General features: G+C 43.5%; 2 protein-coding genes across 2 annotated transcripts; one reads left to right on the forward strand and one right to left on the reverse strand.

Annotated features, from left to right (window-relative positions):
• The first annotated feature begins 5,779 nt into the window (after window positions 1-5,779).
• On the forward strand, window positions 5,780-33,401 carry LOC123751642 (digestive cysteine proteinase 2-like). The gene is made up of 7 exons (XM_069325790.1): window positions 5,780-5,887; window positions 6,967-7,038; window positions 23,847-23,987; window positions 28,583-28,776; window positions 29,340-29,517; window positions 29,671-29,836; window positions 33,077-33,401. The coding sequence occupies exons 2-7, from the start codon at window positions 6,967-6,969 to the stop codon at window positions 33,283-33,285; spliced, it is 960 nt and encodes a 319-aa protein (XP_069181891.1). The 5' UTR covers window positions 5,780-5,887; the 3' UTR covers window positions 33,286-33,401.
• Window positions 33,402-50,302: 16,901 nt separating this feature from the next.
• Window positions 50,303-51,369, reverse strand: LOC138365569 (caldesmon-like). Its single transcript, XM_069326043.1, has 2 exons — window positions 51,321-51,369; window positions 50,303-50,655 (listed from the first exon to the last, which is right to left on the reverse strand). The coding sequence occupies exons 1-2, from the start codon at window positions 51,367-51,369 to the stop codon at window positions 50,303-50,305; spliced, it is 402 nt and encodes a 133-aa protein (XP_069182144.1).
• Window positions 51,370-72,089: the final 20,720 nt, after the last annotated feature.

The raw sequence follows: 72,089 nt of genomic DNA on the forward strand, positions 1-72,089 counted from the left end.
ATATATATATATATATATATATATATATATATATATATATATATATATATAAATATATATATATATATATATATATATATATATATATATATATATATATATATATATATATATATATATATATATATATATATATATATATATATATATATAGTATATATATATATATATATATATATATATATATATATATATATATATATATATATATATATATATATATATATATATATATACCAGGGTATGTATGAAACTCAGAATATGGGGGTGTGGCACTGTTTTTCGGAGTTGGCACTTTGAGATGTATAAATCACAATGGCACTATATATGCATGGTGCACTGTGTGTGTGCACCGTATATATATATATATATATATATATATATATATATATATATATATATATATATATATATATATATATATATATATATATATATATATATATATATATATATATATATATATATATATATATATATATATATGCGAACAAGCCTGAATGGTCCCCAGGACTATATGCGAATGAAAACTCACAACCCAGAAGTGACTCGAACCCATACTCCCAGGAGCAACGCAACTGGTAACTACAGGGCGCCTTAATCCACTTGACCATCACGGCCGTCAAAAGGAAGTGATAGCCGAGGCTATTTGAGCCACTTCCCCGACGGCAACTCGGATGGTAATCTTAGGCATAGCATTTCACCAAATCACCTCATTCTTTGGGGCACACGTGAGGAACACAAATGCGAACAAGCCTGAATGGTCCCCAGGACTATATGCGAATGAAAACTCACACCCCAGAAGTGACTCGAACCCATACTCCCAGGAGCAACGCAACTGGTAACTACAGGGCGCCTTAATCCACTTGACCATCACGGCCGTCAAAAGGAAGTGATAGCCGAGGCTATTTGAGCCACTTCCCCGACGGCAACTCGGATGGTAATCTTGGGCATAGCATTTCACCAAATCACCTCATTCTTTGGGGCACACCTGAGGAACACAAATGCGAACAAGCCTGAATGGTCCCCAGGACTATATGCGAATGAAAACACACCCCAGAAGTGACTCGAACCCATACTCAAATAGCCTCGGCTATCACTTCCTTTTGACGGCCGTGATGGTCAAGTGGATTAAGGCGCCCTGTAGTTACCAGTTGCGTTGCTCCTGGGAGTATGGGTTCGAGTCACTTCTGGGGTGTGAGTTTTCATTCATATATATATATATATATATATATATATATATATATATATATATATATATATATATATATATATATATATATATATATATATATATATATATAAATATATATATATATATATATATATATATATATATATATATATATATATATATATATATATATATATATATATATATATATATATATATATATATATATATATATATGTATATGACAATGTCAGACCACGGAGGAAAAATGAAACAGGAAATTTCCTTAAGTACTTTCGTATATTAAATACATCTTCAGAAGGTCCATACACCTTCTGAAGATGTATTTAATATACGAAAGTACTTAAGGAAATTTCCTGTTTCATTTTTCCTCCGTGGTCTGACATTGTCACATTCTTAATCACGTGTTTATTTTCGTGATATACACACACACATATATATATATATATATATATATATATTAGTATATTTTGGTAGCAGTCTTTCCTGTAGACATATGTTATTAAATATGACCGAAAAAGTAAGATTAATAATTCTAACCATACCACCTCACCCCATCCACCTCACTCAAATGTAGATTTAAACAAAAATCGGAGATGTGCAAGTTCTATTCAGTTGTGTATATGTTAACTAAAGTCTTTGAAAATGTAATAAGTTTTACGAAACGCGCTCAAGTGTCGCATCAGACTAGAAATAAAAATGAATTTTGGAGAATTGATTTTTGAATTACATCCAACAGTGAAAAGAAATGTACGAAAGACTGAAAAAATTCGTGTTAGAATTATTAATCTTACTTTTTCGGTCATATTTAATAATATATATATATATATATATATATATATATATATATATATATATATATATATATATATATCGTACCTAATAGCCAGAACGCACTTCTCAGCCTACTATTCAAGGCCCGATTTGCCTAATAAGCCAAGTTTTCATGAATTATTGTTTTTTCGTCTACCTAACCTACCTAACCTAACCTAGCTTTTTTAGGCTACCTAACCTAACCTAACCTATAAATATAGGTTAGGTTAGGTTAGGTAGGGTTGGTTAGGTTCGGTCATATATCTACGTTAATTTTAACTCCAATAAAAAAAATTGATCTCATACATTGAGAAAAGGGTTGCTTTATCATTTCATAAGAAAAAAATTATAGTAAATATATTAATTCAGGAAAACTTGGCTTATTAATCAAATCGGGCCTTGTATAGTAGGCTGAGAAGTGAGTTCTGGCTACTAGGTACGACATATATATATATATATATATATATATATATATATATATATATATATATATATATATATATATATATAAATATATATATATATATATATATATATATATATATATATATATATATATATATATAATGCACAGACTATATATATATATATATATATATATATATATATATATATATATATATATATATATATATATATATATATATATATATATATATATATATATGTGTGTGTGTGTGTATATCGATGAAGAACTGTGTAGGGTAAGGCAGGTCCTAGTCAACAACGGCTTCTCCAATGGTTTCGTTGAAAACATCATAAGAAAAAAGGTGAAACGCCATGCAACCTCTGAAGAGACAACTAACACAACACCTGTACCCCCTATTAGACTATTTTACAGGAACTTCTTTTCCACAGCTCATAAAATGGAGGAAAGGGTCCTGAAAGATATTGTTAATAGAAACGTAATCCCTACAGACAAAAATCAGAAGTTACAATTGACGATCTACTATAAAACCAAGAAAACGGCCAACCTACTCATGAGAACCTCTCCAGACACAAAGCAGAACGCTTTAAAAGAGACCAATGTCGCCTATGCCTTCAAATGCCCACTTGGGGACTGTAAGCCTCAAAGAATTCAGTATATAGGCAAGACAACAACATCTCATTCGATGCATAAGCGATTAACGATGCATAAGCAACAGGGCTCCATTAAGGAACATATAATCTCTTCCCACAACCAGACCATCACCAGAGAAGTCTTAACATAAAACACGGAAATCATCGATAGATACAGCGATAGCAGGTGGCTTGATATATGCGAGGCACTACACATTAAGAAGTCGACACCAGCAATCAACAGCCAATTAATGGGCAACTATATTCTACCCACTTCATGACTCCGCACCAATATAGAAGCATCAAGAAATATGGGCCAATAGGCCCTCTGCAGTTACTTCCATTCTTCCATTTAACTTGCAAAATGTTATACCCATTGTTTCGTGTTCTGTCTTGTGTTGAAAGTTCGTTTTCACCTCATCCAAAACTGTTGTAACATATCACCTCACCCAAATGCAGGTATAAAAAATAGAAGCTGTTTGAACTCTGTTCAGTTATAGTTGTGTGTGTGTAAACTAAAGTCTTTGAAAATGTAATAAGATTTACGAAACGCGTTCAAGTGTCGCGTCAGACTAGAAATAAAATGAATTTTGGAGAATTGATTTTTCAGTTACCATCAACAGTGAAAAGAAATATAAGAAAAATAGAGAAAATTCGTGTTAGAATTGCTCTTGGGAGATGGTGGTCTTTGGTGTGTATAAATACTCCGAAATTACCATCTCTTTTAAGGGTCTGAGCAGGTGGTGCAGTGGGTTAAGGCGTACCTGTTATGCCAGTTGCTGGAAGGCTTCTGTGCTGGCTAGGGTTCGAGTCTCCTGGTGGGAAAGTGTTCTAAAGTTGTATAACTTCACTCTCGTGTTTAGGAGAGTTGTGCCTCATATATATATATATATATATATATATATATATATATATATATATATATATATATATATATATATATATATATATATATATATAACCAAAAACTCACACCCCAGAAGTGACTCGAACCCATGGTCGAGTGGTGAAGGTGTCCTGTACCCCAGATGCATAGTGCTTCTGGCAGTATGGGTTCGAGTCACTGCTGGGGTGTGAGTTTTCGGTTGCATGTATGCCTGTATTCAGGCTTGTTTGCTTTTGTGTTTCTCACGTGTGCCCCAAAGAATGAAGTGATTTGATAAAATTCTATGCCCAAGATTACTGTTGGGAAGAAAGCTTACTCTTTATTTATTGATTGATGTTTAATTAATTGATTTAAATTAATCGAAGGACCACCGTATTTTTACTGAAAAGGGAAACAGATAATTGAACAGTAGAGAAGGACTGAAATACCAGTGCCTGTGGATAATGTAACTATTTGGAGTTATTCCTCAAACATTAATGGGATGTAAATTAGATTACTATTCGAAAGTAAACTTTCCCTCCTTAACAAATAGGGGGAGTTAATACCAGAAGTAAAGTACTCCCAGTACGCTTCATCGAGGCTGGTTCTTCCTCGAATAAAACTAGTAACTCTTACTAAGGTATAAACAAATAAACATTAAATAAGTTGGTTAGTAGCAAGAATATTGAATGATGATAGAGGAAGAAAATTATTCTCATTTAAAGTTCATGAGGCTGTCAATTGTACTTTATCTCCTAAATCATGTAAATGAAATATTTTTGAATAATTATTAGTTATGAGTCGTAATGGCGTCATCTGATGCTTGCTAAGACTCGTGAGCCTCGAGCGTAGCGTTATAAGATGATGAGGTAACGGCAGCTCAAACACACGCTGAAAATCCACTTAAATGTACAAATTGTCTACACCAAATATATTGTGTCATCACTATTCAATAGGGGGAATAGAGCTAATTCATTGCGGACGTACCTGTCGTTTGGGGAGGTCTTGTAGTGTGACGATGGACAAAGTGTATAATAAAATTATAACCTACTGGGAATATTACTCAATATCAATGTAAATACTATATAATGTATGCTAAGGAAATATAAGTACTAATTACCATCAATATTATATCATATAAAATCCGTTGATTCGCTGGAAATATAACGTAACGTCTATATGAAGTTAAAGAAAAACATTTGCTCACTTGCTAAAAATATTTCTTATCAAAACAAAAGGTATATAACGCATGCAGACCTTCTGGAAATATTTAATATCAATGCAATAGCTAATGCTATTAACTGAGCCGCTGGAAATATAATTATCAGAGTAGACGAGCATTACCTGAGGTGGTCGGTACTGAAGATAGAAATATCTGAAAAACAAGTCTTCATCTCGGTCGAAAACTAATGATAAATAAATTATTGGTTCATCTTCCACTTGTCTCATCAGCCGACAATTTTACACTTAAGTTCCGTAGCTTGGAAAGAGAAGAGCAACAATTAGAGTACTCGCAAAACGTCAATAAGAACCAAGGTTTCTATAACAAAGACTGCTATGTATTGCCATCATCTTGGCAGGTTTTCCTAAACACCTCAGTCATCAATATGGTGTGTGTTACCTCACCAACATGCGTCTTACTCAACTGTCACACTTTAGTATATTATATATATATCGTGTAAAATGTTTAAACTAAACAACATATCTCCAGTTGATATTATTTTACTGTCATTGTAATAGTCTCATGAATAAATTAACTCGTGAGAGAAGTGTTTGAGGCAACTCAGCTTGGTGACGTAGCAGTGAGGGAGACATATAAGTAGTAGTGTCGTTAGTCACTGGGAGAGTCTCCAGGTCTGACCACAGGTAACACTGTCCCAGCGCACACTCCACCATCCCACACTCTCAGCAGCGGTCCACACGCAGCAGCGGTCTATACCACTCTTCCAGCCAAGGTAAAACTCTTTCGACTATCGACGTCGTCGTCCCTTCACGTTCTAGTGTGCGATTTGGTCACCATACTTCATCCACGTTATTGTGACTCCTCGTCTGTAAAACTCTAAACTCTTGCTAATGTTCTCTTCGACTCTACAGTTCAGTGAGGAAATTCGATGCATTTCTATTACTTTGAAGTAAAGGTTTTACTGAACGTTTTCAAGGAATTAACTTAACCATTGGAACTCATCTGGAAATGTAAAGCATTAGGACGTCAAGAAATTTATGACAATATTATGTTTAATATTTGTTGAACATTATCAATATTAATAATTCCTAGAGCGTCAAGTGAGATTGTCTGTCCCTTATTCATGCAAGAACCACTCAACGGAATTCAATATTATTGGCATGATGATAGATGGAATCATACGAGAAGTCAAAAACCTATAAGCGTATGCAACATGGCCAATGGAAACAGTAGAAGGAGGTCTGCTGACCCACACTAGGTCAGGTTAGGGCGGCACCCCGGTGGTCTAAATTGGTAAGGGGAAGGTAATTATACTGAGAAAGCGCTAAGCCAGCATGATTATAGCACATAGTAGGGATATGAGGACAAGAGTATAGAATTTTACGAATAAAAAGAACGTGCCTAGCCACTTGGACCATTGGGATTCGAACGCCGACATTTCAAGAAGCAAGGTCATCGTGGTACCGAGAAGCCAAATTGGTTGGTGGTCTAAAATGGGCTACCACTCCTTCCCCCTCACAGCCCCAGAAATCCACCTTTCAGTGAGAACCTTGAATGTCTGCTACATTAGTTACCAAGTGTTCGCAAGATTGTGTGAAATGATGATCGTGTTTAATTGTAATTGAGTGTTGACGATCTCCCACTGTAATATATATTGTTTATAGAGATGATCATTTGCATTTAAAATCTTCAGTGTTCACAAAAGTGGGCAGCTGTGCCCACCCCGTCATTACCATGTACCTAATGTTTATAGTAATATAAGCTCCCATTATAGTTACATAACAGTAACGGTCATTTAAATATAATATATAAGGCCTATGTATATAATGACTTGCTTCCCTATTCCAACAGATGAAGGGGGCAATACTGCTTCTGTGTGGCTTGGCTCTGACGGCAGCCTATCCCACCTGGGACGAATTCAAGGTAAGGCGGTGAGGGTGGTGAGGTGAGGGGTGGCCTCATAGCCTGGTGGATAGCGTGCAGGACTCGTAATTCTGTGGCGCGGGTTCGATTCCCGCACGAGGCAGAAACAAATGGGCAAAGTTTCTTTCACCCTGAATGCCCCTGTTACCTAGCAGTAAATAGGTACCTGGGAGTTAGTCAGCTGTCACGGGCTGCTTCCTGGGGGTTGAGGCATGGTCGAGGACCGGGCCGCGGGGACACTAAAGCCCCGAAATCATCTCAAGATAACCTCAAGAAGGCAATTATCATTTACAATTTACTTGGTACTGAACGTCACTATGATTTCAAAAAAATCAAATTCAACAAATTCAAATGTTTATTCAGGTAAAGTACATACGTACAAGGGGTAATACAAATATTGATGAATTTATAGATAAAGCTAGTACATAACATAAGAACATAAGAACAAAGGTAACTGCAGAAGGCCTATTGGCCCATACGAGGCAGCTCCTATTCTATAACCACCCAATCCCACTCATATACTTGTCCAACCCGCGGTTGAAACAATCGAGGGACCCCACCTCCACAATGTTACGCGGCAATTGGTTCCACAAATCAACAACCCTGTTACTGAACCAGTATTTACCCAAGTCTTTCCTAAATCTAAACTTATCCAATTTATACCCATTGTTTCGTGTTCTGTCTTGTGTTGATATTTTTAATACCCTATTAATATCCCCCCTGTTATGTCCATTCATCCACTTGTAAACCTCCATCATGTCACCCCTAACTCTTCGCCTTTCCAGTGAATGCAACTTAAGCTTTGTTAATCTTTCTTCATATGAAAGATTTCTAATTTGGGGAATTAACTTAGTCATCCTACGTTGGACACGTTCAAGTGAATTTATATCCATTCTATAATACGGCGACCAAAACTGAACTGCATAATCTAAATGGGGCCTAACCAGAGCAAGATATAGCTTGAGAACCACACCAGGTGTCTTGTTACTAACGCTTCGATTAATAAATCCCAGTGTCTTATTCGCCTTATTACGAACATTCATGCATTGATCCTTTTGTTTTAAATTTTTACTAATCATAACTCCCAGATCCCTTTCGCAATCCGACTTCGCAATCTCAACACCATCTAGCTCGTATCTTGTAACTCTATCATCATTACCTAGCCTCAGAACTTTACATTTATCAGCATTAAACTGCATTTGCCAATCATTTGACCATTTCAAAACCCTATCTAGATCAACTTGATGTGATAGTGAGTCCTCCTCCGAATTAATTTCCCTACCGATTTTCGTATCATCGGCAAATTTGCAAATGTTGCTACTCAAACCTGAATCTAAATCATTTATATATATTATAAACAACAGAGGTCCCAGGACAGAGCCCTGAGGTACTCCACTAACAACATTATCCCACTCTGACTTAACCACATTTATACTAACTATCTGTTTCCTTTGGAATAGCCATGCCCTAATCCAAGTTAATATAGCACCACCAATACCATGAGCTTCTATTTTTTTTAATTAGTCTTTCATGTGGCACTGTATCAAAAGCTTTGCTAAAGTCAAGGTACACAACATCACAATCCTTACCACTATCAACTGCCTCAACTATGCTGGAATAAAAAGTTAGCAAATTTGTTAAACATAAACGGCCATTTGTAAAACCATGTTACGACTCATTTATTAATTTATGTTTTTCAAGATGGAGACGAATTGTATTTGCAATTATTGATTCAAGTAACTTTCCCACAATAGACGTTAGGCTAAATGGCCGATAGTTTGACGCAAGTGATCTATCTCCTTTCTTAAAAATTGGTACCACATTAGCTACCTTCCACGACTCTGGCACTCTGCCTGACTCTATTGATTTATTAAATATGGTAGACAGTGGCTCGGAAAGCTCCTCTTTGCATTCTTTAAGCACCCTGGCAAACACTTCATCCGGCCCTGGGGATTTGTTTGGTTTTAGTTTTTCTAATTGTTTAATTACATCCTCCCTGGTAACTGTTAAACTAGTAAACCTGTCCTCATCCTCACCCACATAGACTTGTTCGGCTGAAGGCATATTGTTAAGTTCTTCTTTAGTAAATACAGATATAAAATATTTGTTAAAAATACTACTCATCTCCTTGTCATTATCCGTTATTTGACCTGTCTCAGATTTTAATGGACCTATCCATTCCCTAGTCTTAGTTCGATATAACTGAAAAAACCCTTTAGGATTTGACTTTGCTTGCTCTGCTATGCGAACTTCAAAGTTTCTTTTTGCTTTCCTAATCTCTTTTTTAACATTTCTAACCAGTTGTATGAATTGCTGTTCTAACCTGACTTCCCCATTCTTAATCCTTTTGTACCAAGCTCTCTTTTTACCTATAAGGTTCTTTAAATTATTTGTTATCCACTTTGGGTCATTAGTATTCGACCTATTCAATTTGTATGGTATACTACGTTCCTGTGCTTTGTTTAGAATATCCTTAAATAAGTTATATATTAAATCCACCTCGAAATCCCCTTTTACGTCACCTATCGCTGGCTTCATGTCTCGCTCTAAGACCGGTCCACACCCCGTACCCAAGAGTTTCCAATCAATTTGACCCAAAAAATTTCTTAGGCTATTAAAATCAGCTTTTCGAAAATCTGGCACTTTAACAGAATTTTCTCCTACAGGTCTATTCCATTCTATGCTAAATCTGATTACTTTGTGATCACTGTTCTTTAGCTCACTCCCTATTTCGATGTCATTAATTTTTGTTTCCCTGTTAGTTAACACTAAATCTAAAATATTATTTTCCCGTGTTGGTTCCTTAATGTGTTGCGTAAGAAAGCAATCGTCAATTAATTCTAGAAAATCTTCTGCTTCACTATTCCCTGTTTTGTTCACCCAGTTTATTCCGCTAGAATTAAAGTCACCCATGACATAAATACTGTTAGATCTAGATGCTCTAGATATTTCATTCCATAGATGCTTTGTTTCCATTCTGTCTAAATTTGGTGGCCTATATATTACTCCTATTATAATATTACTTGCTTTTTCGTTTAATTCTATCCAAATAGTTTCTGTGTGTGGCTCAGTTTTGATTCCCTCTTTGAGACTACATTTCAAATTGTCCCTAACATATATGGCTACTCCCCCTCCTCGTCTAATATATCTATCTGTGTGAAATAGTTTAAATCCATTTATTTGATATTCAGCTAATATTTCTCTATTTTCTACATTCATCCACGTTTCGGTAAGAGCAATAATATCTATTTTTTTCTGTGCAGATAAGAGCATTTAATTCATTAATTTTATTTCATAGACTTCTACTGTTAGTGTAATATATCCTAAGTGAATTGTTATTTTGAGGCCCTTTTCTTTCCCTGATCATTTTGCCAATTCTTTTCTCCCACGAACACATACTTTTATTACCTCCTTCCTCCAAATCAATTCCCATACCACTATCTACTAACAGTTTAAACCCAAACAAACGCCTCTAACCACTGGTTCCAACGAGTTCGCAACAGCAACAACCCCAGCCCTCGATAGATGCACCCCATCACGAGCATACATTTCATTTCTTCCATAGAAGCGTTCCCAGTTGTCTATGAAAGATATTGCATTTGATTTACAATATCTTTCCAGCCGGCAATTGACACCAAGTGCCCTCGACATCCATTCATTTCCCACTCCCTTTCTTGGAAGAATGCCACATATGATCGGGATTCCTCCCTTGCTCCTAACTAATTCAATGGCTGTCCTAAATCTCTGTATTAGTTCCTCACTCCTAACTCGCCCAACATCATTACCCCTGCACTAATACAAATAATGGGTTTGTTTCCATTTCCCGTCATAATATCATTCATGTTTTCAACAATATCACCAATTCCAGCTCCCAGATAACAAACCCTTAATCTGTTCCCCCTATCTCTGGCACAAAACGTTCTGTCTAAATACCTCACCTGGGAATCTCCCACAACCAAAATTCGCTTCGGTACCGCCCTAACTATCTGAGCAGCCTGAGGGGCCTGCGCTCCGCCGTTCCTCGCTGATTTCCTCGCTGCAGGCGCACTACAGCACTCGTCCTCCAACACGGCAAATGAATTTGCCATCCTTAGGGCGTCTGTATGTGGCCTTGTCAAGGTCTTCTTAAGACCCCTGTCTTTCACTACTCTCCACGATGAGGTCTCGTCAACACTGGTCTCCACCTTCGTTTCCTACATACAATGCCTAAAGCCACTATTACACAAAGCGTTTCAGGCAGGAAAAACACTAAAGACTAAAACTTAATACTAATTGAGCTTAAAGTATAAAATGTGTTGAGAAAAAAAAATAAAGGGGGGAACATGGCAGTAAAACAGCAAAAATACAATTAGGTCGACAAACAGCTTTTTTTTTAAATAACAGATATGGGTTGACATTATAGGGGTAAGGTAGGTTATAGGGAATTAATTAGGTAGTGCTTAGTTTTTATCTTAAACTGGTTGAGAGAGGTACAGTCCTTAACATGATTGGGAAGGTCATTCCACATTCTGGGTCCCTTGATTTGTAGAGCATTTCTAGTTTGATTAAGTCGTACTCTTAGAATATCAAAAAGGTATGTGTTTCTGGTGTGGTGCTCATGGGTTCTGTTACAACCTTCAATGAAGCTTTTAAGGTCAGGATTGGCATTACAGTTCAGCGTTTTATATATATATATATATATATATATATATATATATATATATATATATATATATATATATATATATATATATATATATATATATATATAATACACATGAGAGGATATGCAGTGACTTAATATCTGACATATTCAAAGATTTCAGTAGGGGGTACCGAGTGATGTCTGGGGCTAGAGTTGGATATTGTCCTAATAGCAGCTTTGTGTTGAGTAATTAGAGGACACCACCAGGGCAGGGCGAGGTACATAATATCTGATCTAAGAAAGAATGCCAATAGTTTTTGAAACTTTTTTTGATATATTTAGAATGTGTGTCCCTGGAAATTCAGCTTCTGGTCAATGAGAACGCCAAGGAATTTGCCATCTATTTTGTTACAAATTTGGGTATTATTTATCCTAAGATTTATTTGATTTGTGGATTTATTGCCAAACAGAATATAGAAACTTTTGTCAATGTTGAGGGTGAGTTTGTTGGCAGTTAGCCAAAGATGGACTTTATTTAGCTCAGTATTCACTGTGACATTTTAGACCAAGGAGGTCAGAACTGGAGTAAATGTAGGTTGTGTCGTCAGCAAATAGAATTGGTTTGAGGTGTTGGGAGGCATTTGGAAGGTCATTAATGTAGATGAGAAAGAGGAGAGGGCCAAGTATGCTGCCCTGAGGAACACCAATGTTGATGGGTTGGGTGGGAGAAATGGAATTATTCACAGAAACATACTGGAGCCTGTCAGTAAGGTAAGATTTGAGGTATTGCAGGGAGTGTCCTCTGACTCCATAATGATGTAATTTAAGAAGAAAGTTTTGGTGGTTGACAGTGTCAAAAGCTTTACACAGGTTCACAAATAACCGAACAGGGAACTCATTTTTATCAAGAGCTGCATGTATCAAGTTAATCATACTAATAAGTGTATCGTTAGTGCTCTTTTTAGGTCTGAAGCCATATTGACAAGAGCTAAGTATATTGTACTTGGCTAGATAAGAGTAAAGCTGCTTGTAGATTAGTTTTCAAATATTTTAGACAAGTTTGGCAGGATTGATATAGGTCTGTAGTTGTTAACATCTGTGAGATCACCACATTTGTGGACAGGGGTTACTCTCGCTTTTTTTTTAGAATATCTGGAAAGGTTTGGTGTTCAAGTTGAAGAGCAATGCAATAGCAGGGGCTAAAGATCTGGGGGCCTTTTTGTAAATTAAAGTTGGTATCTCCTCAAGGGCACTAGACTTGGTTTTAAGGGAAATGATTATCTCATTAACATCAGTGGAATTTGTGGGCATTAGGTACAAAGACTGTGGATAGTTACCTGTAAGATAGTCCTGAACATCAGTACTGGAAGATGGAATATCATTTGCAAGGGATGACCCAATGGAAGGGAAGAACCTATTGAACTCAATAGCAGTATGAGAGGCTGTAAGCTGACCATCGTTATTGGACAGGAGTATTGGTTTGTTATTTAAAATCTTCTTTGATCCCAATATTTGTGAAATTGTGCTCCATGTTTTCTTAATATTGCCCTTTGTTTGGGTAAATTTATCTTCGTAGTATTTAGTTTTGGCTCTTCTAATTATTTTAGATAGCAATAACGAGTAATTCTTAGAAAATTCTTTGGAGACGATTCTAAACCTATACTTCTTCGCAAGGACATGTTTTTAATTAATGGATTCAAGTATTCCCTTTGTAAGCCAAGGATTGTTAAGCCTTTTGGTTGTGACTTGTTTCGTAAGCATAGTACAGTGGGTGTTATAAAGGTTGAGAGTTTTTTAAAGAAAAGATTGCACTTCTAGGTTGATGTCCCCTATGTTACCTAATTTGGACTCCCAGTTGACATTAGCAGCAGCAGCTATAAAATTGCCTATAGCAGTTTCATTGTGTATCCTAAATCTTATTTCCCTTGTCTCTAGAGGTGGTTGTTAATGTTAGTTAGGAGAAATGTGGGGTAATGGTCTGTAGTGCTATCGATGATTATTCCTGAAGTAAGCGGAGAGGTTATGTTGGTCCAAAGCCTATATACTGAGTTTTTTGAGGCTTACAGTTCCCAAGAGGGCATTTGAAGGCATAGACGACGTTGGTCTCTTTTAAAGCATTCTGCTTTGTGTCTGGAGAGTTTCTCATGAGTAGGCTGGCCGTTTTTTGGTTTCATAGTAAATTGTCAGTTGTATCTTCTGATTTTTGTCTGTAGGGATAACGTTTCTACTAACAATATCTTTCAGGCCCCTTTCCTCCATTTTATGGGCTGTGGAAAAGAAGTTCCTGTAAAATAGTCTAATAGGGGGTATAGGTGTTGTGTTAGTTGTCTCTTCAGAGGTTGCATGGCGTTTCACTTTCATTCTTATGATGTCTTCCACGAAACCATTGTAGAAGCCGTTGTTGACTAGGACCTGCCTTACCCTACAGAGTTCTTCGTCGACTTGCTTCCATTCTGAGCTGTGGCTGAGAGCACGGTCGACATAAGCGCTAACAACACTCCTCTTGTACCTGTCTGTGCAGTCACTGTTGGCATTTAGGCACATTCCTATGTTCGTTTCCTTAGTGTAGACTGCAGTGTGGAAACCTCCGCTCTTTTCCATGACTGTTACATCTAGAAAGGGCAACTTCCCATCCTTCTCCATCTCGTAAGTGAAACGCAACACAGAATTCTGCTCAAATGCCTCCTTCAGCTCCTGCAGATGTCTGACATCAGGTACCTGTGTAAAAATGTCATCAACATACCTGCAGTATAAGGCCGGTTTCAAGTTCATGTCGACTAAGACTTTTTGCTCGATGATACCCATGTAGAAGTTTGCAAACAGGACACCTAGGGGAGAACCCATGGCGACCCCATCTACTTGCTTATACATGTGTCCACCCGGGCTCAAGAAGGGTGCCTCTTTAGTGCATAAGCAACAGGGCTCCATTATGGAACATATAGTCTCTTCCCACAACCAAACCATCACCAGAGAAATCTTAGCAAACAATACAGAAATCATCGATAGATACAGCGATAGCAGGCGGCTTGACGTCTGCAAGGCACTACACATCAAGAAGTCAACACCAGCAATCAACAGCCAATTTATGCACAACTATATTCTACCCACTTCAAGGCTCTGCTCCAATATAGAAGCATCAAGAAATATGGGCCAATAAAAAGAGGCCTTCTGCAGTTACCTAACTTTAATACCTGTTTGTATTACATTGTTTCGTGTTCTGTCTTGTGTTAAAAGTTTATTTTCACCTCATCCAAAACTATTGTAACATGTCACTTCACCCAAATGTTGGTATAAAAAACTCGAAGAGGTTTAAGCTCTATTCAGTTATAGATGTGTGTGTGTGTAAAATAAAGTCTTTGAAAATGTAACAAGTTTTACGAAACGCGCTCAAGTGCCGCGTCAGACTACAAATAAAAATGAATTTTGGAGAATTGATTTTTGAATTACCATCAAAAGTGAAAAGAAACGTAAGAAAGATCGAGAAAATTCGTGTTAGAATTATTAATCTTACTTTTTCGGTCATATTTAATAATAAATAAATAAATATATATATATATATATATATATATATATATATATATATATATATATATATATATATATATATATATATATATATATATATATATATATATATTTTTTCCTCATCGGTCCACCTTGCTTTGGGCCTACCCGCTCTACTCGCGGCCTCTTCAAGTTCTTGATGATATTGAACCTTGAACCACACATATATATATATATATATATATATATATATATATATATATATATATATATATGTGTGTGTGTGTGTATATCACGAAAATAAACACGTGATTAAGAATGTGACAATGTCAGACCACGGAGGAAAATGAAACAGGAAATTTCCTTAAGTACTTTCGTATATTAAATACATCTTCAGAAGGAATCATTCCTTCTGAAGATGTATTTAATATACGAAAGTACTTAAGGAAATTTCCTGTTTCATTTTCCTCCGTGGTCTGACATTGTCATATATATATATATATATATATATATATATATATATATATATATATATATATATATATATATATATATATATATATATATATATATATATATATATATATATATATATATATATGTATATATATATATATATATATGTATATATATATATATATATATATATATATATATGTATATATATATATATGTATATATATATATATATATATATATATATATATATATATATATATATATATATATATATATATATATATATATATATATATATTAGTATATTTTGGTAGCAGTCTTTCCTGTAGACATATATTATTAAATATGACCGAAAAAGTAAGATTAATAATTCTAACACGAATTTTCTCAATCTTTCGTACATTACGCTTCACTGTTGGAGGTAAATAAAAAATTAATTCTCCAAAATTCATTTTTATTTCTAGTCTGACGCGACACGGGCGCGTTTCGTAAAACTTATTACATTTTCAAAGACTTTAGTTCACAAATACACAACTGAATAGAACTTACGTATCTCCGATTTTATATCTACATTTGAGTGAGGTGGGAGGGGTGATGTGGCATTAACACAAGACAGAACAAGAGGGAATATTAATAGGGTATTAAAAGTATCAACACAAGACAGAACACAAACAATGGGTATTGAATAGAAGTGTTTGTAGAAAGCCTATTGGTCCATATTTCTTGATGCTTCTATATTGGAGCGGAGTCTTGAGGTGGGTAGAATATAGTTGTGCAATAATTGGCTGTTGATTGCTGGTGTTGACTTCTTGATGTGTAGTGCCTCGCAAACGTCAAGCCGCCTGCTATCGCTGTATCTATCGATGATTTCTGTGTTGTTTACTAGGATTTCTCTGGCGATGGTTTGGTTGTGGGAAGAGATTATATGTTCCTTAATGGAGCTCTGTTGCTTATGCATCGTTAAACGCCTAGAAAGAGATGTTGTTGTCTTGCCTATATACTGGGTTTTTTGGAGCTTACAGTCCCCAAGTGGGCATTTGAAGGCATAGACGACGTTAGTCTCTTTTAAAGCGTTCTGTTTTGTGTCTGGAGAGTTTCTCATGAGTAGGCTGGCCGTTTTTCTGGTTTTATAGTAAATCGTCAGTTGTATCCTCTGATTTTTGTCTGTAGGGATAACGTTTCTATTAACAATATCTTTCAGGACCCTTTCCTCCGTTTTATGAGCTGTGGAAAAGAAGTTCCTGTAAAATAGTCTAATAGGGGGTATAGGTGTTGTGTTAGTTGTCTCTTCAGAGGTTGCATGGCTTTTCACTTTCCTTCTTATGATGTCTTCGACGAAACCATTGGAGAAGCCGTTATTGACTAGGACCTGCCTTACCCTACAGAGTTCTTCGTCGACTTGCTTCCATTCTGAGCTGTGGCTGAGAGCACGGTCGACATATGCGTTAACAACACTCCTCTTGTACCTGTCGGGGCAGTCGCTGTTGGCATTTAGGCACATTCCTATGTTTGTTTCCTTAGTGTAGACTGCAGTGTGGAAACCTCCGCCCTTTTCCATGACTGTTACATCTAGAAAGGGCAGCTTCCCATCCTTTTCCATCTCGTAAGTGAAACGCAGCACGGAACTCTGCTCAAATGCCTCCTTCAGCTCCTGCAGATGTCTGACATCAGGTACCTGTGTAAAAATGTCGTCAACATACCTGCAGTATATGGCCGGTTTCAAGTTCATGTCGACTAAGACTTTTTGCTCGATGGTACCCATATAGAAGTTTGCAAACAGGACACCTAGGGGAGAACCCATGGCGACCCCATCTACTTGCTTATACATGTGCCCATCCGGGCTCAAGAAGGGTGCCTCTTTAGTACTAGCTTGGAGTAGTTTCCTCAGAATATTTTCTGGTATGTCAAGAGGAAAACAGGCTGGATCACGATACACTCTGTCGGCTATCATTCCGATTGTCTCGTCCACAGGTACGTTGGTAAACAGCGATTCTACGTCCAACGAGGCTCTTATCCCTGTGGCCCGTGTGCCCCGCAGTAAGTCAACAAATTCCTTTGGAGACTTCAGGCTGAAGGCGCAAGGAACATAAGGAGTCAGCGGGCCGTTGAGTCGCTTCGCCAGTCTGTACGTGGGTGTGGGTATCTGGCTAATGATTGGCCGAAGTGGGTTTCCAGGCTTGTGCGTCTTGACATTTCCATACGCATATCCAGGTTTATATTCCCCAATGATCTTTGGCAGGTGTAGTCCGGATTTCTTGGCGTTCACATTTTCGATCAGTTTGTTGACCTTTGCTTTTAATTCGGCTGTAGTGTCCTTCGTTACCCTTTGGAACTTAGTTTGGTCAGAGAGTATGATGTTCATTTTCGCCAGATATTCGTCTTTTTTAAGAATGACATATATTGGCGACTTGTCACCTCTCCTGACAACTATCTCCTTGTTCTCACGAAGGCTTTTAGCTGCCGCTTTAAGCTCGGGGGACAGTATGGTGCTTCTGTAGTTGCCTCGATTCTTTCCTCCTTCTGCAATAAGTTCTGCTTGTAAGGTATCTTCGGTAGTGACCTTCTTTTGTGTCTCGAGGTCGAATATGTCGTCCAACAGAATTTCCAACTCTACTTTCCGGGCCATCTCACTCGGTCTGGACATAACATGACAGTTTATGTCCAGATTTAGGAGAGTGACTTGGTCCTCAGTGAGGTTAATTCCTGCAAGGTTCAGGAAGCCATCTCTTGGTCGTGGAATTGCCATAGGTCCTCCATATAATGTTGTTAGTTTCTTGATAATCCTTGTTTCAGTGCTGAGGTGATGTTGGTCTGTGAGGATGTCGAGGTGTTGTTCAATGCGGGTACGGATACTATGGTCGATGTTGCTATTTCTCCACTCGTTTGTAGCATGAAGTAGTTGCGTTTTGTTGTCTTTGATTTCATTCTCTGCCTTGTATATCTGATCACGAATCAGATCCTGGCGATATTTTATCGTGAAGGCTTGATTCCTTGCTGCTGGGTCGTGCGCTTTAATATTAGTATATTTTGGTAGCAGTCTTTCCTGTAGACATATATTATTAAATATGACCGAAAAAGTAAGATTAATAATTCTAACACGAATTTTCTCAATCTTTCGTACATTACGCTTCACTGTTGGAGGTAAATCAAAAATTAATTCTCCAAAATTCATTTTTATTTCTAGTCTGACGGGACACGGGCGCGTTTCGTAAAACTTATTACATTTTCAAAGACTTTAGTTCACAAATACACAACTGAATAGAACTTACGTATCTCCGATTTTATATCTACATTTGAGTGAGGTGGGAGGGGTGATGTGGCATTAACACAAGACAGAACAAGAGGGGATATTAATAGGGTATATATATATATATATATATATATATATATATATATATATATATATATATATATATATATATATATATATATATATACATATATATATATATATATATATATATATATATATATATATATATACATATATAATATATATATATATATATATATATATATATATATATATATATATATATATATATATATATATATATATATATATATATATATATATATATATATATATATATATAATATAGGATCAAAGAGCTACATAACAGACTAAATCGTGCACGAAAGAATTTCAGAAGAGATTGAACCGAAGCTGATCTAAGGCTTTCTTTTATATATATATATATATATATATATATATATATATATATATATATATATATATATATATATATATATATATATATTAGTATATTTTGGTAGCAGTCTTTCCTGTAAACATATGTTGTTGAATATGACCGAAAAGGTAAGATTAATAATTCCAGGTTTGTCATTGATTTGATCCAGGAGGGAGGTAAGGCATTTTGTGGTTCCAACACCTTTTCTGTAAGCAAACATATTTTGGTGTAGTGGATTGGCTTCCCATTCAATTCGATTAAGGGCCATTCATTCTGCAGTTTTGGCCAGACAGCTTGTTAATGAGATGGGTCTTGGATTTCCTGGGTCTTTAGGTTTTGGAATGGGAACTATAATTGCACTGTTCCAAGAGAGTGGTCGAGTTCTTGTCACCCATACTCTGTTGATGAGATTCAAGAAGGCTTCTTCACCCTTTTCTCCTAGCTTGGCTAGCATGTTGTAAGTGATTTTGTCCTCGCCTGGAGCTGTATTTTTAGTTTTCTTTGTAGCACCTCTGAGTTCTTTCAGATTGAAAGGTTGGTCTAGTTCGTCAGGCAAGGCTAAAGCATCGTCTATTTTTTTCCATCTTGCTGCTTGAAGTCTTTGTTGGTGAGTCAGAGATGCTTGAGGAAGATGAGTGGAACTGGCTCTTGAAGCAAATAGATTTACTAGCCTTTCTGCTTCTTGCTCTGGATGAACATGGTGCGGCGGAGAAGGATACGATTTTCCTTTGGCCTTGTTGATCTGCCTCCAGATGTCGCCCAAGGACGTATGCTGATTTAGCTTGGCACACCACTCGAGCCATTTTTCTTCTCTGATTTTTGCTGTTTCTTCGTGCACATGATCTCGGACAGCTCTAAGAAGTCCTAGATTAGCTTCGGTTCTATCTCTTCTGAAATTCTTTCGTGCACGATTTAGTCTGTTATGTAGCTCTTTGATCCTATCATAGTAATACCAATGGTCTTTGTGTTGTTGGGTAATTGTTTTCCTCTTGGGGATGGCGTGATTTGCTGCTCTGTGTATTGCATTTACAAAATCTTTTTCCATTTCTTCGGTGTTGTCAGGAGGAGTGTAGTTTTGGTGCCAAGTTTCGAGAGCTTCCTGAAACTTCGTCCAATCTGCCTTGATAAAGTTCCATCCGGGCTTGGGAGCTGGAGGTCTGGGAGGTAGTGCTATATTAATAACTGTTTTTGTAGCAAGTGGTCACTAGTCAGAACATGATCCACTGACCAATGACACAACTCATAAATACTGGTGGAGACAAACGTGAGATCCAGCTTTCCCCCTCACCAGTGTGGGTTGGTTCCGTCGAATTAAGTAGACTGATTTCCGGCACTTCATCCAAAAGATGTTCAATATGTCTTCCGTTGGCGTCGGTTCTTGGTGAATCAAGAAGTAATTCACTATGAGCGTTGAAGTCGCCAGAGATGATAGTAGGTGTAGTGACTGCTATTTCAAAGATTGTTGAGAGATCCATGTCATGTTCTCTCTGGCTCTTGTATACATTGAAGATGGACAGCATTGAGTTCCTCAGAGTGAGATTAACTCCCATAATTTCGACGTTCTCGCCACAGTTGGGCAGGTCTGTGACTGCCGTGGCATTGACATGATATCTTACTAGTATTAAAATGTCTCTGGTGCCACCTTGTGCCATAGGGCAGTGGAATCCTTGATATCCTGGGATATTGATATTTCTGCCAGTCCTGGTGAGTGTTTCTTGAAGTAGAACAATATCAATGCTATCCTTGAGAAGCACTGCTCTGAGTGTTTGTGCTTTGTTTTTGCATCCTTGAATATTCCATTGTATAATTTTGAGATTGTCCATTTTTTCGTTATAGTGGAATCATTGAGTCCATGGTTTTACAGTACTGGTTTTCCCGACCGTTTGTGTCTTCTTGGCTGGAGTGGAGACTTTCTTCTTGGTGGGTGAGGAAACTCTTGGTTAGGTTGAAGCGTCTTTGCTACATCCAGCTACTGGGGCATTTGATGATGTACGGATCATCATTTCTGCTTGGGAGGTGTTGATGGCAACGGCAGGTATGTTAGTTTTGCTGCCCCTGATCTATTCTGTTGCTGTTTCTTAGTGGAGTAGTGCTTCTTTGTTTCCTCCAGTTGTTAGAAGCCCTGTTCTTGCTCAGACTAGAAGAATTTGGAGCGTCAGACTGTTGCTGATCTTCATTTATTCGGACTTGCCGAGGGGTGTACCACTGGCTTTTTACCGAGGGTCTGGTCGATTGGGGTCTAGAAGTTGTTACTTTGGGTTGCTGGGTTGATCCGAAAGCTAGTATTCTTTTTACCCTTTCTGGACATCGTTTGTTCCAGGCGTGATGTGTATCCCCGCAGTTCGGGCATTTTGCTTTCGTTTGTCTGCCTTCTTTGTGCAGATTCTTGCATATGTCGGTATTGTGGAGCTCGCTGCATACTCCACATCGTTCCGGGCCTCTGCAGCCATCTTTGTGGTGACCGAAGCGCTGACATCTGTAACAGCGCATGGGTTCTGGGTTGTACAGTCTCAGTCTGAATTGACCATAGATGCCAACACTCAGAGTGTTGATGCGAGGTCCTTTTATTGTTACAAGAACCTGTCTTGTTTCGATATTGTTGTGCTTGCATCTTTCCGCCGTTGTGACATTTGGACATTCTAGGAGTCTGTTGGCATGAACTTCGACCGGGAAATTTTGAACTATCATTTTGGTGATTTTTTCTTCTGGTTTCAGTTCAACTAGGTGTTCTGTGTTCTCGAGGTTTGTGATTATATCCGGATTAGCTGTGGATATGTTATATCTACCTCTAATGTCGGGCTTGGCTCTAAGATCTGATCCTGGATTATTCTTTTCCAGTGCGGCAATGTAAGCATAAGTGGGACCATCCACTGGTTTTTTGGTTTTGAATATGGTCCTTGGCATTGGTTGGGTGCTGCTCTTGAGTTCTGGTTGGCTTCTAGTTTGGTTTCTTTGGACGTTTCTTCGGTTCTTCTTCGTTTGTTTGCCTTTCCGTTGCCTACAAGTTGCCACGGTGCTTCGTTTAGGGTTGGGTCGCCTTCAAGTTTTTTCCTTGCTCTAGCTACTAGATCACTGTGTCCTTCTGACGTTAGTAATTCAAGAAGGATGGTTAGGAAAGTCATATCCTGGGGAGACATGATTACACTGTACTAAAAGAGTAACTGAGGGAGTGACTGTAACTGTGTACTGCTACACTCAGCGACTGACTCTGACTGAGTAAAACATAAAAAAATTTTCGTACTTATACTAGTTTTGGGTGAGGTGATATGGCACAAAAGTTTTGAGTGAGGTGACAAACACAAGACAAATCACGAAACAATGGGTATAAATTGGGTATGAAAACATAAGAATGGAAGTAACTGCAGAAGGCCTATTGGCCCATACCTCCTCTTGATGCTTCTATATTGGTTCGGGATCGTGAAGTGGGTAGAATATAGTTGTGCATTAATTGGCTGTTGATTGCTGGTGTTGACTTCTTGATGTGACGAGCTGATGTCGAGCCTCCTGCTATCGCTGTATTTATCGATGATTTCTGTGTTGTTTGTTAAGATTTCTCTGGTGATGGTCTGGTTGTGGGAAGAGATTATATGTTCCTTAATGGAGCCCTGTTGCTTATGCATTGTTAATCGCCTGGAAAGAGACGTTGTTGTTTTGCCTATATACACTTGAGTTCTTTGGGGCTTACAGTCCCCAAGTGGGCATTTGAAGGCATCGACGACGTTGGTTTCCTTCAAAGCGTTCTGCCCTGTGTCTGGAGAGTTTTTCATGAGTAAGGTAGCCTTTTTTTGGTTTTATAGTAAATTGTCAATTGTATTTTCTGATTTTGGTCTTTAGGGATAACGTTTCTATCAACAATATCTTTCAGGACCCTTTCCTCCGTTTTTGAGCCGTCGAAAAAATGGTCCTGTAAAATAGTCTAATAGGGGATACAAGTGTTGTGTTGGTTGACTCTTCAGAGGTTACATGGCGTTTCAACTTTCTTTTTATGATACCTTTAACTAAAGCATTAGAGAAGTCTATGAAGAACTCTGTAGGGTTAGGCAGGTTCTAGTCAACAACAGCTTCTCTAACAGTTTTGTTGAAGATATCATAAAAAAGGCAAATCGGCATGCAACCTCTGAAGAGTCAGCCAACACAACACTTGTACCCCTTATTAGACTATAGGGTATATCCTCTTCATTGAGGACTTATTAACAGTAAAACAGAGATGAGTTTCTCATAATTGTTTTCAACCAACTCTCATAAATTTACATTAAATAAGGTGATGATAAAGTTATTTTCCTATGGTAAAAATAATAAACAACTTATAATATCACAACTGGATTCTATGATTATTGTGACTCCATTAAAGAACAGTAAAATCTCTTTAAGACCTGTGGTATACCAGCATAACCATTAAACAGGCGGGTATTTGTTTCTTAGTGGAATCAGAAATATCTTGAGCATGTACCTGTGTAAACTGAGAAATAATGCAGTGTGTTAAGTACTAAGAATGCAGCTTTATCATAAGTGTTTGTGTATTTCCTCAGGGTAATTATAAGCGGAAGTATAAGAACTCAACAGAAGAAGCGCGTCGCAAGAAGGTGTTCGAGTATAATCTCCAGATCATCAAAGATCATAGGAAGAAGAACGCAACCTTCGAGCTGGCGATGAACGAGTTTGGTGACATGGTCAGTCTCTGTGATGTCATTATTATGTACCAATTTTGATTTGGAGTTAAGTACTGGAACGGGAAAGTTATTCAGTGCAACACACAGTGTAATATTATTGCATTTCATGATTTTTTTTTGAAATTTCACACTTATGTGATTTTCCAAACATGTGGTGTAGGGTTATCACACTCGTCTGACAAGATAACCTGGACTGTGGTGTAGGGTTATCACACTCGTCTGACAAGATAACCTGGACTGTGGTGTAGGGTTATCACACTCGTCTGACAAGATAACCTGGACTGTGGTGTAGGGTTATCACACTCGTCTGACAAGATAACCTGGACTGTGGTGTAGGGTTATCACACTCGTCTGACAAGATAACCTGGACTGTGGTGTAGGGTTATCACACTCGTCTGACAAGATAACCTGGACTGTGGTGTAGGGTTATCACACTCGTCTGACAAGATAACCTGGACTGTGGTGTAGGGTTATCACACTCGTCTGACAAGATAACCTGGACTGTGGTGTAGGGTTATCACACTCGTCTGACAAGATAACCTGGACTGTGGTGTAGGGTTATCACACTCGTCTGACAAGATAACCTGGACTGTGGTGTAGGGTTATCACACTCGTCTGACAAGATAACCTGGACTGTGGTGTAGGGTTATCACACTCGTCTGACAAGATAACCTGGACTGTGGAGTAGGGTTATCACACTCGTCTGACAAGATAACCTGGACTGTGGTGTAGGGTTATCACACTCGTCTGACAAGATAACCTGGACTGTGGTGTAGGGTTATCACACTCGTCTGACAAGATAACCTGGACTGTGGTGTAGGGTTATCACACTCGTCTGACAAGATAACCTGGACTGTGGAGTAGGGTTATCACACTCGTCTGACAAGATAACCTGGACTGTGGTGTAGGGTTATCACACTCGTCTGACAAGATAACCTGGACTGTGGTGTAGGGTTATCACACTCGTCTGACAAGATAACCTGGACTGTGGTGTAGGGTTATCACACTCGTCTGACAAGATAACCTGGACTGTGGTGAAGGGTTATCACACTCGTCTGACAAGATAACCTGGACTGTGGTGAAAGGAAGGTTGGTATTATGGCTCTCTGATAATTAATTTATTTTACTTCTTTCCTTAACTGTGCACCGATCCTTCATAACATCCTTCTGTGCTCTGATCCTTCACTACCTTCACCCAGGTGTTCTGATCCTTCACTACCTTCACCCAGGTGTTCTGATCCTTCACCCAGGTGCTCTGATCCTTCACTACCTTCACCCAGGTGCTCTGATCCTTCACTACCTTCACCCAGGTGCTCTGATCCTTCACCCAGGTGCTCTGATCCTTCACCCAGGTGCTCTGATCCTTCACTACCCTCACCCAGGTGCTCTGATCCTTCACTACCTTCACCCAGGTGCTCTGATCCTTCACTACCCTCACCCAGGTGCTCTGATCCTTCACTACCTTCACCCAGGTGCTCTGATCCTTCACCCAGGTGCTCTGATCCTTCACTACCTTCACCCAGGTGCTCTGATCCTTCACTACCCCTCACCCAGGTGCTCTGATCCTTCACTACCCTCACCCAGGTGCTCTGATCCTTCACTACCTTCACCCAGGTGTTCTGATCCTTCACTACCCCTCACCCAGGTGCTCTGATCCTTCACCCAGGTGCTCTGATCCTTCACTACCTTCACCCAGGTGCTCTGATCCTTCACCCAGGTGCTCTGATCCTTCACCCAGGTGCTCTGATCCTTCACTACCCTCACCCAGGTGCTCTGATCCTTCACTACCTTCACCCAGGTGCTCTGATCCTTCACTACCCTCACCCAGGTGCTCTGATCCTTCACTACCTTCACCCAGGTGCTCTGATCCTTCACCCAGGTGCTCTGATCCTTCACTACCTTCACCCAGGTGCTCTGATCCTTCACCCAGGTGCTCTGATCCTTCACTACCTTCACCCAGGTGCTCTGATCCTTCACTACCTTCACCCAGGTGTTCTGATCCTTCACTACCCCTCACCCAGGTGCTCTGATCCTTCACCCAGGTGCTCTGATCCTTCACTACCTTCACCCAGGTGCTCTGATCCTTCACCCAGGTGCTCTGATCTGTCACCCAGGTGCTCTGATCCTTCACTACCTTCACCCAGGTGCTCTGATCCTTCACCCAGGTGCTCTGATCCTTCACCCAGGTGCTCTGATCCTTCACCCAGGTGCTCTGATCCGTCACCCAGGTTACCTGGTTGATACCTGGTTGATGGGGTTCTGGGAGTTCTTCTACTCCCCAAGCCCGGCCCGAGGCCAGGCTTGACTTGTGAGAGCTTGGTCCACCAGGCTGTTGCTTGGAGCGGCCCGCAGGCCCACATACCCACCACAGCCCGGTTGGTCCGGCACTCCTTGGAGGAATAAATCTAGTTTCCTCTTGAAAATGTCCACGGTTGTTCCGGCAATATTTCTTATGCTTGCTGGGAGGACGTTGAACAACCGCGGACCTCTGATGTTTATACAGTGTTTTCTGATTGTGCCTATGGCACCTCTGCTCTTCTCTGGTTCTATTCTACATTTTCTTCCATATCGTTCACTCCAGTACGTAGTTATTTTACTGTGTAGATTTGGTACTTGGCCCTCCAGTATCTTCCAGGTGTATATTATTTGATATCTCTCTCGTCTTCTTTCTAGTGAGTACATTTGGAGGGCTTTGAGACGATCCCAATAATTTAGGTGCTTTATTGCGTCTATGCGTGCCGTACATGTTCTCTGTATTCCCTCTATTTCAGCAATCTCTCCTGCTCTGAAGGGGAAAGTGAGTACTGAACAGTACTCAAGACGGGACAACACAAGTGACTTGAAGAGTACAACCATTGTGATGGGATCCCTGGATTTGAAAGTTCTCGTAATCCATCCTATCATTTTTCTGGCTGTCGCAATATTTGCTTGGTTATTTGCAGGTGTTCTGATCCTTCACCCAGGTGCTCTGATCCTTCACTACCTTCACGCAGGTGCTCTGATCCTTCACCCAGGTGCTCTGATCCTTCACTACCTTCACGCAGGTGCTCTGATCCTTCACCCAGGTGCTCTGATCCTTCACCCAGGTGCTCTGATCCTTCACCCAGGTGCTCTGATCCTTTACCCAGGTGCTCTGATCCTTCACCCAGGTGCTCTGATCCTTCACTACCCTCACCCAGGTGTTCTGATCCTTCACCCAGGTGCTCTGATCCTTCACCCAGGTGCTCTGATCCTTTACCCAGGTGCTCTGATCCTTCACTACCCTCACCCAGGTGCTCTGATCCTTCACCCAGGTGCTCTGATCCTTCACCCAGGTGCTCTGATCCTTCACTACTTTCACCCAGGTGCTCTGATCCTTCACCCAGGTGCTCTGATCCTTCACTACCTTCACCCAGGTGCTCTGATCCTTCACTAGCCTCACCCAGGTGCTCTGATCCTTCACTACCTTCACCCAGATGCTCTGATCCTTCACTACCTTCACCCAGGTGCTCTGATCCTTCACTACCTTCACCCAGGTGCTCTGATCCTTCACTAGCCTCACCCAGGTGCTCTGATCCTTCACTACCTTCACCCAGATGCTCTGATCCTTCACTACCTTCACCCAGGTGCTCTGATCCTTCACCCAGGTGCTCTGATCCTTCACCCAGGTGCTCTGATCCTTCACCCAGGTGCTCTGATCCTTCACCCAGATGCTCTGATCCTTCACTACCTTCACCCAGGTGCTCTGATCCTTCACTACCTTCACCCAGGTGCTCTGATCCTTCACTACCTTCACCCAGGTGCTCTGATCCTTCACTAGCCTCACCCAGGTGCTCTGATCCTTCACTACCTTCACCCAGATGCTCTGATCCTTCACTACCTTCACCCAGGTGCTCTGATCCTTCACTAGCCTCACCCAGGTGCTCTGATCCTTCACTACCTTCACCCAGATGCTCTGATCCTTCACTACCTTCACCCAGGTGCTCTGATCCTTCACCCAGGTGCTCTGATCCTTCACCCAGGTGCTCTGATCCTTCACCCAGGTGCTCTGATCCTTCACCCAGGTGCTCTGATCCTTCACCGAGGTGCTCTGATCCTTCACCCAGGTGCTCTGATCCTTCACCCAGGTGCTCTGATCCTTCACTACTTTCACGCATGTGCACCAAGTGTGTTACCAGTGGTAGCGAACTCGTCTCGTGCTTCGCTAGCGATTTGGCCTGGGTTCATATCCTGGTCGGGGAGGATTGACTAGGCGCCAATCCTTAACTGTACGCCTCTCTTCACCCAGCAGTAAATTTGTACCTGGTTGCAAAACGATTTGACGGGTCGTATTCCAGGGAAAATTAGGATTAATGGTCTGCCCTAGACGCTATACTTGCTAGTTGCTTTACAAGAATGTTAAAACTCTTTTACATATAAATATAAAAAAAATATAAGATAAATACGAAAAATAACTAAACCGCTTCTCAGTTCTTGACCTGAGTTCTAAAGCGAACGTAACAAACTTTGTTATGTTCGCTTTATAAGATTTGCAAACATCATAATTGAAAAAGATAAATAATAAAATATAAACATATTTGCTGATCACAAGTCTAAACAAAGTTGTTATATGGCAGACAAGTGAAGAGTTCGGAGCTGTGATGAACGGGTTCATGGGCGAGTCTCCGGCGGACGTCACAGTGCTCCTCACCGCCGCCACCACGGCCACCCCGCCACCCACTATGGACTGGCGCACCAAGGGCACCGTCACTCCCGTCAAGAACCAGTTACAATGTGGCTCGTGTTGGGCATTTTCTGCCGTAAGTATTATGTCTGGGGCCCAGAGGGTCGGCAGGTGGTGGGAGTGATGTTCTGGGAACAAGGAGTCAGCGTAAAGAGGCAGTGACCTTACTCCTTTGTAAGTTTACTCCTTCAAGAAATATTTCGTCTCACATATAAGCGGACTGCCATTTCCACGACGATTTATTTGATAATCTTTTACATTAACCGTCAATGCGAAAGACAAATTGCTTTTTTATTACACTGACCAAATTTATATATCCATTCCGAAGAAAATTCTGTGTTTTTTAGTTTTATGATTTAACTTCTGTTAGGTTCAACATCCTTATTTACAACATATACGACAAATTCATCGAAACATGCTGAAAGGTAATGGAAAAGACAGCCGCAGTGATAGTGAGAGTGAGGACTAAGTGAGGGTAAATGCTTCTGGATTCTTATCTCTGGGAAACTGAGTGGGATAACTAAAGTTTCCGCTGGAAGATGCGAGATAGAGAGCAACACTGCCAGATGCCACTTATAAACACTTCTTGAAGTAACATTAATATTTTGTTATTTGCTTCCCTGCCTTTCATACAGACCGGTGCCTTGGAGGGGTCAACACTTCCGTAAGACTGGCAAACTGGTGAGTCTCTCGGAGCAGCAGCTGGTCGAATGCTCCGGTGGCACTTATAAAAACCTGGGGTGTCGCGGTGGACTAATGACTAGTGCCTTCAACTACATCAAGGCCACTGGAGCTGACAGTGGGGCCTTCTACCCCTACGTGGCAGTGGTAAGTGGGCCTCATCAAGGCAGCGCCATCATAGCAGGAAACTGACAATTTCTTGTTTATAATTAATAGAACTCTTTTGTCATACGTTTAACATTATTTACATATATACTGTGTAGGACAGGATATAATAATTTTGTTTCTTATTTTATGCAGGAAGGGCCTTGCAAATTCTCAGCCAAGAACATCGCTGCCACATTAACTGGCTTCGCCTCAGTAACTTCTAAAAGCGAGAGCGCTCTACAGACGGCCGCTGGGACCATAGGCCCCATCTCTGTGGCCATCGATGCATCCCACAGTTCCTTCCAGTTCTACAAGAGCGGTGAGCTCACACTTCTACATACGCAAATGGGAGGGAGGGTCCATCGAAAAAACTGAGTGCAAGAGAGGTAGCAAAAGAAGACTTAATTGACTAGTCTCAAGGATTTGATGAAACATAGGAGTTTCCCATGCATACTAAAAGAAACACATACTCCCACATGCACTTTCCTTGTCTCCCCCCCCTCCCCCCCACATATATCCTCCACATCTCCACCATATAACCTTCCAGTCTCCCCCATATATGCCCTTCCAGTCTCCAACCACACACACGGTCTTATTCTCCACTCACACTCACCCTCTTTATTATTGAACACATTTTCCCCCTGTCGCCCTTCATCGATGTAACTATTTTCACAACATACTGGCAAACATCATCAGAAAACATCATCATCACAGTGAACATCTTCATATGATACACATCTCCACACACACGCTCCCTGTCTCCCTCCACAAAAACTCTCCTCATAACCCCATATCACTGTAATCATTTTCACTATACACTATCTACATCTCTATAATCGAAAAGTTTTGCCCAGAACACAAATCTGTTATCTAAGTATTCGTTTTGAATGTCAATGTATAAATTTATATAAATAAAAATGGAAATGTTCGTTTGTTCAAAATCGCTAATCTCCGAACGTTCTTCAACGATTGCCTTGAAATTTTTACACAATGTTCCATTTGCATCCGAGCGGGTTTTTATATACATACTATATTGAGGTCACCTCTATGACGGAAAAAACATTTTTTTTAACTGTGTTTTTCATGTGAGAAAAATCTCGAAACCTTTTTACCGATTGCTTTGAAATTTTGACACGACGATGCATTCGAATAGGCGTGTGTTTTTATATACCTACTATATACATTCTTCACCTGTGACAGGAGAAAACATTTTTTTTTATTTAAACAGTGCCATCTGTTGGACGTAAGAGCAACACACGCTGTAATATCCCAAAGTTCTTCACTCATTGCACTGATTTGACTCAACGTTCTATTCGAATATGTGCGTGTTTTTATATGCCTACTATATAGATGTCACTCCTGTGACAGGTAAAAACTTAAGTTTTTTTTCAAAAACAGCGCCATCTGTTGCACGTAATAGCAACACACACGCTATACTTAATATGTTACAAATTCCATTTCAATGTTTCCAATTGCATTGATAAATTTAATTTTCATACATTTCTATTTATTTTCATTTTGATTTAATTATTTTGTGTGACATTGCATTGGAATTGAGCTGTGTTGTTTACCATACCGTTCATTTCGTGAGAATGGCTTATTTTTGTAATTTTTGTATTTTTTCATTTCGTTTTTTGAACTGTTTTTCTTATATTTCAGTGATGGGAACATCTGGGGCCAGATTCACGAAGCAGTTACACAAGTATTCACGAACGTGTACATCTTTCCTCTATTTTTGAAGGCGTTTGTTACATTTATTAAACAGTTAACAAGCGTGAAAACTTGCCAATTACCTGTTTTTATTGTTACAATCAGCCACCTGGTGCTTCGGAGCTCATTAATTGTATAATAATTGTAAACAAATCCGCCAAAGACTGAAAAAAGATGTACAGGTTCGTAAGTGTTTGTGTAACTTCTTCATGAATCTAGCCCCAGAGTATTTGATGTTCCCAATTTTCTGATGTGAACATCAGAACATTTGATCATCAGATGGGGAGTGGGGAATGGTGGGAAGGACGAGAGGACGGGAGTGGGGGATGGTGGTGGGGACGAGGGGACGGAGAAGGGGGGGGATGGTGGGGAGGACTGGGAGACAGGGAAAGGTTGCTGTGGCTCAGTAACGCTTGTGCGTTGCTGAGCCACAGCAACGCGTGGCCAGGTACTGCTAGTACACTAATATATAAATTAACACTAAACTCTACGGACTATTCATAAAACATTTCATATCCATTAATCTCGGTGAGTGTGAAGGATAATTTCCCTTCATAGGTGACATAAGGGCTGACCCTGACCCTCTGAGACTCGCTATAAGGTCACTAACCACAGTGCAGTGTTGCATGAGGCGGACCTCAAGCATCTGCCTTCCAATCTTTGACGAACAAACAGATATTCTGATTTATTGATATAGATATTCTTCATGATGTAAACGAAAGGGTTTTGCACTTACCGATTACAGTCATTTTCCTACACAAGATGTTAAGCTAATGAGACCAGAGTTCAACACAAGGGATTTGTCTCCCATCTTAACATTTGGCATCATATTTGCTACTCAATATAGTCTGCTCAATTCTAATGATTTATGAAATATGCTCGACAAGGGATGCTAGGGAGCCGGTGGCTGAGCGAACAGAGCACTGGACACGTGATCCTGTGGTCCCGGGTTCGATCCCGGGCACCAGTGAGAAACAATGGCAGATTTTCTTTCACCCTGATGCCCCTGTTACCTATCAGTAAATAGGTACCTGGAAGTTAGTCAGCTGTCACAGGCTGCTTCCTGGGGGTGGAGGCCTGGTCAAGGACCGGACCGCGGAGACACTAAGCCCCGAAATCATCTCAAGATAAGATAGACAAGGGCTCTGTAAATGCCTGTATTTACTATTTTAGCACCCTAGCAAATATTCGATTGATCACTATCTTGAGAGGATTTCGGGGCTTACCATCCCCGCGGCTCGGTCCTCGACCAGGCCTCCATTTTGTTAAACATCCCCAGGAAGCAGACCATAGCAGCTGTCTAACTCCATGGTATCTATTAATTGCTAAGTGAACAGGTGCATCAGGGTGAAAGAAACTTTGCTCATTTGTTTCCGCCTTTGCCGGAGATCGAATCCGGAAACGTACGACTATGAATCCCAAACGCTGTCCACTCAGCCGTCAGGCCACCCCCTCCCTTGGCACTGGGGACTTTACGAGCATAACTTTTTCTATTTATTTGATGATACCCTTGCTGGTAAACATTATACTAGTGAACGTGTAAACTCTAAAACCAATATAAATATGTTAAGCTGCTTGCACATTGTCAAGTTCTTCCAAATTAAACAGAAATAACTTATTTAAAAAAAAATCATTTTTGTCACTACTCAGATGTGTTTCACTTTTCAATTCTGGTTGAGTCGTCTTCCTAATCTCTGTTTGATGCACCTAAGAAAACATTGTCTAAATTTCTGATTTATTTATTATATATTAAAACAATTATTGGAGAATTTGCACCAAACGGTAACCTTGGAATACAAATGTGTACAACATGGGCTTGAGATATTAATGTGTGTGTTTTGTATTTCAGGTGTGTACTATGAGCCGGCGTGCTCGTCGACCAGCCTTAACCACGGTGCACTGGTAGTGGGTTATGGCACTAGCCCCGCAGGAGGAGACTACTGGATCGTTAAGAACTCTTGGGGCACCGGGTGGGGTGAGGCTGGGTACATAAAGATGGCTCGTAACAAGAACAACAACTGTGGTATTGCCACTGCTGCTTCCTACCCAACTGTGTAGTTACTGTAGAATCAATACTGAAGAACTGAATACTCCTATGGTATGAGGGACCAAACTTTAAAATGATCCTGCTTTTGAACTTTCATTCTGTTTTGAAATAAAGAATTTGCAATGTATTTTTAATTTATTTTCCTAAGAAGGTTTTAGTAATTGAAAGTTACAAATTTTCAGTCTAATATGTAATGAATTGGACATAAGATTAACGCCCTACAAGCATAAAAAATGTATTTATTTCCAATAGACGTAGCTCTCCACACACTGAATAGAGCTATGTATAATATACATAGAGCTCCTGAATGGGGCAGAAATGTTTAATATAAACAATGAGCAAATACTTGGTTTATCTAGGTCCTAGTCAATTGTTTACACACACACACACACACACACACACACACACACACACACACACACACACACACACACACACACACACACACACACACACACACACACTCACACACACACACACACACACACACACACACACACACACACACACACTTTGTGTGTGTGTGTGTGTGTGTGCGCTTTACACTGCCTACGAAAGGCCAGTCTTAGAGTATGCCGCCTCATCATGGAGTCCCCATCTGAAGAAGCATATAATGAAACTGGAAAAGGTTCAGAGGTTTGCAACGAGACTCGTCCCAGAGCTACGAGGGATGGGGTATGAGGAGCGCCTGAGGGAACTGTGCCTTACGACACTAGAAAGAAGAAGGGAGAGGGGGGACATGATAGGAACGTATAAGATACTCAGAGGGATTGACAGAGTGGACATAGACAAAATGTTCACACGGAATAGTAACAGAACGAGAGGACATGGATGGAAGCTTGAAACTCAGATGAGTCACAGAGATGTTAGGAAGTTTTCTTTTAGCGTGAGAGTAGTGGGGAAATGGAATGCACTTCAGGAACAGGTTGTGGAAGCAAATACTATTCATAATTTTAAAACCAGGTATGATAGGGAAATGGGACAGGAGTCATTGCTGTAAACAACCGATGCTCGAAAGGCGGGATCCAAGAGTCAATGCTCGATCCTGCAGACACAACTAGGTGAGTACAACTAGGTGAGTACACACTCACACACACACACACACACACACACTCACACACACTCACACACACACACACACACACACACACACACACACACACACACACACACACACACACACACACACACACACACACACACACACACACACACGCACACACACACACACACACACACTCACACACACACACACACACACACACACACACACACACACACACACACACACACACACACACACACACACACACACACACACACACACACACACACACACACACACACACACACACACACACACACACACACACACACACACACACACACTCACACACACTCACACACACACACACACACACACACACACACACACACACACACACACACACACACACACACACACACACACACACACAAACAACAACAACTAGGTGACACGCAAGGGAGGGGTCACGTTGCGCCGCGCTCGTCATTAAGGCTTTATATCTCGGGACATCAGAGGGATACACGGGAAATTCGGTGTTCAGTGATAATACAAAGTGCAACACACCAATTTGAAACTAGAAAACTTATGGATAGTGTCCGATAGTGCATATTAGACAAGATCAGGGGTACAACATCTGTGCCAGGACAAGCACGTGGGCCACTGATGGTCAGAGTGTACACAACTAGATGTGATAGTGAAGATCATAACAAATAGTGAATAGGATAGTGAAGAAGTGATTCTAAACGTGTGGCATTGAACTACATCGGTGCTAAGAGGAATAAGGAGCAGAATACTGGTGATATATAGTGACAAGTTGGAGGGACCTACACCTGGCAGCGGCGTGGATGGAGACAGCAGGCCTACACACCACTGTCAACAGTACTTAATTAACACCTGTTTGTGCTGTGGGATGTTTTGAATTGGCGGTAGGGTAAGGCCTCTCACAAAGTCAGTCAGTCAATCGGTGTACAGTGTTATTGCCTTTTAATAGTTAGTCTTGGATATAAGTTAACAAACTGAAACAAATATCAAGGGAAATGTGCGGCACATGTGGGAACTAGTTTTCTGACATCCAAGTGTGAAAAACACTCCACTCTAAACCGAGACCACTCTCCCCCCCCCCTCTCTCACCCCCACCTCTCCCACCAGAGCAACAACAGTACACACACACTGCCTCCCAAACCATATGGTCCACATATAACCGTCCCACTCTAAGCCCCCCACACACCCTCGCCATCCCCTCCCTCTCTCCCACTTCCCCCCCCCCTTCAGTACACACACACACACCTATCTCTCTTCCACCCCCCCCCCCCTCTCTCTGTCTCCCTTTCTCTCTCTCTCTCTCTCTCTCTCTCTCTGTTACGGCCCTACTGGGGCATAACCAGGTTCTTTTCTGGTGTTATTAGAATTTGAGAATCCGGCCCCAAGTTAGTAGTGGCTTTCAAGGGGTGTGTTCCGTAACGCAAGTTAAATTAAAGGGAAAGGGATACAAATGCACTAATTTAAATATATAATCATCACCACCATAAATATATCACAATCAGTCACACGGGGTTATAAATACACAATGTACAGAATCTTCTTCCTCTGAAGACACGGGATGTTCTATGGTGCTCACGATGAGTAGCCCTGGTTCTCTTCGTCGTGGCCCACGATGAATCCTCAGATTCTTTCGGTGAATCTACCCCGGCCACAGGCCAGCCAAATCACAGTCCCACTGGGTGCAGCGTCGTGGAGGCCTTCAACCACAAATCCAGCCTGTAGCTGGCAGGTTCCAATCAGCTCCGCTGCGTAGGCCACTCCACGACCGATTCTAGGGTTGCGAGCCCTAGGCAGGAGCCTCGTGTGATTCCGCTGATCACTCTCCTCTCTCAACACCCCAGTGGCTAGTCTTCTCCACCAGCCAGCCTCTGGTACGACAATTCCTGGTACTGCCACGTCACTGGCAGGCTAACACACTCAACAGTGTTCATCCGGGGGTGACTCACAGCTTCTACAGCAAACACATGGAGAGACTTTGGCTGCCTTGGGTAGACTGCCCCATCGTCGAATACAGCAGTCCCAGGTCGACTCTGTAATCAGACACGTCATTAGTGTTGGGGACACAATAATCTCACGTGTCCCGAGTAAGGATTGGTATAGACTCGATCTGGGGTGAATCGACACTCCCTGTGTCGTGGCACCGATGATGGCTGGTCACATACGGCATTTCTGGTACCGTTCCGGTAGTCCTTCAGGGAGACGGGAACCTGGAATACAGGGGTCTGATCATTTAGAGTGACAGCGACGGTGGGAAAGTCAGTACTTACAGCATACGCCTCTACTAGGTCCACACCTAGTCCCAACAGGGCTGTTCGTACATCGACGATGGTGTCTGCTCTACCACCGTCAGGTCGACCAACGTTCCGCATAACGCTGCATCCAGGCTCAGCAATCACGCGGGGGTGTCAACCTGTCGGAAACAGTCACTCATAATATCACATCTCATACCTCCTGTATCTACCATCACCTTCCAGGTCACTTCTTTGGCTGCAACACTCACAGTGCACGTCTCTAATCCCTGGGATCTCTTCACGATGTTCAAGGGAGGTTAGGTTATCTTGAGGTTATCTTGAGATGATTTCGGGGCTTTAGTGTCCCCGCGGCCCGGTCCTCGACCAGGCCTCCACCCCCAGGAAGCAGCCTGTGACAGCTGACTAACTCCCAGGTACCTATTTACTGCTAGGTAACAGGGGCATTCAGGGTGAAAGAAATTTTGCCCATTTGTTTCTGCCTCGTGCGGGAATCGAACCCGCGCCACAGAATTATGAGTCCTGCGCGCTATCCACCAGGCTACGAGGCCCCATCCGTCAGGGAGGGAGCCACCATCCGTCGGGTCGTCCACTAGTCCTTACTGAGAACACACATGAGAACAAAAAATACCGCTAAGAAACATTTGGCTAACTTAGGGATTGTGAGATTTTTCTCTACGCCTACCTCCCTTAGGAGGTGGACTAAAAGTTTAAAGTCTGCTCACGGCAGTTAAGCATGAGTCCGGTAGAAAAAGGAAAAGCGGGAGCAAACCGCCAGGCCTCCACCACCAAGGGTGAAAACCTGTCCACAATAGGCCGCTGGCTCCTCCTAGTTAAACAGGACGTTAAAACTAATAAAGGGTAACCGACGGGTTCTCACAATCAAATATTTATATTTGATGTGGCACTATGAATTGGAATTCGAATTCCCAAGAACAGCCACCTTATCAAGATCACATCAACATTTAATAATATGCAGAAATATGGTGGAATAATATGGTTGAAGGGTTGACATCAAAGACTGTTTTCTATAACATAACAATTTATTAATAACAAGAGACTAACAACTACATTACCGAGTTTACGTTACGTTAATGTCAATCCAGTGGCACGATAACAAACAGCTAAATAGCAACCCTTGCTGTGAGGCTGCATACTGAACTAACCTGAACACAGGTGTGCCCACTGATGACGCAATATTGCAAATCAAAGAAAAATATCACAGACTAAGTTACACCACAGCGAATGGTTACGTTATTGTACATCAAGTGGCATTTGCAACACAGCTATTCAACAGCCCCTCGAGAAGTGACAGCAGGCTCCATCTTGCTGACACTTCGGGCTGACAACATGAACTAACTGAACAAATGAAGGATATCCACTGAAGACAAAGACACAAGCAGGCAATCAATAGTGTCTCGGTTTCCCTGACAGCTACTATAATCACAAACTTAGGGGTCCTCCCGCCCCCCAGGAGAGACCCACGTAACTAGGCGGGAGTCCAACAGTGACTCCCCTCTATCACAACCCAGTGTGAACACTCTTTGCAACTCCCAACAAGAAGTTGCCCTGTTGTAACCAGATACAAAGACAGGCAAGGCAGGATTCTGGGACACAGCTCCACAGATCCCTAGATGACTCTACTCTCGTCACCAGACGACAACCAAAAGAAATTGCCTTAAGTGATTAATTACGTTAATTGACTGATCGCAGCAGTCAGCAACAAAGTACTATGGTAATCACAAACAATTGTCTCCCACTAGACAACAACATGATGATACTCTACGTTAATCTTTAACACTTGTCTCTCTCTTGTTAACAATAACTCAACATATTACACCACACTTGACTCCTAGCAAGTATTCAGTGAGTAATTCTCAATTAAGGTCAAACGGACCACTAATTACATCCCCATTGAGTTACGTTAACTAAGCCTACCCTAACTTGGTAGCTTCTCCACAGTCTGTGGCAAAAAATTACTAGTGAGTGTTAATTACCCTAATTAAGTCACTAATTACTTCTGAGCCATTAATTAACTGTCACCAGGACCGATAATTAATCATCCAGAAATACGTCTCACTCTGCACTGCCTAAGCAGGTCTCATCAAACACTGTGAATTCACGGGAAAGGAGTTAATTACCCTAATTAACAAGATGTGCCAATAATCCACTGTCCTCAGACAGAATATGATTAATACAACGATTTATGCTAGCTCCATGACCTCGCTTTACCGAGTCATCGGAGCTCTCCAATGTTAATTACTCCACTAATTAACCTGAGCCACTAATTGCTATACCCCAGAAAGGTAATTAGTCTCGAGCATATTACGTTAACACAAATACTGACAGATCCTCTCCCACTACGTGAATTCATGATGAGAAGGCTAATTCCATAATTAGCTAGAGTGGTCAATTAGTTGTCACACGGACAATTAATTGCTCCCGAGACGTATCTCATTCAAGCTCAACACTTCTCTCTTAACAGCCCTCACTCACTCCACAATACTAAGTGTGCACCCCTTATCCAGTTAATTACCCCTTACTTAATTAACTCACTGAATCCTTAAGTCCTCCACACAACTTAAAGAAACAAAGTAACCCCAGCGTTACATAGGTCACACTACAATGGCATGCATCCTTGTCCTCCGTACCATTTCCCTTTCCCCATACCCTTGTCCTCCCCACTATCTTCCACTCCAGCATCCCCTCGTCCACCTACCCATTCCCCACGTCATCATCCTCTTGTTCTCCCTACCATCTCCCACTCCCCCGTCCCCTCGTCCTCCCCACCATCCCCAGTCCCTCGTCCGATGCATTCCCAAATTATCTGATGCGCAGAATCATCAGCTTCGACTCCAGACCAACCATTTACTACTCCAGTCGTCGCTGTGACTACACCAGCAAGACCAGAGGCTTCTGCAGACCTCCACCTGTGTTCTGATGGTGACTACTGTCTCTGTGGTCATAAAAGATGATACCCCGATATCGAGATATCGGTACCCTACCCACCAGAGCTAAATGACTTTTATCTCAAACGTAATGCCAATGGATCTCCAGAATTTAGAAGAATTCCAAGCTGTATCTACAACAAGTGCTGCGAAATTCACTACAAAAGAGTAGAAAAAAGAAGACGACGAAGAAGAAAAGAGAAAGAAGACACAAGAATGAAGATACCATCAGACGACAGAATGGTCACCACCTAGAAGAAAGAAGCACTGCCACTGCTGTCTTTCCCTGAGCCGACTCAACGCCGGGCCAGTTGTGGGTCGTTCCAACATCAACTCTAGACACGCTGCTGGGTTTAGCACTGGCTCTTCTACAAATTCAGTACTTCCTCTCACCGACTTATCTTCACCTGTACCTACTTCAAAGCTCGCCCAGTGAGTATCTTGTCCTGTATTTTCGTATTCGTATATTCGAAAATTGCATCTTTCGTCGGCAACGTTGCAAGAGGAAGCACTCGTCTCACTCGCAGGCTGAGGCGGCGCCGCTGCTTGAGCGCTACATTCACCGACTCCACCAGAGTTCCTGACTTTTTTCTTGATTGAGAGGATGGACCGATCTTGAGACGCCAGCCATATAGCAAGCCAGCCACGTCTCGCTGTTGACAGCCGCAGTATTCTTCAGCCTCGACGAGCACCTCGGTGCGAGTAGACCATTTCCTGCCAGCAAAAGTACTGGAGCAGACCCAGGCGCCTCCCAGCCAACACTTGTCCTAAGCACTGACATCTTCCTCGCAACATCTTCTGTGTATTGTCTAATGTGCTTGTGTCCAGGTCGGACTGCACTTAGGTGAACAGCCCCACTTGGAGCCAGAACAGGCCCAGGTGAGGAAACGGCAACTCACCTTTTGCAGCAGCGTCATGACACAGGTGCATTCTTTTTCTCTTCTCCTTCGTGGTGAGACCCTCAGGTCAGGGAGGTCCTAGACCTGGCCTACACACTAACCCCCCCCCCCCTCCCCTGAGTTTTATGGATTCACGCAGAGATTGGCTACAAACACGGAATTGTCTATAGATAGTGAGTCACAATGGCTCACTGTCTGCAGATGAACTACACTGTCACTACACACTGTCATGTTCACAGAAAATGGTACCATCCATTTTCTATGTGCGGCGGAGCAGACGCCAGGGAAGGTAAACAAGAGCACACAGGAGCTACCAGCTTGGAAGCAGCTAGTCATGTAATTGTTTATATACCTATTAAAGTCAGTAACCAAGCGATGGCTTTATATCAACCCTACAATCAAGACTTCCTTAGTAACACACAAACACCACATTGGCGACGAGGATGAACTGTGAACGCAGGTATTTGTTCAGTTTAAAACACAAGGGAGAAGCATGCTGCCTGGAGGAGGAAGAGAAGCTGTGAGCGCCATACCCGATGCTGTATGCTAATCGATGCTGTGTGCTAACCGATGCTGTGTGCTAAACGATGCTATGTGCTAACCAATGGTATGTGCTAACCAATGCTATGTGCTACCCCAAGCTATGTGCTGACTCAAGCTGTGTACTGAGTAATCTGCGAGCCGATGCTGTGTACGAAACGACGCTTTGATGTGTACAAAACCTGATGTTGTGGTTACGAAACGACGCTTCGTGCTACAAAATTCTTCACGCTGTGAACTGACTGCTGTACCTACTGCTGTACCAACTGCTAACTACTGCTGTGCCACTGCTGACAACTGCTGTGCTGGTGTGAGTAGGAACAACACATGTACACAAGGGCTAGGTAAGAAGTCAGTTGCTGCTGTATTGTGCACTGTTGTGAACTTTTGCATTAAAAATGCTTGTGTGCTTCGCAAAATTAAAGTAATTACAGTGAATTCTTGACTAACATATACAGTGGCAGTAAGTGTTTAATATTTGAGGAACATTTAAGTGATAAGTTTACTTTTATTCAGTAAAAATGGCAAATATACCTCAGTTTCCTGCATTTGATCCTGACTGTGATCAAACAAACCTGTCACAGAGGTGGATCAAATGGCCTTAAAAGGTTTGAAAATTTGTTGATAGTTTCAGACATGAAAAGTGCTGAAAGATAGCGTGCCTTTCTACTTCATTATGCAGGTGATAGAGTTTGTGACATCTTTGACACACTGGAAGACACTGGTGGTGCCAAAGATTATGACATTGCCAAAGCCAAACTAACAGAGCATTTCAAACCAAGACAAAATACTGCAATGGAAATTATGCATTTCAGGAGAGCAAAACAACTCTCTAATGAAACCGTTGATCAATACCACACACGTCTGCAGGGTTTAGCAGCCCATTGTGAGTTTGCTGATGTTGACAAAGAAATCAAACAGCAAATAATTGAAACATGCACATCTACACTTCTCCGTCGAAGAGCTCTAGAACTTGTTGATGATGAAAGTTCTCTTACCAAGATACTGGATATTGCTCGTCGAATGGAAGATGCTGCACGTGATGCTCGTGTCATGGAGTGCAGTGCCAACAACGGTTCTGTCACTGTTACTAACAGTGATGAGGTATGTAAGGTTCAGGGAGGACACCGTGATCATAGAAGATATCAAGCCAAACCTAACAACAAATTGAGCCGAGAACCACATCACAACTGGGGTCATGGAACAAGACTCAAGCAGTCACAACGACCCACATCAGAAGGTGTCAACAATAAATGTTACAATTGTGGAGAAGACTACCCACACCAAGGTAATGTTTGTCCTGCTCAAGGTAAGAAGTGCTATGAGTGTGGAAAACTAGGTCATTTTGGTGCTATGTGTCGTTCCGCACTAAAGAAACCACAGTCAATGAATAAAAGCACTGTACGAGGATCAGGTCATAGGGGTCGAGGTGGTAAACACAATATTGCACCTCATATCCAGAATGTTAATATGTACAAGACAACATTTCATTACAACCAGTCTCAGATGACAGTGAATGTGATTACATTTATGGAGTACAAGCAATCACAGAATGGAATGATCTTCCAAACAACCCAGAGACTATAGTATACATTGCTGGTATTTGTCTCAAAGTTCTTATTGACTCTGGATCAAACATTGACACCATTGCTGAGTGCCACTATGAAAAATTTAAAAAAACAGTTCCCAAAGCTAGAAAACTACAATGGTAAAGTCACTGCCTATGCTTCGAAGGTAGCCTTGCCAGTGATTGGAACTTTCACTGCAGAGATTAAGTCAAAGAGTGCAATGCTCATTACTACATTCCATGTTGTTAGGAATGCAAAGGAGTCTCTACTCAGTTGCAAGACTTCAACCAAATTGGGGCTACTTCAGCTTTCTAAAGCTGTAGCAGTGGAATCTGCAAACAATGTTTGATGGTATTGTTGCTGAATTTTCTGATCGATTTAAATCCATAGGTTGTTATACTGATAGCAAAGTACATCTGCATATCAACCCAGATGTAATTCCAGTTGCCCAACCACATCGCCGACAACCATTCCATACTCGCAAGAAAGTCGATGCCGAACTGGATAGGCTGATGGAACTAGATATCATTGAACCAGTAACAGGCCCAACACCATGGGTAAGCCCAATTGTCACTCCACCAAAGCCGATGAATCCAGATGAGATACGCATTTGTGTGGACATGCGTGTTCCCAACAAGGCAATAATGCGTGAACGTCATCCTACACCCACTGTAGATGATATGATCTACCGCTTGAATGGTGCAACTGTATTCAGCAAGTTAGATTTAAACAAGGGCTATCATCAGCTTGAACTTGATGATGAGAGTCGACTCATCACAACGTTTACGACACATCGAGGTCTGTATAGGTACAAGCGCCTGAGTTTTGGTATTAACAGTGCTGGCGAGGTATTCCAGCACATCATCAGCCAGGTATTGCAAGACATACCTAATGCTGACAACATGTCTGATGACATCAGTGTTTATGGCCGTACCCAAGCTGAACACGACAAAGCACTTCGTGCAACATTGCAACGCTTACGAGAAAAGAATCTGACGTTAAGCCGAGCAAAGTGTGAGTTTAATCAACGTAAAATTGAATTCTTTGGACATGTACTTAGTGACAAAGGTCTGTCTCCAGATCCTAAGAAAGTTGCAGATATCAAGAATGCTGCACCTCCTTCAACATCCTCTGAAGTACATAGTTTTCTGGGAATTGCAAACTACTGTTCTCGCTTCATTCCAGATTTTGCTACCATTACGAAGCCTCTACGTGAGCTCCTGAAGAAAAATGCATCATGGTACTGGAGCGATATCGAGCAAAATGCATTTGATGCTGTGAAAGATGCACTAGTAGAGAATGCGACTGCTGCATACTTTGATCCGTCGATGGACACCGAGTTAACGGTGGATGCTAGTCCTGTTGGTCTAGGTGCTGTTTTAGCCCAACACAAACCTGGTCAACCAGATTCCAGAGTAGTAATTGCCTACGCCAGCCGTTCTCTCACAGATGTTGAGCAAGATACAGTTAGACAGAGAAGGAAGCTCTTGCTCATGTATGGGGCTGTGAACACTTCAATGTGTATCTGCTTGGTGCACCCTTCACCACGATAGTCACTGACCACAAACCGTTGGAGACCATCTTCAATAATCCAAAGTCCAAACCACCAGCTCGCATTGAGAGATGGGCTCTTCGTCTGCAACCATACAACTTTACGGTGAAATACAAGCCGGGTGCAGGCAATCCCGCTGATTACATCAGTCGACATCCTGCCAACAGTTTCACCATCACCAAGCATCAACAAGTTGCCGAGGAATATGTACACTCTGTAACCTGTGATGCAGTCCCTAAGGCTCTAACTCTTGATGAAATCCGTACTGCAACCCTAGAGGACCCAACTCTGCAAGCAACAGTGGATGCATTGACTAAGAAAAAGTTTCCACGCATCCCATCCTCAGGAGTTGACCAAGATGTATTCAAAGCACTTGAACGCATCCAGACAGAATTAAGTGTTACGCAACAACGCGACACCGTGCTGCGAGGTACTCGTATCGTCATTCCAGCTGTTCTCCAGCAACGTGCTCTGAAGCTTGCACATCAAGGACACCAAGGTCTTGTTAGGACCAAACAGCTGCTACGAGAAAAAGTGTGGTTTCCTGGCACTAATTGTCAAGCAAAGGATATGCATGATGCCTGTGTCCCTTGCCAAGCTGCAGTGGATACTTCAAGACCAACACCTCTACAACCTTCACCACTACCTGCTGCACCATGGACGGAAGTATCGGTGGACTTCTGCGGACCACTACCAACTGGAGAGTTGGTAGTGGTCCAACTCTCTGGAGATGGTAGTCATTGATGATCACTCACGTTATCCAGAAGTAGAAATCATCACTTCCACATCTGCAAAGGCTGTCATCCCGAAACTCGACAAGATCTTTTCAAACTTTGGCATTCCCGAAGTTGTCAAGACGGACAATGGACCGCCATTCAATGGACAAGACTTCGTCAACTTTGCTGAGCATATTGGATTCAAACACCGCCATGTGATGCCACTACATCCTCAAGCAAATGGAGAAGTCGAGAGATTCATGCAACCTCTCATGAATGCGGTACGCTGTGCTCATGCCGAAGGACGATCCTGGAAACAAGCTATGTATGCTTTTCTCAGGAACTACCGTGCAACACCACATGGAACACTGGGCAAGTCACCTGGTGAACTTTCATTTGGACGTCCTATAAGGATCGCACTACCTGTCATGCCAGCCGAGGTAACGGATAAACGTCTCGCTCAGAAGGATGCACTAGCCAAGGGCAAAATGAAAATTGCTCATGATCAACGTGCAAAGGAAAAATTCATAAAGGTTGGAGATACTGTTCTCGTTAAAAAGAAAAAAGAGGGAAAGCTAGATATGCCGTATGATACAAAACCATATAAAGTTATTAGTGTAAAAGGAACTATGGTAACAGCGAGTAATAGAGATCATAGTATAACACTTAATATGGCCTATTTCAAAGTGATTCCAACTAGTGTAGAAAATGATGAAGTGCAAAGTCGTGCAAAAGAAAAAGAAAAAATGAGTTATAACTCAATAAACAATTCATCAAGGGATGTTATTGTATTTGGAGACTCTCGTCCTAAACGTCATGTTAAACGCCCTACACGATTTGATGATTAATTGTGTTCCTATGTAATGCAAAGTATTTACCTATTATGCTAAACTAAATTTAATATTGTTTGAATAATGCAGATCTGTCATTCAATATTTTGTAACTTTGTATTACAGTTTCTTTCATGTTTGTTTAACATTGCATATGTATTTTTAACATTGAAATCCTGTGTGGTAAAGATTAAGTTGTTTAAATTCTTTGTGTGCTTAATTAATGTTAAATGTATGCAATATATCTTGATATGTTAATAACTTACTTTGTGTCAATAACTTTGCTTTGTGCTACAAGCATGGTAGACATCCTGTAATCATTCTTTTTAAAGAAACGGAGGGATGTCATGTTCACAGAAAATGGTACCATCCGTTTTCTATGTGCGGCAGAGCAGACGCCAGGGAAGGTAAACAAGAGCACACAGGAGCTACCAGCTTGGAAGCAGCTAGTCATGTAATTGTTTATATACGTATTAAAGTCAGTAACCAAGCGATGGCTTTATATCAACCCTACAATCAAGACTTCCTTAGTAACACACAAACACCACACACACATAGACACTATTGACTGCATCACTACTTTCTTCCACGCCACTGGCTCTCCTGCCACTAACCATGTCACATATGCCAACACAAACAGCATCAAACTCCTCATTGTCTCTGAAGACCACCTTTTTTGCCTGTTTTAAGGGACCTGCTTTAGTAAACTCTCCCAAGCTTCTTTGACTCCTGTACTCAATATTGTACAAAAAAATTAAATGCTCTGTTCTTGATCGTTATGTTGAAAGCTCTGTTTTTGTCTGCACCTAACAACAATAATTTCGCTCGGAACATTTCAGACAGGAATGACATTACTGTTATATAGATATATCCAGTGCCTAATACCAAACACCTCAAGATTCAATGTTACTCCCCGGCAGTAGCCAAAAACTCCTGAATCAGAGTATCAAATTCCTTAACACCAGTACTCCTGCCTACCTCATAAGTCCAGTTGAATATCTCCTATTGCTGCAATGCTTCAAATGATACAAGTGCAACCATGAAACACGCACATACAGACGTCCATATATTTGCTTTAATTGCTCTGTAGAAGGCCATTTTTACACTCAGTGTTCACCCCTCCCCCCCCCCCCCAATCACAAAATGCACTAATTGCCAAGGTGCTCATTCAGCAGTAAATAAATCTTGCTCTCTGAGGAAACAAACTCTGAAAATATTCGTACTAACCAACCTCGAACACATGCACAACCTCTTTCTTCCTCAACCTCCCAAAATCCATCCCAACACCAAGCAGCATCAGCGAATTCCATGTCCTACACCTGTGCTCTACATGCCCCCCCACCCCCACTTCACCAGCAACATGCCAACCTCACTACTGCACAACAAACTCAGCCCTCTCCACCTCTCTTCCCCTCACCCACCACCTCCACCTTATTCTCTTCTTCAGAACCTCTCATATGAACCAGTCACTGCCTGTGTACAAGTTGGATACCTAAGTCTAAAGATGATGGGCTTGACTTTGCTGATTATCTTGCCATTTTCCTCACTCACAATGGTCTTCCTAGTGCCTCTGTCCCTCCTCCTCAGCTCTTGAGCTCTGCTCCTTCCTCACTTACAGTCCTCACTCCACAAAATATTATGACTTCAGCCGCTGAGAATACTGAAGTTCCCCCAGAACTTCCAATCATCCAACTCCAGATTGACACAGAAAACGGAATCTCTGCCCAGACTATGGACCCTGAACTATCCTAAACCGGCCTTCCCAAGTCCCACATAATCCCTACTTTTTCCTCTCCCAACATCGTCCCCTCTACTGCCAATGTCACATTAACTACAACAACTTCTGTTACTTCCCTCTTATTCCTTGCCAGGTGGCATTCTGGCACTCTCCCTCTCCCCTCTGCTCTAGTAATTCCGTCCGTAACCTATCGTGTCCTACAACGAGGCCGCTCAACAACTCGTTGTCTAACTCCCACTGCTCGTGCCTCCCGCCTGCCAAACACATACTTTTCAATCCATGCCGCACAACGTGAATCACGCTGTCCTCCTGTCCATCTTGTACATGCATAAAATCCCACCATCACCTTATCCCACTCTCAACATTCATAACTATTCTTCAATTCAATGTGCGGGCATATTTTTTTTTTTTTTTTTTTTTTTTTTTTTTTTGAGATATATACAAGAGTTGTTACATTCTTGTACCTCTGTATTTAGTTCTTGTATTCTTGTACTTGTATTTCTCCTCTAGACACATAGTGTCAGCTTTTATTGACACAGAGAGACTTGATGTGCTATTAATACATAACATATACATTATGAACTCACATAAAATCAAACATTATGACTGCTCCTCTTACCAGTCACCTGATGAAGCACATGAAGGAGTTGCAATACTCGTACAAGCTACATATAAACATGAACTTTTCACACTTCCTGGCTTCACAAACATTTCCTAGCCATCACCGTCCATACCCACATGGGCCCGCTCATCATCTGCACCACCTACATCCGTCCTAACACTGGCATTCCCATGCAACACATGACCACTCCCTTTAACCACACTCACTTGCTTGTTTTTCTGCTTGCAGACCTCAATGCACAACACCCGACATTCCACCACAATACAACAAATTAACATGTACAACAGCTTCATCAACTATACCTTCAGAAACATCTGTTCTTCCTTGGTCCTGACTTCCCCACTTCTTTCATACATGCAGGTTCTGGCAGACCTGATCTCATATTAACCGACAGACTTGGCAACAGCCTCCAACACAATATTTCACCAGGACCCATTATGGGCTCTGATAATATTCCCGTAATTCTCACAGTCTCCAATAATCCTAATCTCATCCCCCAACTCTCCTCAATTCTCATACCTTAGGGCAAATTGGGACATGTTCAAGCAACACTTTGATGACACTGATCTTGTGACGGACCTCTGCGCCATCTGTGAACCAGGTGCCGAAATATAGCAGTTGACCCTCCCATTAATAGTAGTTTCCCATCTTCTAGTCGGCTGGGCTGGGAGGTGACCAGCTACCAGGGACAGGCGATGGAAGGGAGTGAAGCCGGGAGAGTGGAAGAGTGTTTGGGTCCACCTGAAGGTACTAGCCACTGGGGCTAGTTGAGCACTGTGGACTTTGCTGCTTGAGCGTACTAGCGAGTGCACTAAGGAGGGGGAGCGTTTGGTGAGAGCTGCATAACGGCAGGTGGCGTAGGTCTAGTGGCGTGTTGAAGACCTTGCCAGAGGCACATAGTGTCCGTCATCTGTGAAGCTGGCTGGCGTGAGGGCTAGTGACGCCCCTCTGGATGACCTCTGATAGTAACTTGTATATATTAATGGTAATGGTTAAAAATAACGGGTAATGTAAGTGCTATTTTATTTATTTACCTTAAACATTGCACTATTTCCACCAAGGTTAGGGTCCTCTGAACTTGAGTAGTTTAAAAAGAACTCGGCTACGAAGGGTTCGTAACAGATCTCATTTATGAATACAACGACAAACATCACACTGACATTGACACACAAACACGCAACATACATGACACCATCATACATGCTGCAAACATCTCACTTCCCAAAACAACACACAAACCTCACTTAACTTTCACCCCCTTCCATTCACCCCTTCCATTCACCCTTTCCATTCACCCCTTCCATTAGCACAAAACGCCTCTTCACTTATCACTCTCGATTCTTACACAACAAACCTCGCTATGGACAAGTACTATGGGACCTCACAACACTAAACAACCACATCCTCAACAGCCTAGATGAACTATCAGGTGTCCCATCAGTACCGTGGCCCTCATGGAACTCCTCCGACACGGCTTTAACTATGAACTCCGGTAACACCTTCGACTCCCACAAGTCATTACCCAGGATCACTTGTATCCCTGGAACAGGTATGTCAGGACACACTCCTAACATCACCTCCAACAAATAGTCTGACTTCAGTCTGACAGCACATATGGGCATGTCACCCTCAGGCAATAACCCATGCATCTTTATTTTCCGACTGTCAGCTAAAAGTCGATCATCAATTATCAGGCTTCTCAGAATCAGGCTCTGATTCGCTGCCATATCTCTTAGGATACTCACTTCCACTTCAGTTTGGTCTCCTATGCAGACTCAACCTTTACTGGTGAACAGACCATACCTCTCGTTCACTAAGTTCACTTTCTGCGGTTTGTCATGAATTAAATTCACACATGAATTTCGGGGGACACACATTGTGAGGGTCACAAGTCTCTTGTCCTGTCTACATTCTCTCCTGATGTGACCATATCTATCACAATTATGGCATCTCACCTGGGAGACGTTCCTTCGCCATCCAATGCTACTTTGTCCCCCCTGAGTGGCTTAGGTTCTGTCCACTCGTGTTGGAGCTTCTCCGCCCAGGCACACTGCTTGCATTATGCTGTGTCTGGCTGGACTCTTGACTCCTCTGTACATAATTAGTTTTCTCGCTTAATTCCTTCATCCTCACTTTCAGATGAGGCATGTGACCTCCTTTTCTGATTTCAAAGATACTTTCGTTTATTCTTTGGAAATTCTCTTCTGTCTTCCTTTCGAGCCGTCTTAATTATCTCTTGTTTTGTTTCAGCGGCCTCTACCTTCTTTCTAGCCAGTTCAATATTGGCTGTCTCTTGTTCGGCATTGACTCTCTTGTTCAACTTTTGCTTTCTCCTGTCCAATTTTAATTTTCTGTTCAGCTTTAGCTTTTTCTTGTTCGGCTTTATCTTTCTCTTGCTCAGCTTTAGCTCTTTCCTGTTCCAGCCGAGCCAGCCTCTCGTCACGTTGCAGCTGTACCTCATTGTCTTCCGGTCTCATCTTTGGTTCCATCTTGCGCCTCTCAAGGTTGCTTCTTCTGCTGCTACTTGAATTAATGATGATTCCTTCATCACTCTGCACATCATCTGTTTCATCCAACACTTCTTCCAACCTTTCGTGCTCTTCTTTCTGAGGCCGAGCCTCAGCTGCTCCTCGCGGGCATGTTTTTTTTTTTTTGAGATATACACAAGAGTTGTTACATTCTTATACAGCCACTAGTACGCGTAGCGTTTCGGGCAGGTCCCTGGAATACGATCCCCGCCGCGAAGAATCGTTGTTACAACCAAGTACACATTTTACTGTCGAGTTAAACAGAGGCTACAGTTAAGGAATTGCGCCCAGTAAATCCTCCCCGGCCAGGATACGAACCCATGACATAGCGCTCGCGGAACGCCAGGCGAGTGTCTTACCACTACACCACGGAGACTGCAAATTTCCGGAGACTGCAAAATACAAAATGTATTTCCTGTTCCTCACATAGGCGCTTTGCTTCCTTCTCTTCTTCTGCATTTTGTTCCTTTAACCATGTCCGCAGTATCTCGCATCTCTGATAGCTTATCATGCTTCACAGTTAGGCTGAAATGGTCCTCCATCTGCCTTATCTGCCTCCTGGTGCACATTTCCAGAATCTTCTCGTCACAAGTTTGGCAGAACATATTTACTCTGTCTACCTGCACTAGTGCCCCAATTTCCTTTCACATACTGGGCGCCCTGTTTGATGTCACCCTAACACCATACTTCCTAGCAATCAACCAAAGTTGTTCCAGGGTACAATTCAGTAAAATTTCATCATCTCCTGCATCAACGTACATCTGACCTATTGCAAAGTCTTTCACTGAACCTCTAAAATTCTGCACAACATCCATCTTGTCCTGTGGGTCTTCCCAAGAGAGACAATATCTGCCTGCGGTCATACGGGCTACCGACAGCTGCAATGGGTGTATCAGTCCACTCTCTTGGACTCAAACTATGGGTGTGTCAATTCACTCCTGGAAAGTATATGGGTGTGTCAATTCACTCCTGGAAAGTATATGGGTGTGTCAATTCACTCCTGGAAAGTATATGGGTGTGTCAATTCGATCCCAGACAGGCCCCAATTTCTTATCAGGGTGGCTGGTTGGTTTTTTTGTATAATGATGAGGCTGGTTATTGAACCAACCTGATATTAGCTTACCGTCGAACAAAGACCCCAACCACTCTGACAGAAAATATGACCGACCGTGGCAACCACCCTTCTGCTGTCACCAGTCGACCAGCACTGGACACTTGAGTGCTTGCAATTAGTTGGGAGATCAGCCTGTTAAGCGTCTGGTTCTGGGAGAGGGGTTCAACGTCACCTTTATTCAGGGGTGTGACTCACGCTGCCTAGATGTCATGAGTACACACCCGCTCTCGAGCCGCCGTGACTCCCTGCACTCTACTTCCTGTGGGATGATCTCTCAAATCCCCTTAGTTATTGTCCACTATCACCCCAACTTGCAACCGTGACTTTCTCTATCTCTTACTATCTAGGAAGCCTCAGCAGGACAGGAGCAAAACCTAGCTAACATACAAAGCATTTAATACATAAAAACATACACATGGTAATATACAAGAATAGTGATATTACAATGCACCCTCCTAGGCTGCTCCAACATTCCCTTAGGTCTCCATCCTATAATCGTATTAGGTTGCTGTTCAATCTTGAGCTCAAAACTTACTGCCCCCTTCACTGCCTTGGGCTGAAATACAAGGCACAAAAATATTCGTATATCTCCTACTGTAAAATATATGAAACTCTCGCCTTGCACTGCGCCTTTCATGTTAAAACGCAATCAAGCACTCCCTTAAACATCAATGTGCCCATATAATCCTCCGCTCAATTCCTTGAGGCCCACTACTACAAACAACTATCTGGGTCCTCAAAATTCATGTAAGGTACCCCAGCAGTTCCTCCATCTGCTGCACATGTCAGTGCTCGAATGTCAGTGAAGCTCCTCCAAACGGCTTCTCACTCAAGAAACGTGTAGCTCCCTACACTAATTGAAGATTCACTATGTCAATAGAGTTCCACTCCTCACTTGAGGTCCTTCTCCACCTTTCAGTTCAGTTCCCACAAGGAGTTCAGCTTACACTTCTCTGGTGCGAAGTTTCTTCACTAACTCCTCCTATACAAACCGCACAAATCTATGACGTGGGGTGCTCACTCTTGCGCTCACACAGGACGCACACAAAAATCGCATTAGGACTGCTTCACAAGGCTTTCTCCAGTCGTGACTTGAGTACACGGAATCGCCCGGCAGGCTCCACACAGGAACGCCTGCTTGCTTCCTTCCTCTTGAAGGATCACACAATTACAGTTCCACACAGGCGTGACCAATCACTCGATTCCAGGCCGCCTCTAATATATTCAAATCGCAGAGAAATGGTGTAATATGTCCCCAACAGCTTCCTCACACTTGAAAACAAGTAGCATTCACTTCACCACTAACACAGGCTACTGTAATCTTCTTTCTTCCAGATCAACGAAGTACGACCATCTCAGACGACTGCTGTGACTCAAGTAACGTCACGAGAGAGCCGGTCGGCCGAGCGGACATCACACTGGACACGTGATCCTGAGGTCCCGGGCGCCGGCGAGAAACAACGGGCAGAGTTTCTTTCACCATATGTCCCTGTTACCTAGCAGTAAAATAGGTACCTGGGAGTTAGTCAGCTGTCACGGGCGGCTTCCTGGGGGGTGGAGGCCTGGTCGAGGACCGGGCCGCGGGAACACTAAAGCCCCGAAATCATCTCAAGATATCCTCAAGGAGAAGATAACAACGTCAAGTTTGCATCACGTCCCGTCACCAAAATATCGACATCTCATTCCATAACACATTTATTAAACGTTCATACTCTGCTCGTACTTTTAAGGTACTCACAGACGTTTATTTTTTATTTTTCTTCCTCTGACCTCTCAATTTCTAGTCCGGAAAGCAGAATAACTCTCACTGGTAGACTCGTTCACTGGGCTGCATGGGGTTATAACAATGACCAACCATGTAATGTGACCATCTGTATAGTGTGACCAACCATGTAATGTGACCATCTGTATAGTGTGATCAACCATATAATGTGACCACCTGTATAGTGTGACCAACCATATAATGTGACCATCTGTATAGTGTGACCAACCATGTAATGTGACCATCTGTATAGTGTGACCAACCATGTAATGTGACCATCTGTATAGTGTGACCAACCATATAATGTGACCACCTGTATAGTGTGACCAACCATATAATGTGACCATCTGTATAGTGTGACCAACCATGTAATGTGACCACCTGTATAGTGTGACTAACCATATAATGTGACCACCTGTATAGTGTGACCAACCATATAATGTGACCACCTGTATAGTGTGACCAACCATATAATGTGACCATCTGTATAGTGTGACCAACCATGTAATGTGACCACCTGTATAGTGTGACCAACCATGTAATGTGACCATCTGTATAGTGTGACCAACCATATAATGTGACCAACTGTATAATGTGACCAACCATATAATGTGACCACCTGTATAGTGTGACCAACCATATAATGTGACCATCTGTATAGTGTGACCAACCATGTAATGTGACCACCTGTATAGTGTGACCAACCAAATAATGTGACCACCTGTACAGTGTGACCAACCATATAATGTGACCACCTGTATAGTGTGACCAACCATATAATGTGACCATCTGTATAGTGTGACCAACCATATAATGTGACCACCTGTATAGTGTGACCAACCATATAATGTGACCACCTGTATAGTGTGACCAACCATATAATGTGACCACCTGTATAGTGTGACCAACCATATAATGTGACCATCTGTATTGTGTGACCAACCATATAATGTGACCACCTGTATGGTGAGTACACCCATATAATGTGACCATCTGTATTGTGTGACCAACCATATAATGTGACCACCTGTATGGTGAGTACACCCATATAATGTGACCATCTGTATAGTGTGACCAACCATATAATGTGACCACCTGTATAGTGTGACCAACCATATAATGTGACCATCTGTATTGTGTGACCAACCATATAATGTGACCACCTGAATGGTGAGTACACCCATATAATGTGACCATCTGTATTGTGTGACCAACCATATAATGTGACCATCTGTATTGTGTGACCAACCATATAATGTGACCACCTGTATGGTGAGTACACCCATATTATGTGACCATCTGTATTGTGTGACCAACCATATAATGTGACCACCTGTATGGTGAGAACACCCATATAATGTGACCATCTGTATTGTGTGACCAACCATATAATGTGACCATCTGTATTGTGTGACCAACCATATAATGTGACCATCTGCATGGTGAGAACACCCATATAATGTGACCACCTGTAAAGTGTGACCAACCATATAATGTGACCACCTGTATGGTGAGTACACCCATATAATGTGACCATCTGTATTGTGTGACCAACCATATAATGTGACCATCTGTATTGTGTGACCAACCATATAATGTGACCATCTGCATGGTGAGAACACCCATATAATGTGACCATCTGTATTGTGTGACCAACCATATAATGTGACCACCTGTATGGTGAGTACACCCATATAATGTGACCATCTGTATTGTGTGACCAACCATATAATGTGACCACCTGTATAGTGTGACCAACCATATAATGTGACCATCTGCATGGTGAGAACACCCATATATAATGTGACCACCTGTATAGTGTGACCAACCATATAATGTGACAATCTGTATAGTGTGACCAACCATATAATGTGACCATCTGTATAGTGTGACCAACCATATAATGTGACCACCTGTTTGGTGAGAACAACCATATAATGTGACCACCTGTATGGTGTGACCACCTGTATGGTGTGACCACCTGTACGGTGTGACCACATGTATGGTGTGACCACCTGTATTGTGTGACCATCTGTATGGTGTGACCAGCTGCATGGTGTGACCAGCTGTATGGTGTGACCACCTGTATGGTGTGACCATCTGTATGATGTGACCACCTGTATGGTGTGACCACCTGTATGGTGTGACCACCTTTACGGTGTGACCACCTGTATCGTGTGACCACCTGTATGGTGTGACCATCTGTATGGTGTGACCACCTGTATGATGTGACCATCTGTATGGTGTGACCATCTGTATGGTGTGACCACCTGTATTGTGTGACCACCTGTATGGTGTGACCACCTGTATGGTGTGACCATCTGTATGGTGTGACCACCTGTATGGTGTGACCACCTGTATGGTGTGACCATCTGTATGGTGTGAAGATCTGTATAATGTGACCACCTGTATGGTGTGACCACCTGTATGGTGTGACCACCTGTATGGTGTCCATCTGTATGGTGTGACCACCTGTACGGTGTGACTACCTGTATGGTGTGACCATCTGTATGGTTTGACCACCTGTATGGTGTGACCATCTGTATGGTGTGACCATCTGTATGGTGTGATCATCTGTATGGTGTGACCACCTGTATGGTGTGACCACCTGTATGGTGTGACCACCTGTATGTTGTGACCACCTGTATGGTGTGACCACCTGTATGGTGTGACCACCTGTATGGTGTGACCATCTGTATGGTGTGACCACCTGTAAGGTGTGACCATCTGTATGGTGTGACCACCTGTATGGTGTGACCATTTGTATGGTGTGACCACCTGCAAGGTGTGACCATCTGTATGGTGTGACCACCTGTAAGGTGTGACCATCTGTATGGTGTGACCACCTGTATGCCGTGACCACCTGTATGGTGTGACCATCTGTATGGTGTGACCACCTGTATGGTGTGACCATCTGTATGGTGTGACCATCTGTATGGTGTGACCACCTGTATGCCGTGACCATCTGTATAGTGTGACCATCTGTATGGTGTGACCCCCTGTATGCCGTGACCACCTGTATGGTGTGACCATCTGTATGGTGTGACCACCTGTATGCCGTGACCATCTGTATGGTGTGACCATCTGTATGGTGTGACCACCTGTATGGTGTGACCACCTGTATGTTGTGACCATCTGTATGGTGTGACCACCTGTATGGTGTGACCACCTGTATGTTGTGACCACCTGTATGGTGTGACCATCTGTATGGTGTGACCACCTGTAAGGTGTGACCATCTGTATGGTGTGACCACCTGTATGGTGTGACCACCTGTATGTTGTGACCATCTGTATGGTGTGACCACCTGTATGGTGTGACCACCTGTATAGTGTGACCACCTGTATGGTGTGACCATCTGTATGGTGTGACTATCTGTATGGTGTGACCACCTGTAAGGTGTGACCATCTGTATGGTGTGACCACCTGTATTGTGTCCATCTGTATGGTGTGACCATCTGGATGGTGTGACCATCTGTATGGTGTGACCACCTGTATGGTGTAACCACCTGTATGGTGTGACCATCTGTATGGTGTGACCATCTGTATGGTGTGACCACCTGTATGGTGTGACCACTTGTATGGTGTGACCAACTGTATGGTGTGACCATCTGGATGGTGTGACCATCTGTATGGTGTGACCACCTGTATGGTGTGACCACCTGTATGGTGTCCATCTGTATGGTGTGACCACCTGTACGGTGTGACGACCTGTATGGTGTGACCATCTGTATGGTTTGACCACCTGTATGGTGTGACCATCTGTATGGTGTGATCATCTGTATAGTGTGACCACCTGTATGGTGTGACCACCTGTGTGGTGTGACCACCTGTATGTTGTGACCACCTGTATGGTGTGACCACCTGTATGGTGTGACCACCTGTATGGTGTGACCACCTGTAAGGTGTGACCATCTGTATGGTGTGACCACCTGTATGGTGTGACCATCTGTATGGTGTGACCACCTGCAAGGTGTGACCATCTGTATGGTGTGACCACCTGCAAGGTGTGACCATCTGTATGGTGTGACCACCTGTAAGGTGTGACCATCTGTATGGTGTGACCACCTGTATGCCGTGACCACCTGTATGGTGTGACCATCTGTATGGTGTGACCACCTGTATGCCGTGACCATCTGTATGGTGTGACCACCTGTATGGTGTGACCATCTGTATGGTGTGACCATCTGTATGGTGTGACCACCTGTATGCCGTGACCATCTGTATGGTGTGACCATCTGTATGGTGTGACCACCTGTATGCCGTGACCACCTGTATGGTGTGACCATCTGTATGGTGTAACCACCTGTATGCCGTGACCATCTGTATGGTGTGACCATCTGTATGATCTGACCACCTGTATGGTGTGACCCACCTGTATGTTGTGACCATCTGTATGGTGTGACCACCTGTATGGTGTGACCACCTGTATGTTGTGACCACCTGTATGGTGTGACCATCTGTATGGTGTGACCACCTGTAAGGTGTGACCATCTGTATGGTGTGACCACCTGTATGGTGTGACCACCTGTATGTTGTGACCACCTGTATGTTGTGACCATCTGTATGGTGTGACCACCTGTATGGTGTGACCACCTGTATGTTGTGACCACCTGTATGGTGTGACCATCTGTATGGTGACCACCTGTAAGGTGTGACCACCTGTATGGTGTGACCACCTGTATGGTGTGACCATTTGTATGGTGTGACCACCTGTATGGTGTGACCACCTGTATGGTGTGACCATCTGTATGGTGTGACTATCTGTATGGTGTGACCACCTGTAAGGTGTGACCATCTGTATGGTGTGACCACCTGTATTGTGTCCATCTGTATGGTGTGACCATCTGGATGGTGTGACCATCTGTATGGTGTGACCACCTGTATGGTGTAACCACCTGTATGGTGTGACCATCTGTATGGTGTGACCATCTGTATGGTGTGACCACCTGTATGGTGTGACCACCTGTATGGTGTGACCAACTGTATGGTGTGACCATCTGGATGGTGTGACCATCTGTATGGTGTGACCACCTGTATGGTGTAACCACCTGTATGGTGTGACCACCTGTATGGTGTGACCACCTGTATGGTGTGACCACCTGCATGGTGTGACCACCTGTATGATGTGATCATCTGTATGGTGTGACCATCTGTATGGTGTGACCACCTGTATGATGTGACCACCTGTATGGTGTGACCATCTGTATGGTGTGACCAACTGTATGATGTGACCACCTGAATGGTGTGACCACCTGTACGGTGTGACCAACGTCATAATGGAACCACCTCTATGGTGTGACCACCTGTATGGTGTGACCACCTGTATGGTGTGACCACCTGTATCGAGTGACCACCTGTATGGTGTGACCATCTGTATGGTGTGACCATCTGTATGGTGTAAAGATCTGTAAGGTGTGGTCACCTGTATGGTGTGACCACCTGTATGGTGTCCATCTGTATGGTGTGACCACCTGTATGGTGTGACCACCTGTATGGTGTGACCACCAGTATGGTGTGTCCATCTGTATGGTGTGACCACCTGTATGGTGTGACCACCTGTATGTTGTGACCATCTGTATGGTGTGACCACCTATATGGTGTGACCATCTGTATGGTGTGACCATCTGTATGGTGTGACCACCTATATGGTGTGACCATCTGTATGGTGTCCATCTGTATGGTGTGACCACCTATATGGTGTGACCACCTATATGGTGTGACCACCTATATGGTGTCCATCTGTATGGTGTGACCACCTGTATGGTGTGACCACCTATATGGTGTCCATCTGTATGGTGTGACCATCTGTATGGTGTGACCATCTGTATGGTGTGACCACCTATATGGTGTGACCATCCGTATGGTGTCCATCTGTATGGTGTGACCACCTATATGGTGTGACCACCTATATGTTGTCCATCTGTATGGTGTGACCATCTGTATGGTGTGACCACCTGTATGGTGTGACCATCTGTATGGTGTGACCACCTGTAAGGTGTGACTATCTGTATGGTGTGACCATCTGTATGGTGTCCATCTGTATGGTGTCCATCTGTATGGTGTGACCACCTGTATGGTGTGACCACCTATAAGGTGTGACCATCTGTATGGTGTGACCACCTGTATGGTGTGACCATCTGTATGGGGTCCATCTGTATGGTGTGACCATCTGTATGGTGTCCATCTGTATGGTGTGACCATCTGTATGGTGTCCATCTGTATGGTGTGACCATCTTTATGGTGTGACCATCTGGATGGTGCGACCATCTGTATGGTGTGACCACCTGTAAGGTGTGACCATCTGTATGGTGTGACCACCTGTATGGTGCGACCACCTGTATGGTGTGACCACCTGTATAGTGTGACCACCTGTATGATGTGACCATCTGTATGGTGTGACCATCTGTATGGTGTCCATCTGTATGGTGTGACCATCTGTATGGTGTGACCATCTGTATGGTGTGACCATCTGTATGGTGTGACCATCTGGATGGTGTGACCACCTTAAGGTGTGACCACCTGTATGGTGTAACCACCTGTATGGTGTGACCACCTGTATGGTGTGACCACCTGTATGGTGTGACCACCTGTATGATGTGACCACCTGTATGGTGTGACCATCAGTATGGTGTGACCACCTGTATGGTGTGACCATCTGGATGGTGTGACCATCTGTATGGTGTGACCACCTGTATTGTGTAACCACCTGTATGGAGTGACCACCTGTATGGTGTGACCACCTGTATGGTGTGACCACCTGTATGGTGTGACCACCTGTATGATGTGACCATCTGTATAGTGTGACCATCTGTATAGTGTGACCACCTGTATGGTGTGACCATCTGTATGGTGTGACCACCTGTACGGTGTGACCACATGTATGGTGTGACCACCTGTATTGTGTGACCATCGGTATGGTGTGACCAGCTGCATGGTGTGACCAGCTGTATGGTGTGACCATCTGTATGATGTGACCACCTGTATGGTGTGACCACCTGTATGGTGTGACCACCTTTACGGTGTGACCACCTGTATCGTGTGACCACCTGTATGGTGTGACCATCTGTATGGTGTGACCACCTGTATGATGTGACCATCTGTATGGTGTGACCATCTGTATGGTGTGACCACCTGTATTGTGTGACCACCTGTATGGTGTGACCACCTGTATGGTGTGACCATCTGTATGGTGTGACCACCTGTATGGTGTGACCATCTGTATGGTGTGACCATCTGTATGGTGTGAAGATCTGTATAATGTGACCACCTGTATGGTGTGACCACCTGTATGGTGTGACCACCTGTATGGTGTCCATCTGTATGGTGTGACCACCTGTACGGTGTGACCACCTGTATGGTGTGACCATCTGTATGGTTTGACCACCTGTATGGTGTGACCATCTGTATGGTGTGATCATCTGTATGGTGTGACCACCTGTATGGTGTGACCACCTGTATGGTGTGACCACCTGTATGTTGTGACCACCTATATGGTGTGACCACCTGTATGGTGTAACCACCTGTATGGTGTGACCATCTGTATGGTGTGACCACCTGTAAGGTGTGACCATCTGTATGGTGTGACCACCTTTATGGTGTGACCATCTGTATGGTGTGACCACCTGCAAGGTGTGACCATCTGTATAGTGTGACCACCTGTAAGGTGTGACCATCTGTATGGTGTGACCACCTGTATGCCGTGACCACCTGTATGGTGTGACCATCTGTATGGTGTGACCACCTGTATGCCGTGACCATCTGTATGGTGTGATCACCTGTATGGTGTGACCATCTGTATGGTGTGACCATCTGTATGGTGTGACCACCTGTATGCCGTGACCATCTGTATGGTGTGACCATCTGTATGGTGTGACCACCTGTATGCCGTGACCATCTGTATGGTGTGACCATCTGTATGGTGTGACCACCTGTATGCCGTGACCACCTGTATGGTGTGACCATATGTATGGTGTGACCACCTGTATGCCGTGACCATCTGTATGGTGTGACCATCTGTATGGTGTGACCACCTGTATGGTGTGACCACCTGTATGTTGTGACCATCTGTATGGTGTGACCACCTGTATGGTGTGACCACCTGTATGTTGTGACCACCTGTATGGTGTGACCATCTGTATGGTGTGACCACCTGTAAGGTGTGACCATCTGTATGGTGTGACCACCTGTATGGTGTGACCACCTGTATGTTGTGACCATCTGTATGGTGTGACCACCTGTATGGTGTGACCACCTGTATGGTGTGACCACCTGTATGGTGTGACCATCTGTATGGTGTGACTATCTGTATGGTGTGACCACCTGTAAGGTGTGACCATCTGTATGGTGTGACCACCTGTATTGTGTCCATCTGTATGGTGTGACCATCTGGATGGTGTGACCATCTGTATGGTGTGACCACCTGTATGGTGTAACCACCTGTATGGTGTGACCATCTGTATGGTGTGACCATCTGTATGGTGTGACCACCTGTATGGTGTGACCACTCGTATGGTGTGACCAACTGTATGGTGTGACCATCTGGATGGTTTGACCATCTGTATGGTGTGACCACCTGTATGGTGTGACCACCTGTATGGTGTCCATCTGTATGGTGTGACCACCTGTACGGTGTGACCACCTGTATGGTGTGACCATCTGTATGGTTTGACCACCTGTATGGTGTGACCATCTGTATGGTGTGATCATCTGTATGGTGTGACCACCTGTATGGTGTGACCACCTGTATGGTGTGACCACCTGTATGTTGTGACCACCTGTCGGGTGTGACCACCTGTATGGTGTGACCACCTGTATGGTGTGACCATCTGTATGGTGTGACCACCTGTAAGGTGTGACCATCTGTATGGTGTGACCACCTGTATGGTGTGACCATCTGTATAGTGTGACCACCTGCAAGGTGTGACCATCTGTATGGTGTGACCACCTGTAAGGTGTGACCATCTGTATGGTGTGACCACCTGTATGCCGTGACCAACCTGTATGGTGTGACCATCTGTATGGTGTGACCACCTGTATGCCGTGACCATCTGTATGGTGTGACCACCTGTATGGTGTGACCACCTGTATGGTGTGACCACCTGTATGTTGTGACCATCTGCATGGTGTGACCACCTGTATGGTGTAACCACCTGTATGGTGTAACCACCTGTATGGTGTGACCACCTGTATGGTGTGACCACCTGTATGGTGTGACCACCTGCATGGTGTGACCACCTGTATGATGTGATCATCTGTATGGTGTGACCATCTGTATGGTGTGACCACCTGTATGATGTGACCACCTGTATGGTGTGACCATCTGTATGGTGTGACCAACTGTATGATGTGACCACCTGAATGGTGTGACCACCTGTACGGTGTGACCAACGTCATAATGGAACCACCTCTATGGTGTGACCACCTGTATGGTGTGACCACCTGTATGGTGTGACCACCTGTATCGTGTGACCACCTGTATGGTGTGACCATCTGTATGGTGTGACCATCTGTATGGTGTAAAGATCTGTAAGGTGTGGTCACCTGTATGGTGTCCATCTGTATGGTGTGACCACCTGTATGGTGTGACCACCTGTATGGTGTGACCACCTGTATGGTGTGTCCATCTGTATGGTGTGACCACCTGTATGGTGTGACCACCTGTATTATTGTGACCATCTGTATGGTGTGACCACCTATATGGTGTGACCATCTGTATGGTGTGACCATCTGTATGGTGTGACCACCTATATGGTGTGACCATCTGTATGGTGTCCATCTGTATGGTGTGACCACCAATATGGTGTGACCACCTATATGGTGTCCATCTGTATGGTGTGACCACCTGTATGGTGTGACCACCTATATGGTGTCCATCTGTATGGTGTGACCATCTGTATGGTGTGACCATCTGTATGGTGTGACCACCTATATGGTGTGACCATCCGTATGGTGTCCATCTGTATGGTGTGACCACCTATATGGTGTGACCAACTATATGTTGTCCATCTGTATGGTGTGACCATCTGTATGGTGTGACCACCTGTATGGTGTGACCATCTGTATGGTGTGACCACCTGTAATGTGTGACCATCTGTATGGTGTGACCATCTGTATGGTGTCCATCTGTATGGTGTCCATCTGTATGGTGTGACCACCTGTATGGTGTGACCACCTATAAGGTGTGACCATCTGTATGGTTTGACCACCTGTATGGTGTGACCATCTGTATGGTGTCCATCTGTATGGTGTGACCATCTGTATGGTGTGACCACCTGTATGCCGTGACCATCTGTATGGTGTGACCATCTGTATGGTGTGACCACCTGTATGGTGTGACCACCTGTATGTTGTGACCATCTGTATGGTGTGACCACCTGTATGGTGTGACCACCTGTATGTTGTGACCACCTGTATGGTGTGACCATCTGTATGGTGTGACCACCTGTAAGGTGTGACCATCTGTATGGTGTGACCACCTGTATGGTGTGACCACCTGTATGTTGTGACCATCTGTATGGTGTGACCACCTGTATGGTGTGACCACCTGTATAGTGTGACCACCTGTATGGTGTGACCATCTGTATGGTGTGACTATCTGTATGGTGTGACCACCTGTAAGGTGTGACCATCTGTATGGTGTGACCACCTGTATTGTGTCCATCTGTATGGTGTGACCATCTGGATGGTGTGACCATCTGTATGGTGTGACCACCTGTATGGTGTAACCACCTGTATGGTGTGACCATCTGTATGGTGTGACCATCTGTATGGTGTGACCACCTGTATGGTGTGACCACTTGTATGGTGTGACCAACTGTATGGTGTGACCATCTGGATGGTGTGACCATCTGTATGGTGTGACCACCTGTATGGTGTGACCACCTGTATGGTGTCCATCTGTATGGTGTGACCACCTGTACGGTGTGACGACCTGTATGGTGTGACCATCTGTATGGTTTGACCACCTGTATGGTGTGACCATCTGTATGGTGTGATCATCTGTATAGTGTGACCACCTGTATGGTGTGACCACCTGTGTGGTGTGACCACCTGTATGTTGTGACCACCTGTATGGTGTGACCACCTGTATGGTGTGACCACCTGTATGGTGTGACCATCTGTATGGTGTGACCACCTGTATGGTGTGACCATCTGTATGGTGTGACCACCTGCAAGGTGTGACCATCTGTATGGTGTGACCACCTGCAAGGTGTGACCATCTGTATGGTGTGACCACCTGTAAGGTGTGACCATCTGTATGGTGTGACCACCTGTATGCCGTGACCACCTGTATGGTGTGACCATCTGTATGGTGTGACCACCTGTATGCCGTGACCATCTGTATGGTGTGACCACCTGTATGGTGTGACCATCTGTATGGTGTGACCATCTGTATGGTGTGACCACCTGTATGCCGTGACCATCTGTATGGTGTGACCATCTGTATGGTGTGACCACCTGTATGCCGTGACCACCTGTATGGTGTGACCATCTGTATGGTGTAACCACCTGTATGCCGTGACCATCTGTATGGTGTGACCATCTGTATGATCTGACCACCTGTATGGTGTGACCACCTGTATGTTGTGACCATCTGTATGGTGTGACCACCTGTATGGTGTGACCACCTGTATGTTGTGACCACCTGTATGGTGTGACCATCTGTATGGTGTGACCACCTGTAAGGTGTGACCATCTGTATGGTGTGACCACCTGTATGGTGTGACCACCTGTATGTTGTGACCACCTGTATGTTGTGACCATCTGTATGGTGTGACCACCTGTATGGTGTGACCACCTGTATGTTGTGACCACCTGTATGGTGTGACCATCTGTATGGTGACCACCTGTAAGGTGTGACCACCTGTATGGTGTGACCACCTGTATGGTGTGACCATTTGTATGGTGTGACCACCTGTATGGTGTGACCACCTGTATGGTGTGACCATCTGTATGGTGTGACTATCTGTATGGTGTGACCACCTGTAAGGTGTGACCATCTGTATGGTGTGACCACCTGTATTGTGTCCATCTGTATGGTGTGACCATCTGGATGGTGTGACCATCTGTATGGTGTGACCACCTGTATGGTGTAACCACCTGTATGGTGTGACCATCTGTATGGTGTGACCATCTGTATGGTGTGACCACCTGTATGGTGTGACCACCTGTATGGTGTGACCAACTGTATGGTGTGACCATCTGGATGGTGTGACCATCTGTATGGTGTGACCACCTGTATGGTGTAACCACCTGTATGGTGTGACCACCTGTATGGTGTGACCACCTGTATGGTGTGACCACCTGCATGGTGTGACCACCTGTATGATGTGATCATCTGTATGGTGTGACCATCTGTATGGTGTGACCACCTGTATGATGTGACCACCTGTATGGTGTGACCATCTGTATGGTGTGACCAACTGTATGATGTGACCACCTGAATGGTGTGACCACCTGTACGGTGTGACCAACGTCATAATGGAACCACCTCTATGGTGTGACCACCTGTATGGTGTGACCACCTGTATGGTGTGACCACCTGTATCGAGTGACCACCTGTATGGTGTGACCATCTGTATGGTGTGACCATCTGTATGGTGTAAAGATCTGTAAGGTGTGGTCACCTGTATGGTGTGACCACCTGTATGGTGTCCATCTGTATGGTGTGACCACCTGTATGGTGTGACCACCTGTATGGTGTGACCACCAGTATGGTGTGTCCATCTGTATGGTGTGACCACCTGTATGGTGTGACCACCTGTATGTTGTGACCATCTGTATGGTGTGACCACCTATATGGTGTGACCATCTGTATGGTGTGACCATCTGTATGGTGTGACCACCTATATGGTGTGACCATCTGTATGGTGTCCATCTGTATGGTGTGACCACCTATATGGTGTGACCACCTATATGGTGTGACCACCTATATGGTGTCCATCTGTATGGTGTGACCACCTGTATGGTGTGACCACCTATATGGTGTCCATCTGTATGGTGTGACCATCTGTATGGTGTGACCATCTGTATGGTGTGACCACCTATATGGTGTGACCATCCGTATGGTGTCCATCTGTATGGTGTGACCACCTATATGGTGTGACCACCTATATGTTGTCCATCTGTATGGTGTGACCATCTGTATGGTGTGACCACCTGTATGGTGTGACCATCTGTATGGTGTGACCACCTGTAAGGTGTGACTATCTGTATGGTGTGACCATCTGTATGGTGTCCATCTGTATGGTGTCCATCTGTATGGTGTGACCACCTGTATGGTGTGACCACCTATAAGGTGTGACCATCTGTATGGTGTGACCACCTGTATGGTGTGACCATCTGTATGGGGTCCATCTGTATGGTGTGACCATCTGTATGGTGTCCATCTGTATGGTGTGACCATCTGTATGGTGTCCATCTGTATGGTGTGACCATCTTTATGGTGTGACCATCTGGATGGTGCGACCATCTGTATGGTGTGACCACCTGTAAGGTGTGACCATCTGTATGGTGTGACCACCTGTATGGTGCGACCACCTGTATGGTGTGACCACCTGTATAGTGTGACCACCTGTATGATGTGACCATCTGTATGGTGTGACCATCTGTATGGTGTCCATCTGTATGGTGTGACCATCTGTATGGTGTGACCATCTGTATGGTGTGACCATCTGTATGGTGTGACCATCTGGATGGTGTGACCACCTTAAGGTGTGACCACCTGTATGGTGTAACCACCTGTATGGTGTGACCACCTGTATGGTGTGACCACCTGTATGGTGTGACCACCTGTATGATGTGACCACCTGTATGGTGTGACCATCAGTATGGTGTGACCACCTGTATGGTGTGACCATCTGGATGGTGTGACCATCTGTATGGTGTGACCACCTGTATTGTGTAACCACCTGTATGGAGTGACCACCTGTATGGTGTGACCACCTGTATGGTGTGACCACCTGTATGGTGTGACCACCTGTATGATGTGACCATCTGTATAGTGTGACCATCTGTATAGTGTGACCACCTGTATGGTGTGACCATCTGTATGGTGTGACCACCTGTACGGTGTGACCACATGTATGGTGTGACCACCTGTATTGTGTGACCATCGGTATGGTGTGACCAGCTGCATGGTGTGACCAGCTGTATGGTGTGACCATCTGTATGATGTGACCACCTGTATGGTGTGACCACCTGTATGGTGTGACCACCTTTACGGTGTGACCACCTGTATCGTGTGACCACCTGTATGGTGTGACCATCTGTATGGTGTGACCACCTGTATGATGTGACCATCTGTATGGTGTGACCATCTGTATGGTGTGACCACCTGTATTGTGTGACCACCTGTATGGTGTGACCACCTGTATGGTGTGACCATCTGTATGGTGTGACCACCTGTATGGTGTGACCATCTGTATGGTGTGACCATCTGTATGGTGTGAAGATCTGTATAATGTGACCACCTGTATGGTGTGACCACCTGTATGGTGTGACCACCTGTATGGTGTCCATCTGTATGGTGTGACCACCTGTACGGTGTGACCACCTGTATGGTGTGACCATCTGTATGGTTTGACCACCTGTATGGTGTGACCATCTGTATGGTGTGATCATCTGTATGGTGTGACCACCTGTATGGTGTGACCACCTGTATGGTGTGACCACCTGTATGTTGTGACCACCTATATGGTGTGACCACCTGTATGGTGTAACCACCTGTATGGTGTGACCATCTGTATGGTGTGACCACCTGTAAGGTGTGACCATCTGTATGGTGTGACCACCTTTATGGTGTGACCATCTGTATGGTGTGACCACCTGCAAGGTGTGACCATCTGTATAGTGTGACCACCTGTAAGGTGTGACCATCTGTATGGTGTGACCACCTGTATGCCGTGACCACCTGTATGGTGTGACCATCTGTATGGTGTGACCACCTGTATGCCGTGACCATCTGTATGGTGTGATCACCTGTATGGTGTGACCATCTGTATGGTGTGACCATCTGTATGGTGTGACCACCTGTATGCCGTGACCATCTGTATGGTGTGACCATCTGTATGGTGTGACCACCTGTATGCCGTGACCATCTGTATGGTGTGACCATCTGTATGGTGTGACCACCTGTATGCCGTGACCACCTGTATGGTGTGACCATATGTATGGTGTGACCACCTGTATGCCGTGACCATCTGTATGGTGTGACCATCTGTATGGTGTGACCACCTGTATGGTGTGACCACCTGTATGTTGTGACCATCTGTATGGTGTGACCACCTGTATGGTGTGACCACCTGTATGTTGTGACCACCTGTATGGTGTGACCATCTGTATGGTGTGACCACCTGTAAGGTGTGACCATCTGTATGGTGTGACCACCTGTATGGTGTGACCACCTGTATGTTGTGACCATCTGTATGGTGTGACCACCTGTATGGTGTGACCACCTGTATGGTGTGACCACCTGTATGGTGTGACCATCTGTATGGTGTGACTATCTGTATGGTGTGACCACCTGTAAGGTGTGACCATCTGTATGGTGTGACCACCTGTATTGTGTCCATCTGTATGGTGTGACCATCTGGATGGTGTGACCATCTGTATGGTGTGACCACCTGTATGGTGTAACCACCTGTATGGTGTGACCATCTGTATGGTGTGACCATCTGTATGGTGTGACCACCTGTATGGTGTGACCACTCGTATGGTGTGACCAACTGTATGGTGTGACCATCTGGATGGTTTGACCATCTGTATGGTGTGACCACCTGTATGGTGTGACCACCTGTATGGTGTCCATCTGTATGGTGTGACCACCTGTACGGTGTGACCACCTGTATGGTGTGACCATCTGTATGGTTTGACCACCTGTATGGTGTGACCATCTGTATGGTGTGATCATCTGTATGGTGTGACCACCTGTATGGTGTGACCACCTGTATGGTGTGACCACCTGTATGTTGTGACCACCTGTCGGGTGTGACCACCTGTATGGTGTGACCACCTGTATGGTGTGACCATCTGTATGGTGTGACCACCTGTAAGGTGTGACCATCTGTATGGTGTGACCACCTGTATGGTGTGACCATCTGTATAGTGTGACCACCTGCAAGGTGTGACCATCTGTATGGTGTGACCACCTGTAAGGTGTGACCATCTGTATGGTGTGACCACCTGTATGCCGTGACCAACCTGTATGGTGTGACCATCTGTATGGTGTGACCACCTGTATGCCGTGACCATCTGTATGGTGTGACCACCTGTATGGTGTGACCACCTGTATGGTGTGACCACCTGTATGTTGTGACCATCTGCATGGTGTGACCACCTGTATGGTGTAACCACCTGTATGGTGTAACCACCTGTATGGTGTGACCACCTGTATGGTGTGACCACCTGTATGGTGTGACCACCTGCATGGTGTGACCACCTGTATGATGTGATCATCTGTATGGTGTGACCATCTGTATGGTGTGACCACCTGTATGATGTGACCACCTGTATGGTGTGACCATCTGTATGGTGTGACCAACTGTATGATGTGACCACCTGAATGGTGTGACCACCTGTACGGTGTGACCAACGTCATAATGGAACCACCTCTATGGTGTGACCACCTGTATGGTGTGACCACCTGTATGGTGTGACCACCTGTATCGTGTGACCACCTGTATGGTGTGACCATCTGTATGGTGTGACCATCTGTATGGTGTAAAGATCTGTAAGGTGTGGTCACCTGTATGGTGTCCATCTGTATGGTGTGACCACCTGTATGGTGTGACCACCTGTATGGTGTGACCACCTGTATGGTGTGTCCATCTGTATGGTGTGACCACCTGTATGGTGTGACCACCTGTATTATTGTGACCATCTGTATGGTGTGACCACCTATATGGTGTGACCATCTGTATGGTGTGACCATCTGTATGGTGTGACCACCTATATGGTGTGACCATCTGTATGGTGTCCATCTGTATGGTGTGACCACCAATATGGTGTGACCACCTATATGGTGTCCATCTGTATGGTGTGACCACCTGTATGGTGTGACCACCTATATGGTGTCCATCTGTATGGTGTGACCATCTGTATGGTGTGACCATCTGTATGGTGTGACCACCTATATGGTGTGACCATCCGTATGGTGTCCATCTGTATGGTGTGACCACCTATATGGTGTGACCAACTATATGTTGTCCATCTGTATGGTGTGACCATCTGTATGGTGTGACCACCTGTATGGTGTGACCATCTGTATGGTGTGACCACCTGTAATGTGTGACCATCTGTATGGTGTGACCATCTGTATGGTGTCCATCTGTATGGTGTCCATCTGTATGGTGTGACCACCTGTATGGTGTGACCACCTATAAGGTGTGACCATCTGTATGGTTTGACCACCTGTATGGTGTGACCATCTGTATGGTGTCCATCTGTATGGTGTGACCATCTGTATGGTGTCCATCTGTATGGTGTGACCATCTGTATGGTGTCCATCTGTATGGTGTGACCATCTTTATGGTGTGACCATCTGGATGGTGCGACCATCTGTATGGTGTGACCACCTGTAAGGTGTGACCATCTGTATGGTGTGACCACCTGTATGGTGCGACCACCTGTATGGTGTGACCACCTGTATAGTGTGACCACCTGTATGATGTGACCATCTGTATGGTGTGACCATCTGTATGGTGTCCATCTGTATGGTGTGACCATCTGTATGGTGTGACCATCTGTATGGTGTGACCATCTGGATGGTGTGACCACCTTAAGGTGTGACCACCTGTATGGTGTAACCACCTGTATGGTGTGACCACCTGTATGGTGTGACCACCTGTATGGTGTGACCACCTGTATGATGTGACCACCTGTATGGTGTGACCATCTGTATGGTGTGACCACCTGTATGGTGTGACCATCTGGATGGTGTGACCATCTGTATGGTGTGACCACCTGTATTGTGTAACCACCTGTATGGTGTGACCACCTGTATGGTGTGACCACCTGTATGGTATGACCACCTGTATGGTGTGACCACCTGTATGATGTGACCATCTGTATAGTGTGACCATCTGTATAGTGTGACCACCTGTATGGTGTGACCATCTGTATGGTGTGACCACCTGTACGGTGTGACCACATGTATGGTGTGACCACCTGTATTGTGTGACCATCTGTATGGTGTGACCAGCTGCATGGTGTGACCAGCTGTATGGTGTGACCACCTGTATGGTGTGACCATCTGTATGATGTGACCACCTGTATGGTGTGACCACCTGTATGGTGTGACCACCTTTACGGTGTGACCACCTGTATCGTGTGACCACCTGTATGGTGTGACCATCTGTATGGTGTGACCACCTGTATGATGTGACCATCTGTATGGTGTGACCATCTGTATGGTGTGACCACCTGTATTGTGTGACCACCTGTATGGTGTGACCACCTGTATGGTGTGACCATCTGTATGGTGTGACCACCTGTATGGTGTGACCATCTGTATGGTGTGACCATCTGTATGGTGTGAAGATCTGTATAATGTGACCACCTGTATGGTGTGACCACCTGTATGGTCTGACCACCTGTATGGTGTCCATCTGTATGGTGTGACCACCTGTACGGTGTGACCACCTGTATGGTGTGACCATCT

This window comes from Procambarus clarkii, chromosome 17 (genome assembly GCF_040958095.1).
Source record: "Procambarus clarkii isolate CNS0578487 chromosome 17, FALCON_Pclarkii_2.0, whole genome shotgun sequence".
Classification (NCBI taxonomy): Eukaryota; Metazoa; Arthropoda; class Malacostraca; order Decapoda; family Cambaridae; genus Procambarus; species Procambarus clarkii.

Coding starts and splice junctions, on each gene's coding strand:
- LOC123751642 (XM_069325790.1), top strand. CDS start 6,967: ATGAAGGGGGCAATACTGCTTCTGTGTGGCTTGGCTCTGACGGCAGCC. Junction 7,039..23,846: donor CCACCTGGGACGAATTCAAG/GTAAGGCGGTGA, acceptor GTATTTCCTCAG/GGTAATTATAAGCGGAAGTA. Junction 29,837..33,076: donor CTTCCAGTTCTACAAGAGCG/GTGAGCTCACAC, acceptor TTTGTATTTCAG/GTGTGTACTATGAGCCGGCG.
- LOC138365569 (XM_069326043.1), bottom strand. CDS start 51,369: ATGGATGTTGTGCAGAATTTTAGAGGTTCAGTGAAAGACTTTGCAATA. Junction 50,656..51,320: donor AGTGAAAGACTTTGCAATAG/GTCAGATGTACG, acceptor CATGCCCGCGAG/GAGCAGCTGAGGCTCGGCCT.